The 72,089-nt window shown below is 41.8% G+C and overlaps 1 protein-coding gene across 5 annotated transcripts; it reads left to right on the top strand.

Annotated features, from left to right (window-relative positions):
• Window positions 1-19,325: 19,325 nt before the first annotated feature.
• LOC124024496 (NLR family CARD domain-containing protein 3-like) lies at window positions 19,326-48,672 on the top strand. Of its 5 annotated transcripts, XM_046338410.1 has the most exons (11): window positions 19,326-19,342; window positions 22,642-22,758; window positions 24,718-24,834; window positions 25,142-25,226; window positions 25,355-25,583; window positions 31,661-33,452; window positions 33,739-33,795; window positions 40,526-40,642; window positions 47,033-47,206; window positions 47,579-47,625; window positions 48,028-48,672. In XM_046338410.1, the coding sequence occupies exons 2-11, from the start codon at window positions 22,691-22,693 to the stop codon at window positions 48,549-48,551; spliced, it is 3,210 nt and encodes a 1,069-aa protein (XP_046194366.1). In that variant the 5' UTR covers window positions 19,326-19,342; window positions 22,642-22,690; the 3' UTR covers window positions 48,552-48,672. The 5 variants fall into 5 exon arrangements, with proteins under 5 accessions (XP_046194366.1, XP_046194367.1, XP_046194369.1 ...); XM_046338411.1 differs by lacking the exon at window positions 24,718-24,834; XM_046338412.1 differs by lacking the exons at window positions 19,326-19,342; window positions 22,642-22,758 and adding an exon at window positions 22,157-22,605 and having other exon boundaries at window positions 24,682-24,834.
• The last annotated feature ends 23,417 nt before the right edge of the window (window positions 48,673-72,089 follow it).

Genomic DNA, 72,089 nt, shown 5'->3' on the forward strand with positions numbered 1-72,089 from the left:
AGGGACAGCTGTGTATCGTTGTCTCTGATTGGTTTGGACAGGGTGTGATGTGGGGTGGGCATTCTATGTTTTGTTTTCTACATTTCTTTATTTCTATGTTTTGGCTGGGTATGGTTCAGGGACAGCTGTGTATCGTTGTCTCTGATTGGTTTGGACAGGGTGTGATGTGGGGTGGGCATTCTATGTTTTGTTTTCTACGTTTCTTTATTTCTAAGTTTTGGCTGGGTATGGTTCAGGGACAGCTGTCTATCGTTGTCTCTGATTGGGATCCATACTTAGGTAGCCCCTTTCCCTTCTTTCAGTGTGGGAAGTTAACTTTGTTAGTGGCTCTTTGCCATGTAAGCATCACAGTTGTTTTTTTATAGAGCTCTGGTCAAAGTAGTGCACTATGTAGGCAATAGGGTGTTATAGAGCTCTGGTCAAAGTAGTGCACTATGTAGGCAATAGGGTGTTATAGAGCTCTGGTCTAAAGTAGTGTACCACAGTATGTAGGGAATAGGGTGTTATAGAGCTCTGGTCTAAAGTAGTGTACTATGTAGGAATAGGGTGTTATAGAGCTCTGGTCAAAGTAGTGTACTACAGTATGTAGGGAATAGGGTGTTATAGAGCTCTGGTCAAAGTAGTGCACTACACTATGTAGGGAATAGGGTGTTATAGAGCTCTGGTCAAAGTAGTGTACTACACTATGTAGGGAATAGGGTGTTATAGAGCTCTGGTCTAAAGTAGTGTACCACAGTATGTAGGGAATAGGGTGTTATAGAGCTCTGGTCAAAGTAGTGTACTACAGTATGTAGGGAATAGGGTGTTATAGAGCTCTGGTCAAAGTAGTGCACTACACTATGTAGGGAATAGGGTGTTATAGAGCTCTGGTCAAAGTAGTGTACTACACTATGTAGGGAATAGGGTGTTATAGAGCTCTGGTCTAAAGTAGTGTACCACAGTATGTAGGGAATAGGGTGTTATAGAGCTCTGGTCTAAAGTAGTGTACCACAGTATGTAGGGAATAGGGTGTTATAGAGCTCTGGTCTAAAGTAGTGTACTACACTATGTAGGCAATAGGGTGTTATAGAGCTCTGGTCTAAAGTAGTGTACCACAGTATGTAGGGAATAGGGTGTTATAGAGCTCTGGTCAAAGTAGTGTACCACAGTATGTAGGGAATAGGGTGTTATAGAGCTCTGGTCTAAAGTAGTGTACCACAGTATGTAGGGAATAGGGTGTTATAGAGCTCTGGTCTAAAGTAGTGTACCACAGTATGTAGGGAATAGGGTGTTATAGAGCTCTGGTCTAAAGTAGTGTACTACACTATGTAGGCAATAGGGTGTTATAGAGCTTTGGTCTAAAGTAGTGTACTACTATTCCCCATAATGCACCACACAGCCCTATGGGCCCTGGTCAAAGTAGTGCACTATATAGGAACAGGGTGCCACTTTGGGACAGATACTCAGACTTGAATCACTGGTCCTGGAGACTGCTAGTTGTTCATACGGTTGTTATTAATGATTAACCTGGAAATGCAGTGGTCTGAATCAGGGTCACAGTGTTTGTTGGAAGTCTTAACCAAATCTACTCTGAAACAAAGGTATCACCTCAAACACATGGTTCTGGGCTTAAAGAAAGAAGACACCTGTACCATGTCAGATATGGAGTTGAAATGGATTCCATTTGGGGGTTTTTCACCCCAATATTACACTTTATATACATCACAGATGACTGAAATACAGCAAACCCCTTTGGCAGAGAAACACCGGATTTTAGGCATAAAAAAATGAATTCTTTATTAATTATGAAATTATAAAAAATATGAATAACATTCCACCATGAGGTCACTAGGTAATAATGATACAATATGAATAACATTCCACCATGAGGTCACTAGGTAATAATGATACAATATGAATAACATTCCACCATGAGGTCACTAGGTAATAATGATACAATATGAATAACATTCCACCATGAGGTCACTAGGTAATAATGATACAATATGAATAACATTCCACCATGAGGTCACTAGGTAATAATGATACAATATGAATAACATTCCACCATGAGGTCACTAGGTAATAATGATACAATATGAATAACATTCCACCATGAGGTCACTAGGTAATAATGATACAATATGAATAACATTCCACCATGAGGTCACTAGGTAATAATGATACAATATGAATAACATTCCACCATGAGGTCACTAGGTAATAATGATACAATATGAATAACATTCCACCATGAGGTCACTAGGTAATAATGATACAATATGAATAACATTCCACCATGAGGTCACTAGGTAATAATGATACAATATGAATAACATTCCACCATGAGGTCACTAGGTAATAATGATACAATATGAATAACATTCCACCATGAGGTCACTAGGTAATAATGATACAATATGAATAACATTCCACCATGAGGTCACTAGGTAATAATGATACAATATGAATAACATTCCACCATGAGGTCACTAGGTAATAATGATACAATATGAATAACATTCCACCATGAGGTCACTAGGTAATAATGATACAATATGAATAACATTCCACCATGAGGTCACTAGGTAATTTTGATACAATATGAAAACATTCCACCAGAGTCACTAGGTAATAATGATACAATATGAATAACATTCCACCATGGTAAACAGGTTAAAATGATTCTGATGATGCTGACATGGGGTCAACACTTTCAGAACTGATGAAATCACTAAATTAATGATAACAAAAATTACACAAAGTTTCCTGACATTGGGGAGGTGAATAAACTGTTCCCTTGGTTTCTTTCTCAACACAAAGGAAACTGACTTGAATGTTCTGGTTTACAATTATGAATAAGGATTCCACCATGGGATTATTCATGTAGGATGTTGTATAATAGAAATTGAATAACATTCCACTTGTCATCAGAAAGGGTCACTCAGGTAATAATTTCAATTAATGACATGTTCTGGTTGTGGTCAGGCTACAAGGTAAGACTCTTAGGGATTATACAAGTGTGAATAAAATTAAATGTATGGTGTAATTTTAGTTTAGTGAATGACAGTAAAACAATAGAATAACAGTCCATTTCACCTGGGTCAGCTACGTGACAGTTCAATCATACAAAATATGGGAATAACATTATAACATGTTGTTCACTAGGTAATAATGATACAATTATAACATAACATTCCACCATGAGTCAAGTCACATTATAACATATTGTTCATATAGCTAACTGGGTGGAATAAGTCACATTCAAAAACATGTTGTTCATATAGCTAACTGGGTTCAAGTCACATTATAACATATTGTTCATATAGCTAACTAATGAGTCAAGTCACATTATAACATGTTTCCATATAGCTAACTGGGTAATAATGATCACATTATAACATATTGTTCATATAGCTAACTGGGTAGTCAAGTCACATTCAAAAACATGTTGTTCATATAGCTAACTGGGTCAGTCAAGTCACATTATAACATGTTGTTCATATAGCTAACTGGGTGGACCAAGTCACATTATAACATATTGTTCATATAGCTAACTGGGTGGATCAAGTCACATTATAACATATTGTTCATATAGCTAACTGGGTGGAGTCAAGTCACATTATAACATGTTGTTCATATAGCTAACTGGGTGGAGTCAAGTCACATTATAACATGTTGTTCATATAGCTAACTGGGTGGAGTCAAGTCACATTATAACATGTTGTTCATATAGCTAACTGGGTGGAGTCAAGTGACATTATAACATGTTGTTCATATAGCTAACTGGGTGGAGTCAAGTCACATTATAACATATTGTTCATATAGCTAACTGGGTGTAGTCAGGTCACATTCAATAACATGTTGTTCATATAGCTAACTGGGTAGTCAAGTCACATTATAACATATTGTTCATATAGCTAACTGGGTGGAGTCAAGTCACATTATAACATATTGTTCATATAGCTAACTGGGTGTAGTCAGGTCACATTCAATAACATGTTGTTCATATAGCTAACTGGGTGGAGTCAAGTCACATTATAACATATTGTTCATATAGCTAACTGGGTGGAGTCAAGTCACATTCAATAACATGTTGTTCATATAGCTAACTGGGTAGGATGTCACATTATAACATGTTGTTCATATAGCTAACTGGGTGTAGTCAAGTCACATTCAATAACATGTTGTTCATATAGCTAACTGGGTGGAGTCAAGTCACATTCAATAACATGTTGTTCATATAGCTAACTGGGTGTAGTCAAGTCACATTATAACATGTTGTTCATATAGCTAACTGGGTGGAGTCAAGTCACATTATAACATATTGTTCATATAGCTAACTGGGTGTAGTCAGGTCACATTCAATAACATGTTGTTCATATAGCTAACTGGGTGGAGTCAAGTCACATTATAACATATTGTTCATATAGCTAACTGGTGGAGTCAAGTCACATTATAACATATTGTTCATATAGTTAACTGGGTGGAGTCAAGTCACATTCAATAACATGTTGTTCATATAGCTAACTGGGTGAGTCAAGTCACATTAAATAACATATTGTTCATATAGCTAACTGGGCATAGGCAATGAAATGAAAAAACATATTGTTGATATATTCGTATATTATATTATATTTTATATATTGTTATTTATTCATATATTATATTATATATTGATCTCTGTTTCGTATATTATATTATATTATATATTGTTCATATATTCGTATATTATATTATATATTGTTCATATATTCGTATATTATATTATATATTGTTCTGGTATATTATATTATATATTGTTGATATATTCGTATATTATATTATATTATATATTGTTCATATATTGGGGATATTATATTATATATTGTTATATGCCTCGTATATTATATTATATATTGTTCATATATTCGTATGCCTATAAATGAGTTCTGGGGAGAGATATTATATTATATATTGTTCTAAAATGATATTCTATTATATAGTTGATATAGGCGTATATGCCTATTATATTAATGAGTCTATATTGGGGATTATATTATATTATATATTGCATATATTCGTAGTCTTCTATTATATATTGTTCATATATGCCGTATATTATATTATATAGTCTCTCTGGGGGATATTATATTATATATCTAAAATGAGTTCGTATATTATATTACATATTGTTCATATATTCGTATATTATATTATATATTGTTGATATATTCGTATATTATATTATATTATATATTGAGATATCTGGGGATATTATATTATATATTGTTCATATATGCCTCTAATATTAGTATATTGGGGAGATATAGGAGGGGCGTATATTATATTATATTATATATTGTCTCTATATTCTGGGGATATTATAGGATATTGGCCATATATTCGTATAATAATGAGTTCATATCTGGGTATATTATATTATATATTGTTCATATATTCGTATATTATATTATATATTGGGGTTGATATATTCGTATATTATATTATATTATATATTGGGGATATAGAGTATATTATATTATAATATAGTTCATATCTCTATATTATATTATATTATATATTGCCCATATATTCTAAAATTATATATTGGGGTTGATATAGGGCGTATATTATATTAAATGAGTCTATTGGGGATTATATTATATATTGTTCATATATTCGTATATTATATTATATATTGTTCATATATTCGTATATTGTGGATATTTTACAATGTGTATATTTATTAATGTATTATAGTTCAATGACATGTTGCATCTCTGTTTAGGGGTCAGTGCTCGAAAATGAGTCTCTCTGCGGAACATGACACCAACGTTAAGAGGTGAGATTACAATTTTGTTTTTAGAATTTATGAAGCATTTATATCCATCATTTATTCACATTTGTGTTTTTCCATCAGAAATGAAGTCTTCTGGGTACCTTCATGTGTAAAATATTACTGTTCTAAGATTCATAGATTTTAGTGTCTGATATTTTCTCCTAAACGTCAACTGAGTGGTGCAGAGACACCATTCAAATGTGTGCAGAATCATTACATCTTCAGCTGGAAACACTAAGTGATGTTGTCCGTCTGTGACCAAGAGAAAGTGGTCTTAGTTCAATTCTATTTTGTATTTATTTTCATTTTGGGGGCTGAACATCACATAATATTGTTACATCACAGTGAATATTGTTACATCACAGCGAATATTGTTACATCACAGAGAATATTGTTACATCACAGCGAATATTGTTACATCACAGTGAATATTGTTACATTCATAGAATATTGTTACATCACAGCGAATATTGTTACATCACAGTGAATATTGTTACATCACAGAGAATATTGTTACATCACAGACATATTGTTACATCACAGAGAATATTGTTACATCACAGCGAATATTGTTACATCACAGAGAATATTGTTACATCACAGCGAAATTGTTACATCACAGAAATTATTTTACATGCGAATATTGTTACATCACAGAGAATATTGTTACATCACAGCGAATATTGTTACATCACAACAAGATTAAACTAATATTGTTACATCACAGCAAATATTGTTACATCACAGCAAGATTAAACTAATATTGTTACATTCTCTAGATTCTCCCGTTTCATTTGATCTATAGAGCCCCACAGTGGAGGTGTCATAATACCCATAACACCTAGCGGTCAAACAGGGAAATGGTTCCAATAGTTTTATAGAGCCCCACAGTGGAGGTGTCATAATACCCATAACACCTAGCGGTCAAACAGGGAAATGGTTCCAATAGTTTTATAGAGCCCCACAGTGGAGGTGTCATAATACCCATAACACCTAGCGGTCAAACAGGGAAATGTAGTTCCAATAGGGCTTTTTAGAGCATTCTTGTGGGCATTTTGTCATCAAACTTTGTCATCAAAGTCTGGCCTTTCTGGATTTATGTTGGACAACTTGGAACTCTGAAAATGTTCAAAATATTTATCTTCCAGCTCTGAGAAAGGACAGAGTTCCCGACTTATGGTTGGATGATGATTTAAGACCTATTTTCTCAATTGGAGCTAGTTTTGTTTCGAGTTCCCAGTTGTCTTGAGCTCACTGAAATCTGAGATTTCCCAGTTTCCCAGTTGTTTTGAACTCAGCAGAGGTCCATGGTGTTGCAGGTGAATGTTTATCATTTTAAGTGAAAAAGACTTGGACCACCTCTCACTGAATAGCAGGCTAGTGATTCTAATGTAACTCTATGGCAGCATCCAATGGGCTTTATTTTTAGAGATCTCCTGTAGATGTTGAGGTGACATAGTGTCTCCATGAGTGACAGAACACTGAGCCAATCATGACTAACTACAGAACATTGTCAATATGCTCAGTATTTTCCACTGGCTGTCATTGCCTTCATTCATGCAAGGGGAGAAATTGTGCTTTACCTTGGTATTCATATTACAGTTGACCTGGAAGTATTATGTTTTTGGGTAAAATAAGGTCAACAGTGCAATATACAAATGTTTGTTAGTTATCTTTAAAGCTTCCACTGTCTGGTTCTCCTCTCTTCACTAGATGGGGTAATTTAGTGTTTAACCTCTCTCTATCCAAGGGAACTTTTGAATATTATTTTGGGCTCTTCAAGTAGGCTGGACAATACAAGGGTTTAATTGTTTGTAAAACTTTAGTGGAGAGAGTGGAGTCCCCATTTTAGGTCTTCATAAAGTATTCACACATCCTTGTTCCATATTTTGTTGTGTTAAAGCCTGAATTTAAAATGGATTCATTCAGATGTTTTGGGGTCACTGGCCTACACACACACAACACCCCATAATGTCAAAGTGGAATTATGTTTTGAAGTCTTTACAAAATGTATTTAAATGAAAAGCTGAAATGTCTTGAATCAATATTCAGCCCCTTTGTTATGGCCCCAAGTCTAAAAAGGTTCAGGAGGAGAAATGAGCTGAACAAGTAATAATCAGCAGTGGTGCTGCAGTGGTGCCTGGGTAATATCACTGGGGAAGACATGGTACAACACATGTGTTGTGATAATAGTGGGTAATATAGTGGGTAATATAGTGGGTAATATAGTGGGTAATATAGTGGGTAATATAGTGGGTAATATAGTGGGTAATATAGTGGGTAATATAGTGGGTAATATAGTGGGTAATATAGTGGGTAATATCACTGGGGAAGACATTTACATTTACATTTAAGTCATTTAGCAGACGCTCTTATCCAGAGGACTTACAAATTGGACATGGTACACACATTGTTTGCTCTATAACCTGCTAGTTCATATGCTTTGCAACCATGATATATAAGCCTAAGGCCCAGACAATAAGAAGACACAGTGGCAGATTAAATTCAACCACACCTTTGTTTCATCACTAAATCAGAGAGTCTGTCCGGTGGAGTCCACAACACATATTGCATTTAACAGACAGTTACAACTAAAAGATACCAACAACTATTTAGTCTAATCAACGTAAACTACATATGTGGCAGTCCATGGTTCTGATTTATGTGTGTGTGTGTGTGTGTGTGTGTGTGTGTGTGTGTGTGTGTGTGTGTGTGTGTGTGTGTGTGTGTGTGTGTGTGTGTGTGTGTGTGTGTGTGTGTGTGTGTGTGTGTGTGTGTGTGTGTGTGTGTGTGTGTGTGTGTGTGTGTGTGTGTGTGTGTGTGTGTGCGTGCGTGCGTGTGTGCGTGTGCGTGTGCGTGTGTGTGTGTGTGTGTCAGCAGATTTCTCTACTTGTTGTTGAAATTCAACACACGGACACTTGAAGTCAAACTTAAATGAATCATTTAGTAGCTGGAGAGATTTAAACCACCTCAATGCACCACAGTAGAGAAGAGATGGCACCCTGTCACAGTCACCTGCATGAACCAAAACAGAGTGAGAGAAGAGATGGCACCCTGTCACAGTCACCTGCATGAACCAAAACAGAGTGAGAGAAGAGATGGCACCCTGTCACAGTCACCTGCATGAACCAAAACAGAGTGAGAGAAGAGATGGCACCCTGTCACAGTCACCTGCATGAACCAAAACAGAGTGAGAGAAGAGATGGCACCCTGTCACAGTCACCTGCATGAACCAAAACAGAGTGAGAGAAGAGATGGCACCCTGTCACAGTCACCTGCATGAACCAAAACAGAGTGAGAGAAGAGATGGCACCCTGTCACAGTCACCTGCATGAACCAAAACAGAGTGAGAGAAGAGATGGCACCCTGTCACAGTCACCTGCATGAACCAAAACAGAATGAGAGAAAATGGCACCCTGTCACAGTCACCTGCATAGAGTTTAGAGATGGCACCCTGTCACAGCCACCTACATGAACCAAAACAGAGTGAGAGAAGAGATGGCACCCTGTCAAGCCACCTACATGAACCAAAACAGAGTGAGAGAAGAGATGGCACCCTGTCACAGTCACCTGCATGAACCAAAACAGAGTGAGAGAAGAGATGGCACCTGTCACAGTCACCTGCATGGACCAAAACAGAGTGAGAGAAGAGATGGCACCCTGTCACCTGCATGAACCAAAACAGAGTGAGAGAAGAGATGGCACCCTGTAACAGTCACCTGCATGAACCAAAACAGAGTGAGAGAAGAGAGAACACCTTTATTTAACCAGGTAGGGCACCCTGTAACAGTCACCTGCATGGACCAAAACAGAGAGGAGATGGAACCCTGTCACAGCCACCTATTGAACCAAAACAGAGTGAGAGAAGAGATGGCACCCTGAACACCTACATGAACCAAAACAGAGTGAGAGAAGAGATGGCACCCTGTCACAGTCACCTGCATGGACCAAAACACCTGTCACAGTCACCAGGCATGAACCAAAACAGAGTGAGAGAAGAGATGGCACCCTGTCACAGAACACCTACATGAACCAAAACAGAGTGAGAGAAGAGATGGCACCCTGTCACAGTCACCTGCATGGACCAAAACAGAGAGAAGAGATGGCACCCTGTCACAGTCACCTGCATGAACCAAAACATTTACATTTACATTTAAGTCATTTAGCAGACCTCTTATCCAGAGCGACTTACAAATTGGACACCTTGAGATAAGAGATAGCACCCTGTCACAGTCACCTGCATGAACCAAAACAGAGTGAGAGAAGAAATAGCACCCTGTCACAGCCACCTGCATGGACCAAAACACAGTGAGAGAAGAGATTCCCCTCAGCAACAAAATTCCAGAAGAACAAAACGGTCTATCACCCTGTCATATTGTTTAATTTGTTAGTTTTAAATTCACCTTTATTTAACCAGGTGGGCCAGTTGAGAACACCTTTATTTAACCAGGTAGGCTAGTTGAGAACACCTTTATTTAACCAGGTGGGCTAGTTGAGAACACCTTTATTTAACCAGGTGGGCTAGTTGAGAACACCTTTATTTAACCAGGTAGGCCAGTTGAGAACACCTTTATTTAACCAGTTCTCATTTGAGGTAGGATAAAGAGTAATTACAGTAGATCTATATACAGCATGTGTAAATGAGGTAGGATACAGAGGTAATAAATACAGTAGATCTATATACAGCATGTGTAAATGAGGTAGGATGAGAGAGGTAATAAATACAGTAGATCTATATACAGCATGTGTAAATGAGGTAGGATGAGAGAGGTAATAAATACAGTAGATCTATATACAGCATGTGTAAATGAGGTAGGATAAGAGAGGTAATAAATACAGTAGATCTATATACAGCATGTGTAAATGAGGTAGGATGAGAGAGGTAATAAATACAGTAGATCTATATACAGCATGTGTAAATGAGGTAGGATAAGAGAGGTAATAAATACAGTAGATCTATATACAGCATGTGTAAATGAGGTAGGATGAGAGAGGTAATAAATACAGTAGATCTATATACAGCATGTGTAAATGAGGTAGGATAAGAGAGGTAATAAATACAGTAGATCTATATACAGCATGTGTAAATGAGGTAGGATAAGAGAGGTAATAAATACAGTAGATCTATATACAGCATGTGTAAATGAGGTAGGATAAGAGAGGTAATAAATACAGTAGATCTATATACAGCATGTGTAAATGAGGTAGGATGAGAGAGGTAATAAATACAGTAGATCTATATACAGCATGTGTAAATGAGGTAGGATGAGAGGTAATAAATACAGTAGATCTATATACAGCATGTGTAAATGAGGTAGGATAAGAGAGGTAATAAATACAGTAGATCTATATACAGCATGTGTAAATGAGGTAGGATGAGAGAGGTAATAAATACTGTAGATCTATATACAGCATGTGTAAATGAGGTAGGATGAGAGAGGTAATAAATACAGTAGATCTATATACAGCATGTGTAAATGAGGTAGGATAAGAGAGGTAATAAATACAGTAGATCTATATACAGCATGTGTAAATGAGGTAGGATGAGAGAGGTAATAAATACAGTAGATCTATATACAGCATGTGTAAATGAGGTAGGATGAGAGAGGTAATAAATACAGTAGATCTATATACAGCATGTGTAAATGAGGTAGGATAAGAGAGGTAATAAATACTGTACATACCTTTATTTTATGTCCTCGGCTACTTGGCTAAAAAGCTTGGTTCGCAACGTTCGCTAGTTAACTATTAAACATTAGCCGTCTACATCTAGCTACATATTGAACTTCCATCCTCTCAGGTCAGGGGCGCAATGTATGAAGTAATGATTAGTTCAGAATCAGCTTTATAATCATTAGCCAGTATGGAGAGGCCAATGGTGAGGCCAATGGTGACTTTAAAACAGTTACAGAGTTTAATGGCTGTGATAGGACAACACTGAGGATGGATCAACTACATTATAGTTACTCCTCAATACTAACCTCACTGACAGAGTTTAATGGCTGTGATAGGAGAACACTGAGGATGGATCAACAACATTGTAGTTACTCCTCAATACTAACCTAACTGACAGAGTTTAATGGCTGTGATAGGAGAACACTGAGGATGGATCAACTACATTATAGTTACTCCTCAATACTAACCTCACTGACAGAGTTTAATGGCTGTGATAGGAGAACACTGAGGATGGATCAACTACATTATAGTTACTCCTCAATACTAACCTCACTGACAGAGTATAATGGCTGTGATAGGAGAACACTGAGGATGGATCAACAACATTATAGTTACTCCTCAATACTAACCTCACTGACAGAGTTTAATGGCTGTGATAGGAGAACACTGAGGATGGATATGTTGAAGCATAGTAGTGGCTGTTTGGTGCAAATCCAATACAACCCCTTACTGACTGCCATTCTCCATATGTTGAAGCATAGTGGTGGCTGCATCATTTACATTTACATTGTAGTCATTTAGCAGACACTCTGATGCAGAGGTGAATCATTTAGCAGACGCTCTGATGCCGAGGTGAGTCATTTAGCAGATGCTCTGATCCAGTAGTGAGTCATTTAGCAGACACTCTGATCCAGTAGTGAGTCATTTAGCAGACCCATCTGATCCAGTAGTGAGTCATTTAGCAGATGCTCTGATCCAGTAGTGAGTCATTTAGCAGACGCTCTGATCCAGTAGTGAGTCATTTAGCAGACGCTCTGATGCAGAGGTGAGTCATTTAGCAGATGCTCTGATCCAGTAGTGAGTCATATAGCAGACGCTCTGATCCAGTAGTGAGTCATTTAGCAGATGCTCTGATCCAGTAGTGAGTCATTTAGCAGATGCTCTGATCCAGTAGTGAGTCATTTAGCAGACGCTCTGATCCAGTAGTGAGTCATATAGCAGATGCTCTGATCCAGTAGTGAGTCATATAGCAGACGCTCTGATCCAGTAGTGAGTCATTTAGCAGACGCTCTGATCCAGTAGTGAGTCATTTAGCAGATGCTCTGATCCAGTAGTGAGTCAATTAGTAGACGCTCTGATCCAGTAGTGAGTCATTTAGCAGACGCTCTGATCCAGTAGTGAGTCATTTAGCAGACGCTCTGATCCAGTAGTGAGTCATTTAGCAGATGCTCTGATCCAGTAGTGAGTCATTTAGCAGACGCTCTGATCCAGTAGTGAGTCATTTAGCAGATGCTCTGATCCAGTAGTGAGTCATTTAGCAGACGCTCTGATCCAGTAGTGAGTCATTTAGCAGATGCTCTGATCCAGTAGTGAGTCATTTAGCAGACGCTCTGATCCAGTAGTGAGTCATTTAGCAGACGCTCTGATCCAGTAGTGAGTCATTTAGCAGACACCTCAACGGCTCAGACACAGGAGGTATGTGGCAGAGTCTACAGTCAATCACGGACCTCAGAAAGAAAACCAGCCCAGTGGCGGACCATGATGTCCTGCTCCCAGACAAACTAAACAACTACTATGTACATATTCCTATTCATTCCTTTACACTTGTGTGTATAAAGGTAGTTGTTGTGAAATTGTTAGATTACTTGTTAGATATTACTGTACGGTCGGAACTGGAAGCACAATGAGTCATTTCGCTACACTCTCATTAACATCTGCTAGGGGGACCTGATGTGTATGTGACAAATAACATTTGATTTGATGAATAAGATTACATGGAGAGGGGGGACCTGATCCTAGATCGTAATGAATCAGATTACATGGAGAGGAGGGACCTGATCCTAGATCATAATGAATCAGATTACATGGAGAGGGGGGACCTGATCCTAGATCGTAATGAATCAGATTACATGGAGAGGAGGTGGGGACCTGATCTAGATCATTACATAATGAATCAGATTACATGGAGAGGGAGGACCTGATCCTAGATCATAATGAATCAGATTACATGGAGAGGGGGACCTGATCCTAGATCATAATGATTGGATGAAATCCTGGCATATATTATAATGAATCAGATTACATGGAGAGGGGGACCTGATCCTAGATCATAATGAATCAGATTACAGGGAGAGGAGGGCCCTGATCCTAGATCATAATGAATCAGATTAGATGGAGAGGGGGGACCGGATCCTAGATCAGCACTCCAACTCTGGGACACTGCCTGTATGAAACAGAACACATAGTTGTAAAGTCTAGTTACAGCAGGTGTTTACTGCCATCTAGTGGAAGATACCAATATAACACTTTATTATCAGGGTGGGGAGGCGGCTGATCTGAAACAGAAAGTAAAGTTGCTCTTTTGTTCAGGATCCATTTTGAGACGACAGAGCAGAAAACACTATATGGAGATTATTGAAAAATAAAGTAGGTATTTCTGAACAATAATCTATTCTAATGGACAGAGTATGTGCATGAATACCTGGAATGAGATATTACTAGTTAGTAGAACTGCTACTTGAGCTGAGTTAGTGTCAGACAGCAGTTTTCAAAGTGTAAACTAATCAGTAGGCCGACATGTTATCAGTAAAACGTCTGGTAAAGATGGTGGAGGAGCTTTTCAATGATATGGTTTTATGTTTATCTCAGGGTTTCTCCATCCTTTTGTTCTTACCAGCACTTACACACCTGATTCAACTAATCATCACATATTTGAAGACAGTTTAATATTTGAGGCAAACTAATGAACATTCTCAAATTACAACCTTTTGGGTTTGTAGGACTGCTTACAATTATTAAAGTCCTACAGTAACTCACATCTTGGAGAAAAAAAACACAGCTAAACTTGGTTTAGAGTAAATTATATGTTTATCAAAAATAATGTAAGAGAGATGTCTTGAAGAAGTCTGGGTTTTGAACTCTGTGTCTCTGCTACAGTGGGAGGTTTGTTTTGCATGGCCCGGTGCTACAGGTGGGTGGACATATATTTTATGGACCAATGGAATGGTGTAAAATGCTTAAACTCTGCTCCCCCGGGGAGCCGGGCAATGCACAACTAATACACCCAGTGACCGTTACTTTATTTCCTGATATGAAATGGAAAGTAATTTTGTAGCCGACGCAGTTCCAGAATGTCTGTTGAAACTGTGTCTCATATGGAACGTTAGAACAGTGGTGGAAACAGAACTCAGTTCCAGAATGTCTGTTGAAACTGTGTCTCATATGGAACGTTAGAACAGTGGTGGAAACAGAACTCAGTTCCAGAATGTCTGTTGAAACTGTGTCTCATATGGAACGTTAGAACAGTGGTGGAAACAGAACTCAGTTCCAGAATGTCTGTTGAAACTGTGTCTCATATGGAACGTTAGAACAGTGGTGGAAACAGAACTCAGTTCCAGAATGTCTGTTGAAACTGTGTCTCATATGGAACGTTAGAACAGTGGTGGAAACAGAACTCAGTTCCAGAATGTCTGTTGAAACTGTGTCTCATATGGAACGTTAGAACAGTGGTGGAAACAGAACTCAGTTCCAGAATGTCTGTTGAAACTGTGTCTCATATGGAACGTTAGAACAGTGGTGGAAACAGAACTCAGTTCTCAAACTGGAATGTCTGTTGAAAAGTGGAAAAGATTGGAAACAGAACTCAGTTTCAAACTAGAAACGTAAAGACTTCAAGAAAAGTGTAAAAGTGAAAGTCCCAGTAAAATACTACTTCAGGAAAAGTCTAGAAGTATTTGGTTTTAAATATAATTAAATATCAAAAGTAAAAGTAAAGTTGTAATAATTGAAAATTCCTTATATTAAGAAAACCAGACAGCACCATTTTCTTGTTATTTTAATTAAGGATAGCCAGGGTCACACTCCAACACTCAGACATCATTTAAAAACAAAGCATTTGTGTTTAGTGAGTCCTCCAGATCAGAGGCAGTAGGGATGACCAGGGATGTTCTCTGTTTAGTGAGTCTGCCAGATAAGAGGCAGTAGGGATGACCAGGGATGTTCTCTGTTTAGTGAGTCCTCCAGATCAGAGGCAGTAGGGATGACCAGGGATGTTCTCTGTTTAGTGAGTCCTCCAGATCAGAGGCAGTAGGAATGACCAGGGATGTTCTCTGTTTAGTGAGTCCTCCAGATCAGAGGCAGTAGGGATGACCTGGGATGTTCTCTGTTTAGTGAGTCCTCCAGATCAGAGGCAGTAGGGATGACCAGAGATGTTCTCTTGATAATTGTGCAAATTGGACAATTTTCTGTCCTGCTAAGCATTCAAAATGTAATGAGTACCTTTGGCTGTCAGGGAAAATGTACGGAGTAAAAAGTACATCATTCTATTTATGAATGAAGTGAAGTGAAAGTAAAAGTTGTTCAAAAATATAAATAGTAAAGTAAAGGACAGATACCCACAAAAACTACTGAAGTACTTTACACCACTGTATTAGAAGACTGATAAATGTGTTGATTTGAAGGAAATTCTATTCTACTGTATCTTAGTCTATGCATTACTCATCTCATATGTATATACTGTATTCTATTCTACTGTATCTTAGTCTATGCATTACTCATCTCATATGTATATACTGTATTATATTCTACTGTATCTTAGTCTATGCATTACTCATCTCATATGTATATACTGTATTCTATACTATTATACTGTATCTTAGTCTATGTATTACTCATCTCATATGTATATACTGTATTCTATACTGTTCTACTGTATCTTAGTCTATGCATTACTCATCTCATATGTATATACTGTATTCTATACTATTCTACTGTATCTTAGTCTATGCATTACTCATCTCATATGTATATACTGTATTCTATACTATTCTACTGTATCTTAGTCTATGCATTACTCATCTCATATGTATATACTGTATTCTATACTATTCTACTGTATCTTAGTTGTTCAAAAATATAAATAGTAAAGTCTATGCATTACTCATCTCATATGTATATACTGTATTCTATACTATTCTACTGTATCTTAGTCTATGCATTACTCATCTCATATGTATATACTGTATTCTATACTATTCTACTGTATCTTAGTCTATGCATTACTCATCTCATATGTATATACTGTATTCTATTCTACTGTATCTTAGTCTATGTATTACTCATCTCATATGTATATACTGTATTCTATACTATTCTACTGTATTCTATACTATTATACTGTATCTTAGTCTATGCATTACTCATCTCATATGTATATACTGTATTCTATACTATTCTACTGTATTCTATACTATTATACTGTATCTTAGTCTATGCATTACTCATCTTATATGTAGATACTGTATTCTATACTATTCTACTGTATCTTAGTCTATGCATTACTCATCTCATATGTAGATACTGTATTCTATACTATTCTACTGTATCAGTCTATGCATTACTCATCTCATATGTATATACTGTATTTTATACTATTCTACTGTATCAGTCTATGCATTACTCATCTCATATGTATATACTGTATTCTATACTATTCTACTGCATCTTAGCCTATGTATTACTCATCTCATATGTATATACTGTATTCTATATTATTCTACTGTATCTTAGTCTATGCCGCTCTGACATTGTGACCAATAACATTTGATTTGATTTAGATTAGGTGATATACACTACATGACCAAAAGTATGTGGACACTTGCTAGTCGAACATCTCATTCCAAAATTATAGGCATTCATATGGAGTTGGTCCCCTTTTGCTGCTATAACAGCCTCCACTCTTCTGGGAAGACTTTCCACTAGATGTTGGAACATTGCTGCGGGGACTTGCTTCCATTCAGCCACAAGAGCATTAGGGAGGTCGGGCACTGATGTTGGGTGATTGGACCTGTCTCGCAGTCGGCATTCCAATTCATCCCAAAGGTGTTCAATGGGGTTGAGGTCAGGACTCTGTGCAGGCCAGTCAAGTTCTTCCACACCAATCTCGACAAGCCATTACTGTATGGACCTCGCTTTGTGCACGGGGACATTGTCTTGCTGAAACAGGAAACGGCCTTCCCCAAACTGCCCAAGACAATTTTCCTCCGCCACCAAACTTTACAGTTGGCACAATGCATTCGGACAGGAAGCGTTTTCCTGGCATCCACCAAACCCAGATTCCACTGCTCCAGAGTCCAATGGCAGCGAGCTCTACACCACTCAAGCCGATGCTTGGCATTGCGCAAGGTGATCTTGTGTGCGGCTGCTTGGCCATGGAAATCCATTTCATGAAGCTCCCGATGAACAGTTATTTTGCTGACATTGCAGTTTGGAACTCGGTAGTGAGTGTTGCAACCGAGGACAGATCATTTTTATGTGCTTCCACACTTGGCGAGCCAGTCCTCTGAGCTTGAGTGGCCTACCACTTCACTGTTGAGCCGTTGTTGATCCGAGACGTTTCCACTTCACAATAACAGCACTTACAGTTGACCGGGGCAGCTCTAGCAGGGCAGATATTTGACAAACTGACATGTTGGAAAGGTGGCATCCTATGACGGTGCCACGTTGAAAGGCACTGAGATCTTCAGTTAGGTCATTCTACTGCCAATGTTTGTTTATGGAGATTGCATGGCTGGCTGTCCGACTTTATACACCTGTCAGCAACAGGTGTGGCTGAAATAGAATCCACTAATTTGGAGGGGTGTCCACATATGTTTGCATATACAGTGTAGATTCTCTGTCCTGCTACTGGTAGGACTATAACATTATGTGAACTGATCTGAACAGGTTTAGGCTGGTCATCGATGACATGTAGGCTATATCTGAGGTATAGACTTTCATCTGCATATCACTGACCATCTGCTAGTATACATTATAACCTAGCCTACTTTACATAATATAAAATCTCTCACTTGTTGCAAAAAACCTTTCTGAATGGATCAATCAAATCAAATCAAATGTATTTATATAGCCCTTCGTACATCAGCTGATATCTCAAAGTGCTGTACAGAAACCCAGCCTAAAACCTCAAACAGCAAGCAATGCAGGTGAAGGTGGCTAGGAAAAACTCCCTAGAAAGGCCAAAACCTAGGAAGAAACCTAGAGAGGAACCAGGCTATGTGGGGTGGCCAGTCCTCTTCTGGCTGTGCCGGGTGGAGATTATAACAGAACATGGCCAAGATGTTCAAATGTTCATAAATGACCAGTATGGTTGAATAATAATAAGGCAGAACAGTTGAAACTGAAATCAATGATTTCCCCCCTCAGATCAATAATGTCCGTTTTAGCCCTTCTGTCTACATTCTCAGATACGTTTAGAAAATAACAGATTGAAAGACAATAAATAGCCACTTTTGATTAATACAAATAAGTGTGAGACATGGCCTTGTGTTGAGGCACTGTCTAGAACTACCTTAACAAACAGTGACTTATTATTATTGACAGTTACCATGGAGATGAAATGTCACAACTACATGTTCATGTGATGCATTAATCACCTGACTGTTTCTATGTATGTTAGTAAATGTTTTATTTCTCAAAGAGATAATGAATACATGAGAAAAATAATTAATTGTCACTGTGTTAATCACAACCAACATGCTGGATCTCTGTTTAGGGGTCAGTGCTCTAAAATGAGTCTCTGGGAAGAGAGAGGAGGGGGCCCTGCCTCTAAAATTCATCTCTGTGAGGACATGACACCAAAGCTAAGAGGTAAGATGATAATTTTATGAATAATTTATAAAGTTTATTTCCAAAATAAATAGCTATCTTAAGATGAATGCACAAACTGTAAATTGTTCTGGATAAGAGCATCTGCTAAATGGGTTCTCAATCCGGGGTCTGTGGAGGTACTGCAGGCGTTCTCAATCCGGGCTCTGTGGAGGTACTGCAGGGGTTCTCAATCCTGGGTCTGTGGAGGTACTGCAGGGGTTCTCAATCCGGGGTCTGTGGAGGTACTGCAGGGGTTCTCAATCCGGGGTCTGTGGAGGAACTGCAGGGGTTCTCAATCCGGGGTCTGTGGAGATACTGCAGGGGTTCTCAATCCGTGGTCTGGGGAGGTACTGCAGGGGTTCTCAATCCGGGGTCTGTGGAGGTACTGCAGGGGTTCTCAGTACGGGGTCTGTGGAGGTACTGCAGGGGTTCTCAATCCGGGGTCTGTGGAGGTACTGCAGAGGTTCTCAATACGGGGTCTGTGGAGGTACTGCAGGGTTCTCAAATGAGGGTCTGTGGAGGTACTGCAGGGGTTCTCAATCCGGGGTCTGTGGAGGTACTGCAGGGGTTCTCAATCCGGGGTCTGGGGAGGTACTGCAGGGTTCTCAATCCGGGGTCTGTGGAGGTACTGCAGGGGTTCTCAATCCGGGGTCTGTGGAGGAACTGCAGGGGTTCTCAATCCGGGGTCTGTGGAGGTACTGCAGGGGTTCTCAATCCGGGGTCTGGGGAGGTACTGCAGGGGTTCTCAATCCGGGGTCTGTGGAGGTACTGCAGGGGTTCTAAATCCGGGGTCTGTGGAGGTACTGCAGGGGTTCTCAATCCGGGGTCTGTGGAGGTACTGCAGGGGTTCTCAATCCGGGGTCTGTGGAGGTACTGCAGGGGTTCTCAAACCGGGGTCTGTGGAGGTACTGCAGGGGTTCTCAATCCGGGGTCTGTGGAGGTACTGCAGGGGTTCTCAATCCGGGGTCTGTGGAGGTACTGCAGGGGTTCTCAATCCGGGGTCTGTGGAGGTACTGCAGGGGTTCTCAATCCGGGGTCTGTGGAGGTACTGCAGGGGTTCTCAATCCGGGGTCTGTGGAGGTACTGCAGGGGTTCTCAATCCGGGGTCTGTGGAGGTACTGCAGGGGTTCCTCAGCACCCTGACTGTACTCATTGATATGTAAGACATTTGACAGGATTTTTACATGACACGACCACTTTGCCTACTCTTAATTATTGCCTAATTTAATTGAATGCATTTTTAAACCAATTTTGATGGTTGTTACAAGCAGAATATTGACAATATAACCGTTATATCAACACTCTTCACACCCGTTTAACAACTCTAAATATCTTTGGCATAGTAGGCATCAAGTCCCTTCCAATAATGTTGCCTACAACATTGCATACAATGTTCATTTTCATCAAACACATATTACACCCTAGAGATAATTAAATCCATGGAAAGTTTTTTAATATGATGGAACCACAAAAGTGAAATAATATGATGTAGATTTAAATTCAAAAGAAAAACCTGTTTAGAAAACAAGGTTCTGATAACCAAAAGGTTCCTGTTTTGAGGATGGGAACAATAAAAGCAGCCCTCCAGTGGTTCAGAACAAGAACCCATTTATTCCAGCATGTTTTGAGGATGTGAACCAGCCACCAGTTCAGCCATAGGTTTTTTCCAGCGCCCACCGGATACAACCAGCCAACTCCTTAGCCACAGCTGGGTGAAAACCTGAGTTAATCTTCAGAAATAAGCCTGAATTAATCTGCCAAAATGAAGACAAAATGCTATGCAGACAAACATGGTATCACTAGTTATAGATAATTATTATACATAAATCATTGCCAAAAGCACAAGACATACTGTTGCATGTAGGTCTATATTATTTATGGGTTGATCACATAGAAATATAAAAACATTATTTTTAATTACTGCAATGCAATTACATGTGGCTCAGGAACCACTGACTCACTGCATGATTCTATAGTATTATCAAGACACCTGCTGTTAACTCTTAACTACTTAGGACAGCTGCTGTTAACTCTTAACTACTTAGGACACCTGCTGTTAACTCTAACTACTTAGACAGCTCAGAGGTGTCCTAAATATCTGCTGACTAGGTGGGTAGGTAATTTAGGTAATGGGTAGGTAACTAGGTAATTTATACTCATTAGTGTAAAATGTCTTTATTCTCAGCACTTATACGACCAATTTTCTACTCTGAGACACTTTGTGTATATGGTCCCAGATCTCAAAATATTGTTATAAAAAAACTGAATGTTTGATCTCAAAACGTTGTTATAATTTTGTAAAAATGTTTGTTAAACATAATTTAAAAAAAATGAATATTACTAATGTAACCCACTGTAAAGACTGGGTTTAGGTTATTGTGTTGCACAGCTCATGTCCGCGTTCTGGAACTGTCCGCGTCCCCGGACAGAACTGTCCGCGTCCCCGTACAGAACTGTCCGCGTCCCCGTACAGAACTGTCCGCGTCCACGTTCGGTGTGGATATTGTCCGGTTACGCGCAGAGTGGACTGAGGTGATCTTGACGGAGTTTGGGAATATGTTTATTGTTCAGTTTGTTAGTGTTGAGACACCGAAGTTTATTGTTCAATTTGCTTTTTTCTTTACGGTGAGGGACAGTGTTACCATAGCTACCACTACATCATCACCGCTTCTCCCTCTCTCGTTGACGGATGCTGGCTACCTCTGTCCGGTTCTCCTTTCTTCACTAGATGGACGGTAACTTTAGTGTTTAAACCCTCTGTGTTCAAGGACCGAACGTTTGAATATTATTTTCAGAGCGCCTCAATAGCAGGTATTGAACCTCAGGTAAATAATCACTAGTCAGAACCTCAACCTCAATATACATTCATTATAAAAAATATATTTAATATCTGATATTGTGAGTAAACAACCTCGAGAGTGCGTCTTCCAGCCCTCCAATAAATTACATCATTCAACCCTCCCGGTTAGTAAATTTACCTCAACATGCCCCGGAGAAGGCAGAGTAACGACACCAGCCTTTTAGTGGGGCTGACAGACTGACTACAACGCTCGCGACGCCAAATTAATTTCGTCATTTTAAATGACACACTGCTCTCGCGCCATTAACTAACGTCTGGAAGTCAGTTATATTTGTGACGCAGTTCGCGCTGCATCTCCTCATTGGTTTATAGAAGCAGGTACCCACGCGCCATTAACTAACATCTGGAAGTCAGTTCTATTTGTGAAACTCTTCTTATGTTTCCCCATCTGAGCTCAGAGTAGATGAGAGATGTAATGTTTGTCTCTGTTGTGTTGAAGTCCAATCAAGCAGGAGAGACCAGCCTCCCCTGTTCCCAGCTGTGTGTCCATGAAGAGTGACTGGTCTATGGATCCTCCTATAGAGTTTAGAGAGGGAGACTTTTCTACTGAACAAAGGTAAGAAGAACTCATGGGTCCTGGTCAGTGAGTTAAACAACACTGTCTCTAGTCATTTCTCCTCCCATTTTCCCATTTATTGTTGTTGTTTTCATAATCCATAGGCTAATCATTTTGTCTATTTTCATAGTCCTAAAACAATATTAAACAAACACAACATTCCCTCCCTGTGTGTGTGTGTGTGTGTGTGTGTGTGTGTGTGTGTGTGTGTGTGTGTGTGTGTGTGTGTGTGTGTGTGTGTGTGTGTGTGTGTGTGTGTGTGTGTGTGTGTGTGTGTGTGTGTGTGTGTGTGTGTGTGTGTGTGTGTGTGTGTGTGTGTGTGTGTGTGTGTGTGTCTGAACTCCCTGGATGAGATGTAATCTCTATTCTGGGTGCCTAGTCACTTATACCCCTACCTACATGTGGATATTACCTCAACTACCTGGTACCCTGCACATTGACTCAGTACTATTTCTCCTTATAGTCTCATTATTACCTCAACTACCTGTTACCCTGCACATTGACTCAGTACTGGTACTCCTTATAGTCTCATTATTACCTCAACTACCTGGTACCCTGCACATTGACTCAGTACTGGTACTCCTTATAGTCTCATTATTACCTCAACTACCTGGTACCCTGCACATTGACTCAGTACTGGTACTCCTTATAGTCTCATTATTACCTCAACTACCTGGTACCCTGCACATTGACTCAGTACTGGTACTCCTTATAGTCTCATTATTACCTCAACTACCTGGTACCCTGCACATTGCCTCAGTACTATTTCTCCTAATAGCCTCATTATTACCTTAACTACCTGGTACCCTGCACATTGACTCAGTACTGGTACTCCTTATAGTCTCATTATTACCTCAACTACCTGGTACCCTGCACATTGACTCAGTACTGGTACTCCTTATAGTCTCATTATTACCTCAACTACCTGGTACCCTGCACATTGCCTCAGTACTATTTCTCCTAATAGCCTCATTATTACCTTAACTACCTGGTACCCTGCACATTGACTCAGTACTATTTCTCCTAATAGCCTCATTATTACCTTAACTACCTGGTACCCTGCACATTGACTCAGTACTGGTACTTCTTATAGTCTCATTATTACCTCAACTACCTGGCACCCTGCACATTGACTCAGTACTGGTCCTCCTTATATTCTCACCCTGCACATTTACTGGTCCTCCTTATATTCTCATTCAATTACCTCAACTACCTGGTACCCTGCACATTGACTCAGTACTGGTACTCCTTATAGTCTCATTATTACCTCAACTACCTGGTACCCTGCACATTGACTCAGTACTGGTCCTTATAGTCTCATTATTACCTTATAGCACATTCTCACTGGTCCTCCTTATATTCTCATTATTACCTCAACTACCTGGTACCCTGCACATTGACTCAGTACTGGTACTCCTTATAGTCTCAGTATTACCTCAACTACCTGGTACCCTGCACATTGACTCAGTACTGGTACTCCTTATAGTCTCAGTATTACCTCAACTACCTGGTACCCTGCACATTGACTCAGTACTGGTACTGGTACTCCTTATAGTCTCATTATTCGCGTCAACGAGCGTCTATTTGTGACGCAGATCGCGCTGCATCTCATTGGTTTATAGGAGCAGGTGCCATCTCCTCATTGGTTTATAGAAGCAGGTACCCACATGCCATCTCCTCATTGGTTTATAGAAGCAGGTACCCACGTGCCATCTCCTCATTGGTTTATAGAAGCAGGTACCCACGTGCCATCTCCTCATTGGTTTATAGAAGCAGGTACCCACGTGCCATCTCCTCATTTAGCAAAAAAACTTAACAAACATAACTTCTTTAAACAATAAAAGCTAATTTACAAACATTTCTGAAAATGGATATATAGCTTTTTGGAATGAAACTCTTGTTTCCCATCTGAGCTCAGAGTAGATGAGAGATGTAATGTTTGTCTCTGTTGTGTTGAAGCCCAATCAAGCAGGAGAGACCAGCCTCCCCTGTTCCCAGCTGTGTGTCCATGAAGAGTGACAAGTCTATGGGTCTACCTATAGACTTTAGAAAGGGAGACTTTTCTACTGAACAAAGGTAAGAAGAACTCATGGGTCCTGGTCAGTGAGTTAAACAACACTGTCTCTAGTCATTTCTCCTCCCATTTTCCCATTTATTGTTGTTGTTTTCATAATCCATAGGCTCATCATTTTGTCCATTTCCTTAGTCCTAAAACAATATTAAACAAACACAACATTCCCTCCCTGTGTGTGTGTGTGTGTGTGTGTGTGTGTGTGTGTGTGTGTGTGTGTGTGTGTGTGTGTGTGTGTGTGTGTGTGTGTGTGTGTGTGTGTGTGTGTGTACTCCCTGGATGAGGAGATGTAATCTCATGTCTTGTCCACAGAAACCAACAGGAGAGATCAGAGTCAGAGATTCTCAGTGGTCAGTCTTCCCAGAGTCATCAAACAGACCTGGCCTCCATATTCAGTGTATGTGGTCCTGTTATGTACATTTGTTTTTGTTTACCTCAAGAAAAGTTGATCTGTCAATCATTCATTAATGTGTTAATGAGAAAGCATTTGTCTCTTGCTTAACTCATTTACTTAATTTATTCCAGATGCTTGAAGAGAAAATTATGACATTTGTGAAGAACGAGCTGAAGATATTCAAGAGGACCCTTAGTCCAGAACTCCCACAAGGCTTTGAGAGTCAGAAGCAGGATAAGGAAGTGGTGGATGCTGAAGATGAGAAGCAGGAGAGCAGTGCCAGAGAGGGGGCTCTGAAGATCACACTGCACATCCTGAGGAAAATGAACCAGAAGGAGCTTGCTGACACACTGGAGAAATGTAAGATCTGTCTGCCTCATGTTGAATGATGTTTTATAACATTTAAAAACTGTAGCTAAAGTACAGCTAAAGTAGCTGTGTAACTCAATGATATTGTAGCAGCCTTAACACAACACCTCGTGACCTCATCAAGTAGCAGCAGGGATGTGTTGTGGTGATTCATTTAGAGAGAGAGACAACATTAATAATATCATCAATAATACCAATAATAATATAATCAGTCACACCAGTCTATAATGCATTATGAAAACATTTACACATTTATACAGTCAGTTAAGAGAATAAATTATCATAATTAAAATCTGTTACGGGAATTAAATTCCTATATGTTTTAATACCCAATTAAATTAAACACTCTGTCCACTCGTAAGAATTTCTAAGAGTCTTATTTGCATAAAATGGACAGAGACCAAAACCAATCAGCAGCGTTTATTCTCTAGAGAACTGAACATGATACTGTTTACAACAGGTTATAAACTGAAAATGACATCATTAGTTTTCGAACTGTCCCGTCTCTTCTCCACCCTGGTACAATGGCAGTATAGTTATAGTACAGTATATAGTACAGTATAGTACAATGGCAGTATAGTTATAGTATAGTATAGTACAATGGCAGTATAGTTATATAGTATAGTTATAGTACAGTACAATGGCTCTATAGTTATATAGTATAGTTATAGTATAGTACAATGGCAGTATAGTTATATAGTATAGTTATAGTAGTATAGTACAATGGCAGTATAGTTATAGTACAGTACAATGGCTCTATAGTTATATAGTATAGTTATAGTACAGTACAATGGCTCTATAGTTATATAGTATAGTTATAGTTAGTACAAGTATAGTTTATAGTACAATACAATGGCAGTATAGTTATAGTACAGTATAGTACAATGGCTCTATAGTTATAGTATAGTATAGTACAATGGCAGTATAGTTATAGTACAGTATAGTACAATGGCTCTATAGTTATATAGTATAGTTATAGTACAGTACAATGGCAGTATAGTTATAGTATAGTACAATGGCTCTATAGTTATAGTGCAGTATAGTACAATGGCAGTATAGTTATAGTACAGTATAGTACAATGGCTCTATAGTTATATAGTATAGTTATAGTACAGTACAATGGCTCTATAGTTATATAGTATAGTTATAGTACAGTACAATGGCAGTATAGGTATAGTACAGTATAGTACAATGGCTCTATAGTTATAGTATAGTATAGTACAATGGCAGTATAGTTATAGTACAGTATAGTACAATGGCTCTATAGTTATAGTGCAGTATAGTACAATGGCAGTATAGTTATAGTACAGTATAGTACAATGGCTCTATAGTTATAGTATAGTATAGTACAATGGCAGTATAGTTATAGTATAGTATAGTACAATGGCAGTATAGTTATAGTACAGTATAGTACAATGGCAGTATAGTTATAGTGCAGTATAGTACAATGGCAGTATAGTTATAGTATAGTATAGTACAATGGCAGTATAGTTATAGTATAGTATAGTACAATGGCAGTATAGTTATAGTACAGTATAGTACAATGGCAGTATAGTTATAGTATAGTATAGTACAATGGCAGTATAGTTATAGTATAGTATAGTACAATGGCAGTATAGTTATAGTACAGTATAGTACAATGGCAGTATAGTTATAGTATAGTATAGTACAATGGCAGTATAGTTATAGTATAGTATAGTACACTGGCAGTATAGTTATAGTACAGTATAGTACAATGGCAGTATAGTTATAGTACAGTATAGTACAATGGCAGTATAGTACAGTATAGTACAATGGCAGTATAGTTATAGTACAGTATAGTACAATGGCAGTATAGTTATAGTATAGTATAGTATAGTACAATGGCAGTATAGTTATAGTATAGTATAGTACAATGGCAGTATAGTTATAGTACAGTATAGTTATAGTACAGTATAGTACAATGGCAGTATAGTTATAGTACAGTATAGTACAATGGCAGTATAGTTATAGTACAGTATAGTACAATGGCAGTATAGTTACAGTATAGTATAGTACAATGGCAGTATAGTTATAGTGCAGTATAGTACAATGGCAGTATAGTTATAGTACAGTATAGTACAATGGCAGTATAGTTATAGTACAGTACAATGGCTCTATAGTTATATAGTATAGTTATAGTACAGTACAATGGCTCTATAGTTATATAGTATAGTTATAGTACAGTACAATGGCAGTATAGTTATAGTACAGTATAGTACAATGGCTCTATAGTTATAGTATAGTATAGTACAATGGCAGTATAGTTATAGTACAGTATAGTACAATGGCTCTATAGTTATATAGTATAGTTATAGTACAGTACAATGGCTCTATAGTTATATAGTATAGTTATAGTACAGTACAATGGCAGTATAGGTATAGTACAGTATAGTACAATGGCTCTATAGTTATAGTATAGTATAGTACAATGGCAGTATAGTTATAGTACAGTATAGTACAATGGCTCTGTAGTTATAGTGCAGTATAGTACAATGGCAGTATAGTTATAGTACAGTATAGTACAATGGCTCTATAGTTATAGTATAGTATAGTACAATGGCAGTATAGTTATAGTATAGTATAGTACAATGGCAGTATAGTTATAGTACAGTATAGTACAATGGCAGTATAGTTATAGTATAGTACAATAGTATAGTATAGTATAGTATAGTACAATGGCAGTATAGTTATAGTATAGTATAGTACAATGGCAGTATAGGTATAGTACAGTATAGTACAATGGCAGTATAGTTATAGTATAGTATAGTACAATGGCAGTATAGTTATAGTATAGTATAGTACAATGGCAGTATAGTTATAGTACAGTATAGTACAATGGCAGTATAGTTATAGTATAGTATAGTACAATGGCAGTATAGTTATAGTATAGTATAGTATAGTACACTGGCAGTATAGTTATAGTACAGTATAGTACAATGGCAGTATAGTTATAGTACAGTATAGTACAATGGCAGTATAGTACAGTATAGTACAATGGCAGTATAGTTATAGTACAGTATAGTACAATGGCAGTATAGTTATAGTATAGTATAGTACAATGGCAGTATAGTTATAGTATAGTATAGTACAATGGCAGTATAGTTATAGTACAGTATAGTACAATGGCAGTATAGTTATAGTACAGTATAGTACAATGGCAGTATAGTTATAGTACAGTATAGTACAATGGCAGTATAGTTACAGTATAGTATAGTACAATGGCAGTATAGTTATATATAGTATAGTTGCAGTATAGTATAGTACAATGGCAGTATAGTTACAGTATAGTATAGTAAAATGGCAGTATAGTTATAGTGCAGTATAGTACAATGGCAGTATAGTTATAGTACAGTATAGTACAATGGCAGTATAGTTATAGTACAGTATAGTACAATGGCAGTATAGTACAGTATAGTACAATGGCAGTATAGTTATAGTACAGTATAGTACAATGGCAGTATAGTTATAGTATAGTATAGTACAATGGCAGTATAGTTATAGTATATTATAGTACAATGGCAGTATAGTTATAGTACAGTATAGTACAATGGCAGTATAGTTATAGTATAGTACAATGGCAGTATAGTTATAGTACAGTATAGTACAATGGCAGTATAGTATAGTATAGTATAGTACAATGGCAGTATAGTTATAGTATAGTATAGTACAATGGCAGTATAGTTATAGTACAGTATAGTACAATGGCAGTATAGTTATAGTACAGTATAGTACAATGGCAGTATAGTTATAGTACAGTATAGTACAATGGCAGTATAGTTACAGTATAGTATAGTACAATGGCAGTATAGTTATATATAGTATAGTTGCAGTATAGTATAGTACAATGGCAGTATAGTTACAGTATAGTATAGTACAATGGCAGTATAGTTATAGTATAGTATAGTACAATGGCAGTATAGTTATAGTGCAGTATAGTACAATGGCAGTATAGTACAATGGCAGTATAGTTATAGTACAGTATAGTACAATGGCAGTATAGTTATAGTAAGGTATAGTACAATGGCAGTATAGTTATAGTATAGTATAGTACAATGGCAGTATAGTTATATATAGTATAGTACAGTATAGTTATAGTACAGTATAGTTATAGTACAGTATAGTTATAGTACAGTATAGTACAATGGCAGTATAGTTATAGTAAGGTATAGTACACTGGCAGTATAGTTATAGTATAGTACAATGGCAGTATAGTTATATATAGTATAGTACAGTATAGTTATAGTACAGTATAGTTATAGTACAGTATAGTACAATGGCAGTATAGTTACAGTATAGTATAGTACAATGGCAGTATAGTTATATATAGTATAGTTGCAGTATAGTATAGTACAATGGCAGTATAGTTACAGTATAGTATAGTACAATGGCAGTATAGTTATAGTGCAGTATAGTACAATGGCAGTATAGTACAATGGCAGTATAGTTATAGTACAGTATAGTACAATGGCAGTATAGTTATAGTAAGGTATAGTACAATGGCAGTATAGTTATAGTATAGTATAGTACAATGGCAGTATAGTTATATATAGTATAGTACAGTATAGTTATAGTACAGTATAGTACAATGGCAGTATAGTTATAGTAAGGTATAGTACAATGGCAGTATAGTTATAGTACAGTATAGTACAATGGCAGTATAGTTATAGTATAGTACACTGGCAGTATAGTTATAGTATAGTACAATGGCAGTATAGTTATATATAGTATAGTACAGTATAGTTATAGTACAGTATAGTACACAGTATAGTTATAGTACAGTATAGTACAATGGCAGTATAGTTATAGTATAGTATAGTACACTGGCAGTATAGTTATAGTATAGTACAATGGCAGTATAGTTATATATAGTATAGTACAGTATAGTTATAGTACAGTATAGTTATAGTACAGTATAGTACAATGGCAGTATAGTTATAGTATAGTATAGTACACTGGCAGTATAGTTATAGTATAGTACAATGGCAGTATAGTTATATATAGTATAGTACAGTATAGTTATAGTACAGTATAGTTATAGTACAGTATGGTTCTCCCACCACTTTAGATAATTTATGACCGAGCCAAGGTCTTCCTGTGTAGATCATCATTCTAGCCAGTCTGACGATAAGTTCATTCATTTTTACCAAGGAACAGACAGTCATTGTTCTCATTCTTGATTATATTTACACACATTATATTCAGTACTAGGATTAAAAAGAAAATTCATACATCTATACAGTAACATAATAGTATTCTGATTAGTACATATACAGTAACATAATAGTATTCTGATTAGTACATATACAGTAACATAATAGTATTCCTGATTGTAGATCATCATAATAGTATTCTGATTAGTAAGTTCAGTAACATAATTTTGTGATTAGGTAACATACAGTAACATAATAGTATTCTTGATTATATTTACAGTAACATAATATATTCAGTACTAGTACATATACAGTAACATAATAGTATTCTGATTAGTACATATACAGTAACATAATAGTATTCTGATTAGTACATATACAGTAACATAATAGTATTCTGATTAGTACATATACAGTAACATAATAGTATTCTGATTAGTACATATACAGTAACATAATAGTATTGTGATTAGTACATATACAGTAACATAATAGTATTGTGATTAGTACATATACAGTAACATAATAGTATTGTGATTAGTACATATACAGTAACATAATAGTATTGTGATTAGTACATATACAGTAACATAATAGTATTGTGATTAGTACATATACAGTAACATAATAGTATTCTGATTAGTACATATACAGTAACATAATAGTATTCTGATTAGTACATATACAGTAACATAATAGTATTCTGATTAGTACATATACAGTAACATAATAGTATTCTGATTAGTACATATACAGTAACATTGATTAGTCAGTCCTGATTGAAATGTTACATAATTAGTCATTATTGATTATTTATTTTTTTATAACAGTCCTACAATACTGTAGACATTAAAACAGACGTAATATTAATATCCTCTGTGGTATTTCTTCATTCAGATGAGCTTGCTGTGATTTGCCAACGTGAACTCAAATCTAATCTAAAGAAGAAGTTTCAATGTGTATTTGAGGGGATCGCTAAACAAGGAAACCCAACACTTCTCAATAAGATCTACACAGAGCTCTACATCACAGAGGGTGGAACAGGAGAGGTCAATAATGAACATGAGCTGAGACAGATTGAGACAACAACCAGGAAACAAGCAAGACCAGAGACTGCAATCAAATGTAACGACATCTTCAAACCCTTAACTGGACAAGACAAACTTATCAGAACTGTGCTGACAAAGGGAGTCGCTGGCATTGGAAAAACAGTCTCTGTGCAGAAGTTCATTCTGGACTGGGCTGAAGGAAAAGCAAATCAGGATGTCCAATTTGTATTTTCATTCCCTTTTCGGGAGCTGAATTTGATGAAAGAGGACAAACACACTTTCATTGAACTTCTTAATCACTTCTCAATGGAAACCAAACAATCAGGAATCTCCAACTACGACAAGTACAAAGTTCTGTTCATCTTTGATGGTCTGGATGAGTGCCGACTGCCCCTAGACTTCCAGAAGAACAAGATCTGTTGGGACGTCACAGAGTCAACCTCAGTGGATGTTCTGCTGACAAATCTCATCAAGGGAAATCTGCTTCCCTCTGCTCTCCTCTGGATAACTACCCGACCTGCAGCAGCCAATAAGATCCCTTCAGGGTGTGTTGACCAGGTGACAGAGGTACGAGGGTTCAATGACCCACAGAAGGAGGAGTACTTCAGGAAGAGATTCAGTGATGAGGACCTGGCCAGCAGAATCATCTCACACATAAAGACATCAAGGAGCCTCCACATCATGTGCCACATTCCAGTCTTCTGTTGGATTTCTGCAACAGTCCTTGAACACATGCTGAAACATAAGAGAGAAGAGATGCCCAAGACTCTGACTGAGATGTACACACACCTTGTGGTGTTTCATACCAAACAGAAGAATGAAAAGTATCTTGGGAAAGAAGAGACAGGTCCACACTGGAATAAAGAGAGCATTCTGTCACTGGGAAAACTGGCTTTTCAACAGCTTGTGAAGGGCAATCTGATTTTCTATGAAGAAGACCTGAAAGAGGCTGGCATTGATGTTAATGAAGCCTCAATCTACTCAGGATTGTGCACACAGATCTTTAAAGAGGAATGTGGGCTGTACCAGGACAAGGTGTACTGTTTTGTTCATCTGAGCATTCAGGAGTTTCTGGCTGCTGTATATGTGTTCCTCTCATTCATCAACAACAATGAGAATCTAATGGACAAACTGAGAACAACGTCCTGGAACTTTTCTGTGAGGACCAAACAAAGGCGTAAAGTTACTGTCTACAAGAGTGCTGTGGATAAAGCCTTACAAAGTGAGACGGGAAACCTGGACCTTTTCCTCCGCTTCCTTCTGGGCCTCTCACTGGAGTCCAATCAGAAGCACTTACGAGGTCTACTGACACAGACGAGAAGCAGCTCACAGAGCCATGAAGAAACAGTCAAGTACATCAAGGAGAAGATCAGGGAGAATCCCTCTCCAGAGAGGAGCATCAATCTGTTCCACTGTCTGAATGAACTGAAGGACCATTCTCTAGTGGAGGAGATCCAAAGCTACCTGAGATCAGGAAGTCTCTCAGAACCCAACCTGTCACCTGCACAGTGGTCAGCTCTGGTCTTTGTGTTGCTGACTTCAGAAAAGGAGCTGGATGTGTTTGACCTGAAGAAATACTCCAGATCAGAGGAAGGTCTTCTGAGGCTGCTGCCAGTGGTCAAAGCCTCCAGAGCTGCTCTGTGAGTAAATAAAATGACATATAAGAACTAATCATCAGGAAGAAATATTCAGTTTAGAGAAAAATATGTATTATAATATGTATATAATATTATATTGAATAACGTATTGAATCAATGCATTTATTTTCACATTAGTATAACAATATGACCATACAATTCTAGGAGACGGAAGATGAATCTATATGTTGTTTGAGAGAATAAACCAAATGCATCTGCCATTGTCCTTCTACACTACTGGTGTTAAATTAACAGTGTGTTTGTGAAGTCATGATGATCTCTTTGTCAGGCTGTCAGGCTGTGGAGTCACAGAGGAAGGCTGTGCTTCTCTGGTCTCAGCTCTGAGGTCAAACCCCTCACACCTGAGAGAGCTGGACCTGAGTAACAATGACCTGAAGGATTCAGGAGTGAGCTGCTCTCTGCTGGACTGGGGAATCCCCACTGTAAACTGGAGACTCTGAGGTCAGTATTCCTGTAGTTGGTCAACAAGTGATAACTGTTCCAGACACACATAGTCCACACCATATGTGTTTGGACAGTGAAGCTTACAGTTTTAAATGTGGTGCTTTGCTCCAGCATTTAGGATTTGAGATATAATGTTTCATATTAGGTGACAGTACAGAATGTCACCTTTTATTTAAAGGTACTCATACATATACAGTCGTGGCCAAAAGTTTTGAGACACAAATAGTAATTTCCACAAAGTTTGCTGCCTCAGTGTCTTTAGATATTTTTGTCAGATGTTACTATGGAATACTGAAGTATAATTACAAGCATTTCATACGTGTCAAAGGCTTTTATTGACAATTACATGAAGTTGAAGCAAAGAGTCAATATTTGCAGTGTTGACCCTTCTTTTCAAGACCTCTGCACTCTGCCCTGGCATGCTGTCAATTACCTTCTGGGCCACATCCTGACTGATGACAGCCCATTCTTGCATAATCAATGCATGGAGTTTGACAGAATTTGTGGGTTTTTGTTTGTCTACCCGCCTCTTGAGGATTGACCACAATTTCTCAATGGGATTAAGTTCTGGGAGTTTCCTGGCCATGGACCCAAAATATCAATGTTTTGTTCCCCAGGCCACTTAGTTATCACTTTCTCCTTATGGCAAGGTGCTCCATCATGCTGGAAACGGCATTGTTCGTCACCAACATGTTCCTGGATGGTTGGAAGAAGTTGCTCTCAGAGGATGTGTTCGTACCATTCTTTATTCATGGCTGTGTTCTTAGGCAACATTGTGAGTGATCCCACTCCCCTGGTTGAGAAGCAACCCCACACATGAATGGTCTCAGGATGCTTTACTGTTGGTATGACACAGGACTGATGGTAGCGCTCACCTTGTCTTCTCCGGACAAGCCTTTTTCCGGATGCCCCAATCAATCGGAAAGGGGATTCATCAGAGAAAATGACTTTACCCCAGTCCTCAGTAGTCCAATCGCTGTACCTTTTGCAGAATATCAGCCTGTCCCTGATGTTGTTCCTGGAGAGAAGTGGCTTCTTTGCTGCCCTTCTTGACACCAGGCCATCCTCCAAAAGTCTTCGCCTCACTGTGCATGCAGATGCACTCACACCTGCCTGCTGCCATTCCTGAGCAAGCTCTGTACTGGTGGTGCCCCGATCCCGCAGCTGAATCAACTTTAGGAGACGGTCCTGGTGTTTGCTGGACTTTCTTGGGCACCCTGAAGCCTTCTTCACAACAATTGAACCGCTCTCCTTGAAGTTCTTGATGATCCGATAAATGGTTGATTTAGGTGCAATCTTACTGGCAGCAATATCCTTGCCTGTGAAGGCCTTTTTGTGCAAAGCAATGATGACGACACAAGTTTCCTTGCAGGTAACCATGTTTGACAGAGGAAGAACAATGATTCCAAGCACCACCCTCTTTTTGAAGCTTCCAGTCTGTAATTCAAACTCAATCAGCATGACAGAGTGATCTCCAGCCTTGTCCTTGTCAACACTCACACCTGTGTTAGCAAGAGAATCACTGACATGATGTCAGCTGGTCCTTTTGTGGTAGGGCTGAAATGCAGTGGAAATGTTTTTTGGGGGATTCAATTCATTAGCATGGCAGAGGGACTTTGCAATTAATTGCAGTTCATCTGATCACTCTTCATAACATTCTAGAGTATATGCAAATTGCCATCATACAAACTGAGGCATCAGACTTTGTGAATATTAATATTTGTCTCATTCTCAAAACGTTTTGCCACGACTGTATATTTTACAGTTTAGATATGAAAGCACTTTATGTATCTAAAGTCATCAAAAAAGAAACATCCCTTTTTTCAGGACCCTGTCTTTTAAAGATAATTTGTAAAAATCCAAATAACTTCACAGATCTTTATTGTAAAGGGTTTAAGCACTGTTTCCCATGCTGTCGTTTAGACACTAACAGCTTACAGACGGTAGGCAATTAAGGTCACAGTTATAAACACTTAGGACACTAAAGAGGTCTTTCTACTGACTCTGACAAACACCAAAAGAAAGATGCCCAGGGTCCGTGCTCAGTTGCATGAACGTGCCTTAGGCATGCAGCAAGGAGGCATGAGGATTGCAGATGTGGCCATGGAAATAAATTGTGATGTCTGTACTGTGAGACGCCTAAGACAGCGCTAAAGGGAGACAGGATGGACAGCTGATGTTTCCTCGCAGTGGCAGAACACGTGTAACAACACCGGCGCAGGATCGGTACATCCGAACATCACACCTGCGGGACAGGTACAGGATGGCAACAACAACTGCCCAAGTTACACCGGAACACACAATCCCTCCATCAGTGCTCAGATTGTCCGTAATAGGCTGAGAAAGGCTGGACTGAGGGCTCGTACACCTGTTGTAAAGCAGGTCCTCCCCAGACATCACTGGCAACAATGTCGCCTATGGGCACAAACCCACTGTCACTGGACCAGACAGGACTGGCAAAAAGTGCTCTTCACTGACGAGTCAAGGTTTTGTCTCACCAGGGGTGATGGTCATATTCGCGTTTATCGTCGAAGGAATGAGCGTTACACAGAGGCCTGTACTCTGGAGCGGGATCGATTTGGAGGTGGAGGGTCCATCATGGTCTGGGGCGGTGTGTCAGTACCATCGGACTGAGCTTGTTGTCATTGCAGGCGATCTCAACGCTGTGCGTTACAGGGAAGACATCTTCCTCCCTCATGTGGTACCCTTCCTGCAGGCTCATCCTGACATGACCCTCCTTCATGACAATGCCACTAGCAATACTGCTTGTTCTGTGCGTGATTTCCTGCAAGACAGGAATGGCAGTGTTCTGCCATGGCCAGCGAAGAGCCAGGTTATCAATCCCATTGAGCAGATCTGGGACCTGTTGGATCGGAGGGTGAGGGCCATTCCCCCCAAAACAAATCCGGGAACTTGCAGGTGCCTTGGTGGAAGAGTGGGGTAACATCTCACAGCAAGAACTGGCAAATCTGGTGCAGTCCATGAGGAGGAGATGCACGGCAGTACATAATGCAGCTGGTGGCCACACCAGATACTGACTTACTTTTGATTTTGACCCCCCCTTTTTTCAGGGAAACATTATTCAATTTCTGCTAGTCACATGTCTGTGGAACTTGTTCAGTTTATGTGTCAGTTGTTGAATGTTGTTATGTTCATACAAATATTTACACATGAAGTTTTATTAAGTTTGCTGAAAATAAACGCAAATGACAGTGAGAGGACGTTTCATTTTTTGCTGAGTTTAGTGTTGGGTCCCATGTTCCATGCCTGCAGTGATTACATCAAGCTTGTGATTCTACAAACTTGTTGAAAGCATTTGCAGTTTGTCTTGGTTGTGTTTTAGATGTTTTCCTAATAGAAACTGAATGGTGAATAATGTCCTGTCATTTTGGAGTCACTTCACTTGTATTGTCAGTAAGAATAGAAGATGTTTCTGAACACTTCTACATTCATGTGGATGCTACTAAAATTATGAATAAACATGAATGAATTGAGAATAATGATGAATGAGAACGTTACAGAGTGTAATGATATTCGTCTGTTGTTTGAAGTGAGTCAGACCGAAATGCAGCGTGTAGGTTACTCATGACTTTTAATAAAGATAAAGCGGTACATGAAATAAATGAGAATACAAAACAACAAACGAGTGAAACTACTTACAGCCTATCTGGTGACTAACACAAAGACAGGTACAATCACCCACGAAATACAACGCACTCAGGCTACCTAAATACGGTTCCCAATCCGAGACAACTAGAATCAGCTGACTCCAATTAGGAATCGCCTCAGGCAGCCAAGCCTAACTAGACACACCCCTAATAATACACACTCCCAATTAATACAAACCCCAATACGAAATACAACATATAAACCCATGTCACACCCTGGCCTACCCAAACATATTACAAAAACACAAGATACAATGACGAAGGCGTGACACAGAGGCACAAAGATCAGAATAAATGCTGACCTCCCCTGTTATTGGTAATTGTGAGAGGTTAGCATGTTTTGTTGTAGTCTCTGTTATTGGTAATGGTGAGAGGTTAGCATGTTTTGTTGTAGTCTCTGTTATTGGTAATGGTGAGAGGTTAGTATGTTTTGTTGTAGTCTCTGTTATTGGTAATTGTGAGAGGTTAGTATGTTTTGTTGTAGCCTCTGTTATTGGTAATGGTGAGAGGTTAGTATGTTTTGTTGTAGTCCCTGTTATTGGTAATGGTGAGAGGTTAGCATGTTTTGTTGTTGATAGAGGAATTCTAAATTCCTGTATGTTTTATAACCAAAACCAATTCACACTCTTTCTAATTCATTAATGAGTTGTAAGTTAATTAATTATGCATGAAGTAGATCGAGACCAGTCTTAAAAGCCAGGTAACAGCGTTTAATTCCAGAGAGTACTAAATGCTTACACATATTTCCACAGGTTATTAACTGAAAATGACGTCAGCGTTTTCCAAACGTTCTATTTCACAAACAGAGGGCCCCTCTAGCTCTTGAGCCTTCGCGTTATCAGCACGAAGTCAAGGCCAGTCAGTATAAATCAACATTCTAGACAATCTGGAGATGGCCAGTTCCCACCACCTGGAGATTTGTACAACTGAATGAACTAAGGAACAGACCTTCATTGTTACTAAACTCCTGACTACATTATATACAATTGGGAAAGGGAGCAAGAGAGAAAACTCACATGTACAGTACATTATAGCATTTGGACTAGTCAGTTCTGATTGGAATGTATACATAATTAGTCATTTCAACCATAATTTCCTCTATCAGTTGTAGCCTCTGTTATTGGTAATGGTGAGAGGTTAGCATGTTTTGTTGTAGCCTCTGTTATGGTGAGAGGTTAGCATGTTTTGTTGTAGCCTCTGTTATTGGTAATGGTGAGAGGTTAGCATGTTTAGTTGTAGCCTCTGTTATTGGTAATGGTGAGAGGTTAGCATGTTTTGTTGTAGTCTCTGTTATTGGTAATGGTGAGAGGTTAGCATGTTTTGTTGTAGTCTCTGTTATTGTTAATGGTTTGTTGTAGCCTCTGTAACTTTCTCACTCATTATTATTCATGATTCTTTCATGATTTTTCTTAATCATGGCATCATCAGGATTAATTTATTATTGTTTATAAACATGTTATCTACTCACTTAGATGGAAAAGTACTCCACTCATCATCCACCATTTTATTATTGGCAAAAACACAACCCAAACAAACTGCAATTGCAACCTACGAGTTTACGACCAAATACTAAACTTTTGACTACTTTAATACAATCTAAATCTGATACCTCACTGTCAAAATAGATATGGTGTGGACTGTATACTCAATACAATCTAAATCTGATACCTCACTGTCAAAATAGATATGGTGTGGACTGTATACTCAATACAATCTAAATCTGATACCTCACTGTCTAAATAGATATGGTGTGGACTGTATACTCAATACAATCTAAATCTGATACCTCACTGTCAAAATAGATATGGTGTGGACTGTATACTCAATACAATCTAAATCTGATACCTCACTGTCTAAATAGATATGGTGTGGACTGTATACTCAATACAATCTAAATCTGATACCTCACTGTCAAAATAGATATGGTGTGGACTGTATACTCAATACAATCTAAATCTGATACCTCACTGTCTAAATAGATATGGTGTGGACTGTATACTCAATACAATCTAAATCTGATACCTCACTGTCAAAATAGATATGGTGTGGACTGTATACTCAATACAATCTAAATCTGATACCTCACTGTCTAAATAGATATGGTGTGGACTGTATACTCAATACAATCTAAATCTGATACCTCACTGTCTAAATAGATATGGTGTGGACTGTATACTCAATACAATCTAAATCTGATACCTCACTGTCTAAATAGATATGGTGTGGACTGTATACTCAATACAATCTAAATCTGATACCTCACTGTCTAAATAGATATGGTGTGGACTGTATACTCAATACAATCTAAATCTGATACCTCACTGTCTAAATAGATATGGTGTGGACTGTATACTCAATACAATCTAAATCTGATACCTCACTGTCTAAATAGATATGGTGTGGACTGTATACTCAATACAATCTAAATCTGATACCTCACAGTCTAAATAGATATGGTGTGGACTGTATACTCAATACAATCTAAATCTGATTCCTCACTGTCTGTCTTTTGACTGATACTGCTTTTACTCAAATATTTGTTAATATGCATCTTTCTATCTACTTGGAAAATGTGTCACTTATAATAATGATACATTCATAAATGAATAGATATGGCAGGTTTCAGGACACTGATATATCTGAACATTAAAAAAAGATATACTGTTCCATTCTTCACCTCCAAAGAATAGCAGTGTGATTTTAATATGATTTGACTCTGCAGACTGTCAGGCTGTGGACTCACAGAGGAAGGCTGTGCTTCTCTGGTCTCAGCTCTGAGGTCAAACCCAACACGTTATTTGTGGTCTGGTAACAGTGTAAGCAGGGAAAGCTGAGAGTAACATTTGAATACAACCTGTCTGTCATTGTATGTCTTCTGTGTTTCAGACTCACTGGCTGTAAACTCAGAAACAAATCCTGTAAAGAGTTGGCCTCAGTTCTCAGTTCAAACCCCTCACACCTGAGAGAGCTGGACCTGAGTAACAATGACCTGAAGGATTCAGGAGTGGAGCTGCTCTCTGCTGGACTGGGGAATCCCCACTGTAAACTGGAGACTCTGAGGTCAGTATTCCTGTAGTTGGTCAACAAGTGATAACTGTTCACCAGATCCACATGTGTTTACCAGACACACATAGTCCACACCATATGTACATACCTGTGTTACTGTTTAAATATGAAAAGTGAATAATGACAAATGACAAAGATTTAGAGGCACAAAGATCAGAATAAATGCTAAACTCTTCTGCTATTGGTAATGGTGAGAGGTTAGTATGTTTTGTTGTAGCCTCTGTTATTGGTAATGGTGAGAGATTAGCATGTTTTGTTGTAGCCTCTGTTATTGTTAATGGTGAGGATAGCATGTTTTGTTGTAGTCTCTGTTATTGGTAATGGTGAGAGGTTAGTATGTTTTGTTGTAGTCTCTGTTATTGGTAATGGTGAGAGGTTAGCATGTTTTGTTGTAGCCTCTGTTATTGGTAATGGTGAGAGGTTAGCATGTTTTGTTGTAGCCTCTGTTATTGTTAATGGTGAGAGGTTAGTATGTTTTGTTGTAGTCTCTGTTATTGGTAATGGTGAGAGGTTAGCATGTTTTGTTGTAGCCTCTGTTATTGGTTATGGTGAGAGGTTAGCATGTGTTGTTGTAGCCTCTGTTATTGGTAATGGTGAGAGGTTAGCATGTTTTGTTGTAGTCTCTGTTATTGTTAATGGTGAGAAGTTAGCATGTTTTGTTGTAGCCTCGGTTATTGGTAATGGTGAGAGGTTAGTATGTTTTATTGTAGCCTCTGTTATTGTTAATGGTGAGGTTAGCATGTTTTGTTGTAGCCTCTGTTATTGGTAATGGTGAGAGGTTAGCATGTTTTGTTGTAGCCTCTGTTATTGTTAATGGTGAGGTTAGCATGTTTTGTTGTAGCCTCTGTTATTGGTAATGGTGAGAGGTTAGCATGTTTTGTTGTAGCCTCTGTTATTGTTAATGGTGAGAGGTTAGCATGTTTTGTTGTAGTCTCTGTTATTGTTAATGGTGAGGTTAGCATGTTTTGTTGTAGTCTTTGTTATTGGTAATGGTGAGAGGTTAGCATGTTTTGTTGTAGCCTCTGTTATTGGTAATGGTGAGAGGTTAGCATGTTTTGTTGTAGCCTCTGTTATTGTTAATGGTGAGGTTAGCATGTTTTGTTGTAGTCTCTGTTATTGTTAATGGTGAGAAGTTAGCATGTTTTGTTGTAGCCTTTGTTATAGGTAATGGTGAGAGGTTAGCATGTTTTGTTGTAGCCTCTGTTATTGGTAATGATGAGAGGTTATCATGTTTTGTTGTAACCTCTGTAACTTTCACACTCATTATTATTCATGATTCAGTCATGATTTGTATTAATCATGGCATCAGGGTTAGTTTAGTAGTGCTTAAAAAGATGTTATCTACTCAGACAGAAAATTACTCCAGTCATCAATCACAATTGTTTTAATGAACAAAAATAACCCAAAACAACCAAAACAAACTGTAGATGTAACAAACGAGTTTGTCACGACTTCCGCCGAGGTCGGTCCCTCTCCTTGTTCGGGCGGCGTTCGGTGGTCGACGTCACCGGCCTTCTAGCCATCGCCGATCCACTTTCATTTTCCATTTGTTTTGTCTTTGTTTTACACAGCTGGTTTCATTTCCCCAATTACATGTTCATTATTTAACCCTCCTTTTCCCCTTTGTGATTGTTTTCTGTATGTTCGGTCTGTTATTCTGGTCTCGGTATTACGACATGTTAGTAGAATAATAGAGTAAAGTTACTTGTGTTACGCATCTCTGCTGTCCTGCGCCTGACTCCTCTGCACCAGCTTCACCCAGACCATTACAGGGACACATCTCTGCTGTCCTGACTCCTCTGCACCAGCTTCACCCAGACCATTACAGAGTTTGAGTCACAAGCTTGATGAAGTCATTGCGTTCAAGGAATATCAGACCAAATACTCAACTTTTGACTATTTTAATAGACTGAAAGTTAATTGGTCAGAATATTTATGACTTCTTCAAATAGGGGGACTAGATATATAAAGTGATTTAATTTCTAAATGGTGAAACACATTTTCCGGCGCCGACTGAGATGGCCGCCTCGCTTCGCGTTCCTAGGAAACTATGCAGTTTTTTGTTTTTTTACGTGTTATTTCTTACATTAGTACCCCAGGTCATCTTAGGTTTCATTACATACAGTCGAGAAGAACTACTGAATATAAGATCAGCGTCAACTCACCATCAGTACGACCAAGAATATGTTTTCCGCGACGCGGATCCTGTGTTCTGCCTTACAAACAGGACAACGGAATGGATCGCATGCAGCGACCCAAGGAAACGACTCCGAAAAAGAGGGAAACGCGGCGGTGTTCTGGTCAGACTCCGAAAAAGGGCACATCGCGCACCACTTCCCAGTATTCTTCTTGCCAATGTCCAGTCTCTCGACAACAAGGTTGATGAAATCCGAGCAAGGGTGGCATTCCAGAGGGACATCAGAGACTGCAACGTTCTTTGCTTTAGGGAGACATGGCTCACTGGGAAAACGCTATCCAGGGCGGTGCAGCCAACGGGTTTCTCCACGCATCGCGCCGACAGAAACAAACATCTCTCTGGTAAGAAGAGTGGCGGGGGCGTATGCCTCATGACTAACGGGACATGGTGTGATGAAGGAAACATACAGGAACTCAAATCCTTCTGTTCACCTGATTTAGAATTCCTCACAATCAAATGTAGACCGCATTATCTTCCAAGAGAATTCTCTTCGATTATAATCACAGCCGTATATATCCCCCCCAAGCAGACACATCGATGGCTCTGAACGAACTTTATTTAACTCTTTGCAAACTGGAAAACATTTATCCGGAGGCTGCATTCATTGTAGCTGGGGATTTTAACAAAGCCAATCTGAAAACAAGACTCCCTAAATTTTATCAGCATATCGATTGCGCAACCAGGGGTGGTAAAACCTTGGATCATTGTTACTCTAACTTCCGCGACGCATATAAGGCCCTGCCCCGCCCCCTTTCGGAAAAGCTGACCACGACTCCATTTTGCTGATCCCTGCCTACAGGCAGAAATTAAAACAAGAGGCTCCCACGCTGAGGTCTGTCCAACGCTGGTCAGACCAAGCTGACTCTACACTCCAAGACTGCTTCCATCACGTGGACTGGGACATGTTTCAGATTGCGTCAGATGGGAATATTGACGAATACGCTGATTCGGTGTGCGAGTTCATTAGAACGTGCGTCGAAGATGTCGTTCCCATAGCAACGATAAAAACATTCCCTAACCAGAAACCGTGGATTGATGGCAGCATTCGCGTGGAACTGAAAGCGCGAACCACTGCTTTTAATCAGGGCAAGGTGTCTGGCAACATGACTGAATACAAACAGTGCAGCTATTCCCTCCGTAAGGCTATTAAACAAGCTAAGCGTCAGTACAGAGACAAAGTGGAATCTCAATTCAATGGCTCAGACATAAGAGGCATGTGGCAGGGTCTACAGTCAATCACGGACTACAAGATGAAATCCAGCCCAGTCACGGACCAGGATGTCTTGCTCCCAGGCAGACTAAATAACTTTTTTGCCCGCTTTGAGGACAATACAGTGCCACTGACACGGCCTGCAACGGAAACATGCGGTCTCTCCTTCACTGCAGCCGAGGTGAGTAAGACATTTAAACGTGTTAACCCTCGCAAGGCTGCAGGCCCAGACGGCATCCCCAGCCGCGCCCTCAGAGCATGCGCAGACCAGCTGGCCGGTGTGTTTACGGACATATTCAATCAATCCCTATACCAGTCTGCTGTTCCCACATGCTTCAAGAGGGCCACCATTGTTCCTGTTCCCAAGAAAGCTAAGGTAACTGAGCTAAACGACTACCGCCCGTAGCACTCACTTCCGTCATCATGAAGTGCTTTGAGAGACTAGTCAAGGACCATATCACCTCCACCCTACCTGACACCCTAGACCCACTCCAATTTGCTTACCGCCCAAATAGGTCCACAGACGATGCAATCTCAACCACACTGCACACTGCCTTAACCCACCTGGACAAGAGGAATACCTATGTGAGAATGCTGTTCATCGACTACAGCTCGGCATTCAACACCATAGTACCCTCCAAGCTCGTCATCAAGCTCGAGACCCTGGGTCTCGACCCCGCCCTGTGCAACTGGGTACTGGACTTCCTGACGGGCCGCCCCAGGTGGTGAGGGTAGGCAACAACATCTCCTCCCCGCTGATCCTCAACACGGGGGCCCCACAAGGGTGCGTTCTGAGCCCTCTCCTGTACTCCCTGTTCACCCACGACTGCGTGGCCACGCACGCCTCCAACTCAATCATCAAGTTTGCGGACGACACAACAGTGGTAGGCTTGATTACCAACAACGACGAGACGGCCTACAGGGAGGAGGTGAGGGCCCTCGGAGTGTGGTGTCAGGAAAATAACCTCACACTCAACGTCAACAAAACTAAGGAGATGATTGTGGACTTCAGGAAACAGCAGAGGGAACACCCCCTATCCACATCGATGGAACAGTAGTGGAGAGGGTAGCTAGTTTTAAGTTCCTCGGCATACACATCACAGACAAACTGAATTGGTCCACTCACACTGACAGCGTCGTGAAGAAGGCGCAGCAGCGCCTATTCAACCTCAGGAGGCTGAAGAAATTTGGCTTGTCACCAAAAGCACTCACAAACTTCTACAGATGCACAATCGAGAGCATCCTGGCGGGCTGTATCACCGCCTGGTACGGCAACTGCTCCGCCCTCAACCGTAAGGCTCTCCAGAGGGTAGTGAGGACTGCACAACGCATCACCAGGGGCAAACTACCTGCCCTCCAGGACACCTACACCACCCGTTGTTACAGGAAGGCCATAAAGATCATCAAGGACATCAACCACCCGAACCACTGCCTGTTCACCCCGCTATCATCCAGAAGGCGAGGTCAGTACAGGTGCATCAAAGCTGGGACCGAGAGACTGAAAAACAGCTTCTATCTCAAGGCCATCAGACTGTTAAACAGCCACCACTAACACTGAGTGGCTGCTGCCAACACACTGTCATTGACACTGACCCAACTCCAGCCATTTTAATAATGGGAATTGATGGGAAATGATGTAAATATATCACTAGCCACTTTAAACAATGCTACCTTATATAATGTTACTTACCCTACATTATTCACCTCATATGCATATGTATATACTGTACTCTACATCATCGACTGCATCCTTATGTAACACATGTATCACTAGCCACTTTAACTATGCCACTTTGTTTACTTTGTCTACACACTCATCTCATATGTATATACTGTACTCGATACCATCTACTATATGCTGCTCTGTACCATCACTCATTCATATATCCTTATGTACATGTTCCTTATCCCCTTACACTGTGTATAAGACAGTAGTTTTGGAATTGTTAGTTAGATTACTTGTTGGTTATCACTGCATTGTCAGAACTAGAAGCACAAGCATTTCGCTGCACTCGCATTAACATCTGCTAACCATGTGTATGTGACAAATAAATTTGATTTGATTGGATTTGATTTGATTTTGTCTTAAAATACCCTCAAATTAAAGGTGACATTATAAACTGTCACGTCATATGAAGCATTTGATATCAAATCCAAAATGTTGGAGAATAGAGTCACATTTAAAATGTTAGCTTCACTGTGTAAATAGATATGGTGTGGACTGTATACTCAATACAATCTAAATCTGATACCTCACTGTCTAAATAGATATGGTGTGGACTGTATACTCAATACAATCTAAATCTGATACCTCACTGTCTAAATAGATATGGTGTGGACTGTATACTCAATACAATCTAAATCTGATTCCTCACTGTCTAAATAGATATGGTGTGGACTGTATACTCAATACAATCTAAATCTGATACCTCACTGTCTAAATAGATATGGTGAGGACTGTCTACTCAATACAATCTCAATCTGATACCTCACTGTCTAAATAGATATGGTGAGGACTGTCTACTCAATACAATCTAAATCTGAAACCTCACTGTCTAAATAGATATGGTGTGGACTGTATACTCAATACAATCTAAATCTGAAACCTCACTGTCTAAATAGATATGGTGTGGACTGTATACTCAATACAATCTAAATCTGAAACCTCACTGTCTAAATAGATATGGTGTGGACTGTATACTCAATACAATCTAAATCTGATACCTCACTGTCTGTCTTTTGACTGATACTGCTTATTAAACTGGTCTGGTCAGTCTACTCACATATTCGTACTATATATTTCTTTCTCTACAAGCAATACTTTGATCATTTATAATAATGACACGTTAATTTATTAATAGATATGGCAGCTTTCAGGACACTGATATATCTGAATATGTTGAACAAATATATACTGCCACTATTTTCACCACCAAAGAATATCAGTGTGATTTTAATATGATTTGACTCTTTGCAGGCTGTCAGGCTGTCTAGTCACAGAGGAAGGCTGTGCTTCTCTTGTCTCAGCTCTGAGGTCAAACCCCTCACACCTCAGAGAGCTGGATCTGAGCTACAATCACCCAGGAGACTCAGGAGTCAGACTGCTCTCTGCTGGACTGGAGGATCCACACTGCAGACTGGAGAAACTCAAGTATGTAGAGGGTTTATGTCAATGTTCATATCAGACATGTTGGACTTATCAGGCTGGTTAAGACAAACATTATGACCACCACTTGGACAAAGTTAGATACTGACACACTGGACTCACACACAAAGGAAACACAAACTAGACACGCACACTGGACACAAACACACACACAATGAACACACACATACACACAGGACATTCGTACCAATGATTGACCCTGTGTGTGTGTCCAGTGTGCGTGTGTGTGTGTCCAGTGTGTGTGTGTGTGTGTGTGTGTGTGTGTGTGTGTGTGTGTGTGTGTGTGTGTGTGTGTGTGTGTGAGAGAGTTCAGGTGTATCCCTCAATGACTGTCTGTTCTTCTGCTTACCGCTACAGTGTGGAACATGGTGGAGAGAACAGAATGAAACCTGGACTTAGAAAATGTGAGTGTTGACTGCTGTGAAGAATATGACTAAGAATAAGTCTTAATTCAAGTTAAGTCAAAGTCAAAGACCACCATCATTACTAACTTGGTCATATTAAATATCAGCTGTAGTTCTACAGAAGCAGAAATCAGGGACACCAAAGTTTACAAAGAGTTGATTTGATAATGTGTGTGTGTGTGTGTGTGGGTGTGTTCAGGGTGTGTGTGTAATTAATAGGAATAAGTGTGTTTTATATTACCAGACAGTATAACATATGATCATTCAACAAGTCTCAAGTTAAATTAACTTCTCCTTTTGATACCTAGAAACATCTACATTAAATGAATTAGTGAAAAGTGAGTTAACATTCTAATGTGAATGATGATGATTTCTAATATTGTGTCTGGTTTCATCCATCAGATGTCTGTGATCTCACACTGGACCCAAACACAGTAGACAGACTCCTCTCTCTGTCTGAGGAGAACAGAAAGGTGACATGTAGGAGAGAGGAACAGCCGTATCCTGATCACCCAGAGAGATTTGAGTACTGTGGACAGGTGCTGTGTAGAGAGGGTCTGACTGGGTGCTGTTACTGGGAGGTAGAGTGGACTGGGGGAGGGGCTGTTATAGGAGTGGCATATAAAGGAATCAGCAGGAGAGGAGGGGTTAATGACTGTTGTCTTGGATACAATGACAAGTCCTGGAGTCTGCTCTGCTATGACAACAGTTACATTGCCTGTCACAATAGTAATCTCACTACCATAGACCTCCACCCCTCCAGCTCCCACAGAGTAGGAGTGTATCTGGACTGGCCAGCCGGCACTCTGTCCTTCTATAGAGCCTCCTCTGACACACTGACCCACCTGATCACATTCACCTCCACATTCACTGAGCCCCTCTATCCAGGGTTTAGGCTTTGTTATGACTCCTCAGTGTCTCTCTGACAGTGATACACACACACACACACTGGACACGAACACACACACACACATTGGACACACACACAGACACACACACACACACTGGACCGACACACACACTGAATACACACACACACACAGACACACACACACACACACACACACACACTGAGACACATACACACACACACACACACACAGGCACAGACAAACACACACACACTGAGACACACAAACACACGCTGGAAACAAACAAACATTGGACACACACACACACACTGAGACACACACACACACACACACACACACACACACACACACACACACACTGATTACACACTGGATACACATACACTGGACACACACACACACACTGAACACACACACACACACAAACACACACACACACACACACACACACACACACACACTGATTACACACTGGATACACAAACACTGGACACACACACTGAGACACACACACACACAAACACACACACACACACACACACACACTGATTACACACTGGATACACAAACACTGGACACACACACACACACTGAACACACACAAAACTGGACACACACACACACACACACACATGCTGGACACACACACACACACACACACACACACACACACACACACACACACACACACACACACACACACACACACACACACACACACACACACACACACACACACACACACACTGGACACACACACACACTGGACACTCACACACACTGGAAACACACACACACTGGACACACACACACTGCACACACACACACTGGACGGACACACAGACTGGATGGACACACACACAAACACACACACACTGGAAACACACACACACACACACTAGAAACACACAGACACACACACACACACACACACACACTGGACACACACACACACACACACACACACACTGGACACACACACACACACTGGACACACACACTGGAACACACACACTCAAACACTGAACACACACACACACTGGACACACACACACTGGACACACACACACACACACTGAACAACACACACACACACACACACACACACACACACACACACACACACACACACACACACACACACACACACACACACACACACACACACACACACACACACACACACACAAACACTGAACACACACACACACTGGACACACACACACTGGACACACACACACACACTGGACACACACACACTGGACACACACACAAATGCACACTGGACACACACACACACTCTGGACACACACACACACACTCTGGACACACACACACTCTGGACACACACACACACACACTCTGGACACACACACACACTCTGGACACACACACACACTCTGGACACACACACACACACTCTGGACACACACACACACACTCTGGACACACACACACACTCTAGACACACACACACACTGGACACACACACACTCTGGACACACACACACACACACACACATTCTGGACACACACACACACATGCGCGTCTTTCTATAGTTGTGAGAACCTCATACAACAACACTGTTAAAATACCAATGTAATCATGTGTTGTCTTTTATGTTGAAAAACAAATTATATACAATTGTATAATTATATATGGACTTACGCTCCATAGCTGTACAAGTATACAAGGATATATTGTACTTTTCATAATAAAACATACTTGAAACAAGAAAAGGCCTGTTAATTGTGAAAACAGTTTGTTTATTGATTTTACGTTTCCTCTGTCAGGTTGATGTTAACCTGCGACTGGTTGAAACATGAAACAAATATGAAATGAAATACAAAACAATTAAATATGTGGAATAAAATTAAACAAATTGTACAATTAGTACAACAGAGTGTTGTGATGCAGAGTTACTATAGCAACAGAGTTCTCTCTCTTTCTGCTCTGTTCTCTGCTCTCTCTGTTCTCTGCTCTCTCTGTTCTCTGCTCTCTCTGCCCTCTTCTCTCTCACTCTCTGCTCTCTTCTCCTCGCTCTGCTCTATCAGCTCTCTCAGCCTGCTCTCTCTGTTCTCTGCTCTCTCTCCCACATTCTGCTCTCTCTCTCTCCCACATTCTGCTCTCTCTCCCACACACTCTGCTCTCTCTGCTCTCTCTCCCACATTCTGCTCTCTCTCTCCCACATTCTGCTCTCTCTCTGCTCTCTCTCCCACATTCTGCTCTCTCTCTGCTCTCTCTCCCACATTCTGCTCTCTCTCTGCTCTCTCTCCCACATTCTGCTCTCTCTCTGCTCTCTCTCCCACATTCTGCTCTCTCTCTGCTCTCTCTCCCACATTCTGCTCTCTCTCTGCTCTCTCCCACACATTCTGCTCTCTCTCTGCTCTCTCTCCCACATTCTGCTCTCTCTCTGCTCTCTCTCCCACATTCTGCTCTCTCTCTGCTCTCTCTCCCACATTCTGCTCTCTCTCTGCTCTCTCTCCCACATTTTGCTCTCTCTCTGCTCTCTCTCCCACATTCTGCTCTCTCTCTGCTCTCTCTCCCACATGCTCTGCTCTCTCTCTCCCACACACTCTGCTCTCTCTCTGCTCTCTCTCCCACACACTCTGCTCTCTCTGCTCTCTCTCCTACATGCTCTGCTCTCTCTCTCCCACACACTCTGCTCTCTCTGCTCTCTCTCTCCTACACTGTCTGCCCTCTGCTCTCTCTGCTCTCTCTCCCACACTGTCTGCTCTCTGCTCTCTCTGCTCTCTGCTCTCTCTCTCTCTGCTCTCTCTCCCACATTCTGCTCTCTCTCTGCTCTCTCTCCCACATTCTGCTCTCTCTCTGCTCTCTCTCCCACATTCTGCTCTCTCTCTGCTCTCTCTCCCACATTCTGCTCTCTCTCAGCTCTCTCTCCCACATTCTGCTCTCTCTCTGCTCTCTCTCCCACATTCTGCTCTCTCTCTGCTCTCTCTCCCACATTCTGCTCTCTCTCTGCTCTCTCTCCCACACTCTGCTCTCTCTCTCCCACATTCTGCTCTCTCTCTGCTCTCTCTCCCACATTCTGCTCTCTCTGCTCTCTCTCCCACATGCTCTGCTCTCTCTCTCCCACACTCTGCTCTCTCTGCTCTCTCTCCCACACTGTCTGCTCTCTCTGCTCTCTCTCTCTGCTCTCTCTCTCTGCTCTCTCTCCCACACACTCTGCTCTCTCTGCTCTCTCTCCCACACTGTCTGCTCTCTGCTCTCTCTCTGCTCTCTCTCTCCCACATTCTGCTCTCTCTCTGCTCTCTCTCCCAGAGGGAGGGGAGAGAGTCAGAACAGAGGGAAGAGAGAGATGGAGGGTAGAAAGTCAGAACAGAGGGAAAGAGAGAGAGGGAGGGGAGAGAGTCAGAACAGAGGGAAAGAGAGAGAGAGGGAGTCAGAACAGAGGGAAGAGAGTCAGAACAGAGGGAAGAGAGAGAGAGAGAGGGAGGGTAGAAAGTCAGAACAGAGGGAAGAGAGAGAGAGGGAGGGTAGAAAGTCAGAACAGAGGGAAGAGAGAGAGAGGGAGGGTAGAAAGTCAGAACAGAGGGAAGAGAGAGAGAGGGAGGGTAGAAAGTCAGAACAGAGGGAAAGAGAGAGATGGAGGGGAGAGAGTCAGAACAGAGGGAAAGAGAGAGAGAGAGAGATGGAGGGTAGAGAGAGAGAGAGGGAGGGTAGAGAGTCAGAACAGAGGGAAAGAGAGAGAGGATATGTGGAATTTGCTTTATGTTTGGTAATTGGGGGCCTTTGAGCCCTGATGGGCTGGGTGACATCAGTGACTCTCTATGATATTACTGTTGCTGTGGAGGGAGAGCAGAGAGAGAGATTAGTCAGCAGAAATTATTCAGGACGACGGTCGTCTTTAAATGTACTAATTCATTTCTCTCTTTCCCCACTGAGGAAGATAAAGGACACACACACACATAGACAGACAGACAGACAGACAGACAGACAGACAGACAGACAGACAGACAGACAGACAGACAGACAGACAGACAGACAGACAGACAGACACGAGGGCTAGGTAATCAGGAATTCCTCCCAGGGTGTGTATATTGATTTTAGTCCCCTTCTCATTAACTAGCTACTGACAGTGACCAGAGATGGCTAGATTGAGCTAGAGGTGTGTGTGTGTGTGTGTGTGTGTGTGTGTGTGTGTGTGTGTGTGTGTGTGTGTGTGTGTGTGTGTGTGTGTGTGTGTGTGTGTGTGTGTGTGTGTGTGTGTGTGTGTGTGTGTGTGTGTGTGTGTGTGTGCAAGCGTTTTTACATGTGTGTTTTTGTGTGAGTTAACATTGAGCTAGAGGGGTGTGTGTGTGTGTGCGTGCAAGCGTGTGTTTTTGTGAGAGAGTTAACAGGACTTTAGATAAGAATGACACACACAGCTCTGATTCCATTTTCTGGTCTGTGTTTCAATTAGGTCTTAGAGAGTCACTATTCCACTGAGGATACGAGTTGCTGTGTAAACTTTTGTTATTGACCAAATACTTATTTTCCACCATAATGTGCAAATAAATTAATTAAAAATGTGATTTTCTGTTTTTTTTCCCTCGTTTTGTCTGTCATAGTTGAAGTGTACCTATGATGAAAATTACAGGCCTCTCATCTTTTTAAGTGGGAGAACTTGCACAATTGGTGGCTGACTAAATACTTTTTTGCCCCACTGTAGTTGGTCACGGATGTGTTAAACACAATGTGTTGGGCCTCATTATGAATGGTTAAGGTTTGGGATAGAGTTTAAACATTAAGGTTAGGGCCTCATTATGAATGGTTAAGGTTTGGGATAGAGTTTAAACATTAAGGTTAGGGCCTCATTATGAATGGTTAAGGTTTGGGATAGAGTTTAAACATTAAGGTTAGGGCCTCATTATGAATGGTTAAGGTTTGGGATAGAGTTTAAACATTAAGGTTAGGGCCTCATTATGAATGGTTAAGGTTTGGGATAGAGTTTAAACATTAAGGTTAGGGCCTCATTATGAATGGTTAAGGTTTGGGATAGAGTTTAAACATTAAGGTTAGGGCCTCATTATGAATGGTTAAGGTTTGGGATAGAGTTTAAACATTAAGGTTAGGGCCTCATTATGAATGGTTCAGGTTTGGGATAGAGTTTAAACATTAAGGTTAGGGCCTCATTATGAATGGTTCAGGTTTGGGATAGAGTTTAAACATTAAGGTTAGGGCCTCATTATGAATGGTTAAGGTTTGGGATAGAGTTTAAACATTAAGGTTAGGGCCTCATTATGAATGGTTAAGGTTTGGGATAGAGTTTAAACATTAAGATTAGGGCCTCATTATGAATGGTTAAGGTTTGGGATAGAGTTTAAACATTAAGTTTAGGGCCTCATTATGAATGATTAAGGTTTGGGATAGAGTTATAACATTAAGATTAGGGCCTCATTATGAATGGTTAAGGTTTGGGATAGAGTTTAAACATTAAGGTTAGGGCCTCATTATGAATGGTTAAGGTTTGGGATAGAGTTTAAACATTAAGGTTAGGGCCTCATTATGAATGGTTAAGGTTTGGGATAGAGTTTAAACATTAAGTTTAGGGCCTCATTATGAATGGTTAAGGTTTGGGATAGAGTTTAAACATTAAGGTTAGGGCCTCATTATGAATGGTTAAGGTTTGGGATAGAGTTTAAACATTAAGGTTAGGGCCTCATTATGAATGGTTAAGGTTTGGGATAGAGTTTAAACATTAAGGTTAGGGCCTCATTATGAATGGTTAAGGTTTGGGATAGAGTTTAAACATTAAGGTTAGGGCCTCATTATGAATGGTTAAGGTTTGGGATAGAGTTTAAACATTAAGTTTAGGGCCTCATTATGAATGGTTAAGGTTTGGGATAGAGTTTAAACATTAAGGTTAGGGCCTCATTATGAATGGTTAAGGTTTGGGATAGAGTTTAAACATTAAGGTTAGGGCCTCATTATGAATGGTTAAGGTTTGGGATAGAGTTTAAACATTAAGTTTAGGGCCTCATTATGAATGATTAAGGTTTGGGATAGAGTTATAACATTAAGATTAGGGCCTCATTATGAATGGTTAAGGTTTGGGATAGAGTTAAAACATTAAGATTAGGGCCTCATTATGAATGGTTCAGGTTTGGGATAGAGTTTAAACATTAAGGTTAGGGCCTCATTATGAATGGTTAAGGTTTGGGATAGAGTTTAAACATTAAGTTTAGGGCCTCATTATGAATGGTTAAGGTTTGGGATAGAGTTTAAACATTAAGATTAGGGCCTCATTATGAATGGTTAAGGTTTGGGATAGAGTTTAAACATTAAGGTTAGGGCCTCATTATGAATGGTTAAGGTTTGGGATAGAGTTTAAACATTAAGGTTAGGGCCTCATTATGAATGGTTAAGGTTTGGGATAGAGTTTAAACATTAAGGTTAGGGCCTCATTATGAATGGTTAAGGTTTGGGATAGAGTTTAAACATTAAGATTAGGGCCTCATTATGAATGGTTAAGGTTTGGGATAGAGTTTAAACATTAAGTTTAGGGCCTCATTATGAATGGTTAAGGTTTGGGATAGAGTTTAAACATTAAGGTTAGGGCCTCATTATGAATGGTTAAGGTTTGGGATAGAGTTTAAACATTAAGTTTAGGGCCTCATTATGAATGGTTAAGGTTTGGGATAGAGTTTAAACATTAAGTTTAGGGCCTCATTATGAATGGTTAAGGTTTGGGATAGAGTTTAAACATTACTGAGTCACTGGGATCAATGAAGTGGAGGAGGAGGAACAGATACAGGGAGAGAAAAAGAACAAGAGGACATGGGAAGAAGAAGAGGAGGAGGAAGAGGAGGAGAGAGAACATGGTAAGAAGAGGACAAGATGAGGGAGATGTAGAGGAAGAGGAGGAAGGAGAAGTAAACATATGTGGATGTAGAGGAAGAGGAGGAAGGAGAAGGAGAAGTAAACATATGTGGATGTAGAGGAAGAGGAGGAAGGAGAAGTAAACATATGTGGATGTAGAGGAAGAGGAGGAAGGAGAAGGAGAAGTAAACATATGTGGATGTAGAGGAAGAGGAGGAAGGAGAAGTAAACATATGTGGATGTAGAGGAAGAGGAGGAAGGAGAAGTGAACATATGTGGATGAAGAGGAAGAGGAGGAAGGAGAAGGAGAAGTAAACATATGTGGATGTAGAGGAAGAGGAGGAAGGAGAAGGAGAAGTAAACATATGTGGATGTAGAGGAAGAGGAGGAAGGAGAAGTAAACATATGTGGATGTAGAGGAAGAGGAGGAAGGAGAAGTAAACATATGTGGATGTAGAGGAAGAGGAGGAAGGAGAAGTGAACATATGTGGATGAAGAGGAGGAAGGAGAAGAAGAAGTAAACATATGTGGATGTAGAGGAAGAGGAAGAGGAGGAAGGAGAAGAAGAAGTAAACATATGTGGATGTAGAGGAAGAGGAGGAAGGAGAAGTAAACATATGTGACTGTAGAGGAAGAGGAGGAAGGAGAAGGAGAAGTAAACATATGTGGATGTAGAGGAAGAGGAGGAAGGAGAAGTAAACAACATACACACACATGTGGATGTAGAGGAAGAGGAGGAAGGAGAAGTAAACATATGTGGATGTAGAGGAAGAGGAGGAAGGAGAAGTAAACATATGTGGATGTAGAGGAAGAGGAGGAAGGAGAAGGAGAAGTAAACATATGTGGATGTAGAGGAAGAGGAAGAGGAGGAAGGAGAAGGAGAAGTAAACATATGTGGATGTAGAGGAAGAGGAGGAAGGAGAAGTAAACATATGTGGATGTAGAGGAAGAGGAGGAAGGAGAAGTAAACATATGTGGATGTAGAGGAAGAGGAAGAGGAGGAAGGAGAAGGAGAAGTAAACATATGTGGATGTAGAGGAAGAGGAGGAAGGAGAAGTAAACATATGTGGATGTAGAGGAAGAGGAGGAAGGAGAAGGAGAAGTAAACATATGTGGATGTAGAGGAAGAGGAAGAGGACAACAGTTACACTGCCTGGCACAATAATAATCCCACTACCATAGTCGTCCCCTCCTCCAGCTCCCACAGAGTAGGAGTGTATCTGGACTGGCCAGCCGGCACTCTGTCCTTCTATAGAGCCTCCTCTGACACACTGACCCACCTGATCACATTCACCTCCACATTCACTGAGCCCCTCTATCCAGGGTTTTGGGTTTATGATGAAGACTCCTCAGTGTCTCTGAAATAACACACTGGTTTGATGACTCAGTGTCTCTCTGTCAGTGATACACACACACACTGGGCACACACACACACACACACACACACACACACACACACACACACACACACACACACACACACACACACACACACACACACACACACACACACACACACACACACACACACACACACACACACTGGACTCACATATGTGGATGAAGAGGAGGAAGGAGAAGAAGAAGTAAACATATGTGGATGTAGAGGAAGAGGAGGAAGGAGAAGTAAACATATGTGGATGTAGAGGAAGAGGAGGAAGGAGAAGTAAACATATGTGGATGTAGAGGAAGAGGAAGAGGAGGAAGGAGAAGTAAAACATATGTGGATGTAGAGGAAGAGGAGGAAGGAGAAGGAGAAGGAGAAGTAAACATATGTGGATGTAGAGGAAGAGGAGGAAGGAGAAGGAGAAGTAAACATATGTGGATGTAGAGGAAGAGGAGGAAGGAGAAGTAAACATATGTGGATGTAGAGGAAGAGGAGGAAGGAGAAGGAGAAGTAAACATATGTGGATGTAGAGGAAGAGGAGGAAGGAGAAGTAAACATATGTGGATGTAGAGGAAGAGGAGGAAGGAGAAGGAGAAGTAAACATATGGGGATGTAGAGGAAAAGGAGGAAGGAGAAGTAAACATATGTGGATGTAGAGGAAGAGGAGGAAGGAGAAGGAGAAGTAAACATATGTGGATGTAGAGGAAGAGGAGGAAGGAGAAGGAGAAGTAAACATATGTGGATGTAGAGGAAGAGGAGGAAGGAGAAAAAGTTGATGCACAGTAGGTGGCAGTGTTGCTCTTTAAACAGAGGAGGAGGAGAGAAGAAGAGGGAGGAGAGAAGATGGATGGAGGAGGAGAGAAGATTGAGAGAAGAAGATGGATGGAGGAGGAGGAGTAGGAGGAGGAGGAGGAGGAGGAGAGATGAAGAGGGAGGGAGGAGAGAAGGCGGAGGGAGGAGGAGGAGAGAAGAAGAGGGAGGGAGGAGAGAAGGTGGGGGGAGGAGGAGAGAAGAAGAGGGAGGGAGGAGAGAAGGTGGAGGGAGGAGGAGAGATGAAGAGGGGGGAGGGAGGAGGAGAAAAGAGGGAGAGGAAGAGAGAAAGTGAAGGAATATGTGAATATGTCAATGAATATGGAGGGAAAGATGAAAAATTAAACAAGGTCTGAAAATAAAATCTATTAATATATACTGTTACCCACCAATGAGAGAGGGAACATTCTGTTCTAACTCCTCTCCACCAATGAGAGAGGAAACATTCTGTTCTACCTCCTCTCCACCAATGAGAGAGGTAACATTCTGTTCTACCTCCTCTCCACCAATGAAAGGAAACATTCTGTTTCTACCTCATCTCCACCAATGAGAGAGGTAACATTCTGTTCTACCTCCTCTCCACCAATGAGAGAGGAAACATTCTGTTTATACCTCCTCTCCACCAATGAGAGAGGAAACATTCTGTTTCTACCTCCTCTCCACCAATGAGAGAGGTAACATTCTGTTCTACCTCCTCTCCACCAATGAGAGAGGAAACATTCTGTGTCTACCTCCTCTCCACCAATGAGAGAGGTAACATTCTGTTCTACCTCCTCTCCACCAATGAGAGGAAACATTCTGTTTCTACCTCCTCTCCACCAATGAGAGAGGAAACATTCTGTTTCTAACTCCTCTCCACCAATGAGAGAGGGAACATTCTGTTCTAACTCCTCTCCACCAATGAGAGAGGAAACATTCTGTTCTAACTCCTCTCCACCAATGAGAGAGGAAACATTCTGTTCTAACTCCTCTCCACCAATGAGAGAGGAAACATTCTGTTCTAACTCCTCTCCACCAATGAGAGAGGCAACATTATGTTTATAACTCCTCTCCACCAATGAGAGAGGAAAACATCTCCACCAATTTTTATTTTATTTTTATATCACCTTTATTTATTAACCAGGTAGGCAAGCTGAGAACAAGTTCTCATTTACAATTGCGACCTGGCCAAGATTGTCACGCCCTGGCCTTAGTATTCTGTGTTTTCTTTATTATTTTGGTTAGGCCAGGGTGTGACATGTGTGAATTATGTCTTTGTCTTGTCTAGGGGTTTTGTAGATTGACGGGGTTGTGTTTAGTATAGTAGTCTACGTAAGTCTATGGTTGCCTGGAGTGGTTCTCAATCAGAGGCAGGTGGTTATCGTTGTCTCTGATTGGAAACCATATTTAGGCAGCCATCTTCTTTAGGTATTTGGTGGGTGATTGTTCCTGTCTCTGTGTTTGTTGCAACACATAGGGCTGTTTCGGTTTTTCACCGTTCTTGTTTTTGTATATTGTTCGTAGTTTCATCTTTCATTAAAGATGTTTATGAATAACAACGCTGCATTTTGGTCCTCCTCTCTTTCACCAGAAGAAAACCGTAACTGAATCACCCACCACAACAGGACCAAGCGGCGTGGTGACAAGCAGCGGCAGCAGGAGCAGCGAAATCAAGATTTCTGGACTTGGAAGGAAATCTTGGACGGAAAAGGACCCTGGGCACAGCCAGGAGAATATCGCCGCCCCAAAGAAGAGCTGGAGGCGGAGAAGGCGGAGAGGCACTGGTATGAAGAGGTAGCATGGCGGCGTGGATGGAAGCCCAAGAGTCACCCCCAAAAATGTATTGGCGGGGCACACAGGGAGTATGGCGAAGCCAGGTATGAGACCTGCGCCAACTTCCTGTGCTTACCGGGGGGCTAGAGAGACCTGAGCCAACTTCCTGTGCTTACCGGCGGGCTAGAGAGACCGGGCAGGCACCGTGTTATGCTGTGGAGCGCACGGTGTCCCCAGTGCGGGTGCGTAGCCCGGTGCGGTACATACCAGCTCCTCGTATCGGCCAGGCTAGAGTGGGCATCGAGCCAAGTGCCATGAAGCCGGCTCTACGCATCTGGTCTCCAGTGTGTCTCCTTGGGCCGGCTTACATGGCACCAGCCTTGAGCATGGTGTCCCTGGTTCGCCTGCATAGCCCAGGACGGACTATTCCACCTCACCGCACTGGCAGGGCGACCGGGAGCATTCAACCAGGTAAGGTTGGGCAGGGTCGGTGCTCAAGAGCTCCAGTGCGCCTGCACGGTCCGGTCTATCCAGTACCACCTCCACGCACCAGCCCTCCGGTGGCAGCTCCCCGCACCAGGCTTCCTGTGCGTGTCCTCGGCCCAGTACCACCAGTGCCAGCACCAGGCATCAGGCCTACAGTGCGCCTCGCCTGTCCAGCGCTGCCGGAGCCTTCCTCCTCGCCAGCGCCGCCGGAGTCTTCCGCCTGTCATGAGCCGCCGGAGTCTCCCGCCTGTCCTGAGCCGCCAGAGTCTCCCGCCTGTCCAGAGCCGCCAGAGTCTCCCGCCTGTCCAGAGCCGCCAGAGTCTCCCGCCTGTCCAGAGCCGCCAGAGTCTCCCGCCTGTCCAGAGCCGCCAGAGTCTCCCGCCTGTCCAGAGCCGCCAGAGTCTCCCGCCTGTCCAGAGCCGCCAGAGTCTCCCGCCTGTCCAGAGCCGCCAGAGTCTCCCGCCTGTCCAGAGCCGCCAGAGTCTCCCGCCTGTCCAGAGCCGCCAGAGTCTCCCGCCTGTCCAGAGCCGCCAGAGTCTCCCGCCTGTCCAGGGCCGCCAGAGTCTCCCGTCTGTCATCAGCCGCCAGAGTCTCCCGTCTCTGTCTCTCCCTCACACAGAGAGCAGCAGATGGGGTATAGATAGATAGATAGAGACAGTGGAACTCCCTGTAGTCTGTCTCTCTCTGTCTCTCCCTGTCTCTCTCTGTCTCTCTCTGTCTCTCCCTCACACAGAGAGCAGCAGACGGGGTATAGATAGATAGATGAGACAGTGGGAGTCCCTGTAGTCTGTCTCTCTCTGTCTCTGTCTCTCCCTCACACAGAGAGCAGCAGACAGGATATAGATAGATAGATGAGACAGTGGAACTCCCTGTAGTCTGTCTCTCTCTGTCTCTCCCTCACACAGAGAGCAGCAGACAGGGTATAGATAGATAGATGAGACAGTGGGACTCCCTGTAGTCTGTCTCTCTCTGTCTCTCTCTGTCTCTCCCTCACACAGAGAGCAGCAGACAGGGTATAGATAGATAGATGAGACAGTGGAACTCCCTGATCTGACATTTTAATAGTCATTACGTTTTGGAACAAAGCAAATGTTTTTCTCGTGTTGACTTTCATATGAGACAAAAATAATGGTGTTCCCGGAAAAAAGGTCCAGTCGCCACAAATACAAATTCCATCTAGACACCGTTGCCATGGAGCACACAAGAAACTATACATACCTCGGCCTAAACATCAGCGCCTCAGTTAACTTCCACAGAGATGTGAACGATCTGAGAGACAAGGCAAGTGAAGGACAGACACCATTGTAAATACAACCCATATTTATGTTGATTTATTTTCCCATTTGTTCTTTAACTTGTAAATACAACCCATATTTATGTTTATTTATTTTCCATGTGTACTTTAACTATATGCACATCATTACAACACTGTATATATATAATATTACATTTGAAATGTCTGTGAGTGTAATGTTTACTGTTCATTGGTTATGTTTACTTGTTATTGTTTATTTCACTTGTGTTTATTATCTACTTCACTTGCTTTGGCAATGTTAACATATGTTTCCCATGGCAATAAGGCCCTTGGGGGAGGAGAGCGAGAGATGGGATGTCACAGAAGATCAGGTCACCACGGGGGTGACAACGTCAAGCTGGGGAACTCAGATCTGCTGATCTACGGACAAACGCAACAACAGCCCCATTGCCATGGATCCTGACGGGCTCAGTCTCATAGGCCGGTGACGCGGTAGTCCAGGCAACGCTGTCTCTTCATGAAACACCCAGAGTTCCACAGGTTCTACATCTACAACAGCCCCATTGCCATGGATCCTGACGGGCTCAGTCTCATAGGCCGGTGACGCGGTAGTCCAGGCAACGCTGTCTCTTCATGGAACACCCAGAGTTCCACAGGTCCTACATCTAAAGGTCAGTAAAGTTCCAAGGGTTCTCCGTTTAGATGTCATGTTTTCATACGGTTCTAAATGCTCTGTTCTAAGGGTTCTAAGTGTAGATGTCATGTTCTCACACGGTTCTAAATGCTCTGTTCTAAGGGTTCTAAGTGTAGATGTCATGCTCTCATATGGTTCTAAATGCTCTGTTCTAAGGGTTCTAAGTGTAGATGTTATGAAAACCTGATGATCTTAGACAGTATTGGGTAGCTGCTGTTCTAGTGTCTGTCTGTCTGTCTGTCTGTCTGTCTGTCTGTCTGTCTGTCTGTCTGTCTGTCTGTCTGTCTGTCTGTCTGTCTGTCTGTCTGTCTGTCTGTCTGTCTGTCTGTCTGTCTGTCTGTCTGAGGCCACGGCAGAACTGCTTCAGAGTACAGTTAAACCATCTGACCTCTGACCCTGGTCGACCAATCGGCAGCCTCAGAACCTCAGAACCACCCTGGACTGCCTGCAGAGACAAACTCTATTAATAGAAAGGTCGTTTAAACCAGAGGAGAGGAGAGGAGGAGGAGAGGAGAGAGAGGGGGAGAGGATGGGAGAGAGGAGAAGGGAGAGGAGGACAGAACAGGAGAGAGGGGGAGGATGGGAGGAGAAGAGGAGGAGGAGGAGGAGGACAGAACAGGAGAGAGGGGGAGAGGATGGGAGGAGAAGAGGAGGAGGACAGGAGGAGGACAGAACAGGAGAGAGGGAGGAGAGGATGGGAGGAGAGGAGGAGGACAGAACAGGAGAGAGGGGGGAGAGGATGGGAGGAGAGGAGAAGAGGAGAGGAGGAGGAGGACAGAACAGGAGAGAGGGGGAGAGGATGGGAGGAGAAGAGAAGAGGAGAGGAGGAGGAGGACAGAACAGGAGAGAGGGGGAGAGGATGGGAGGAGAGGAGAGGAGGAGGAGGACAGAACAGGAGAGAGGGGGAGAGGATGGGAGGAGAGGAGAAGAGGAGAGGAGAGGAGGAGGAGGACAGAACAGGAGAGAGGGAGAGAGGATGGGAGGAGAGGAGAGGAGGAGGAGGACAGAACAGGAGAGAGGGGGAGAGGATGGGAGGAGAGGAGAAGAGGAGAGGAGGAGGAGGACAGAACAGGAGAGAGGGGGGAGAGGATGGGAGGAGAGGAGAAGAGGAGCGAGCGGTCACATCCGCTCTCCGGTCCGCAGGTAGTATCACATTTTTCATTTCATTTCATTACAGTACAACGGTTTGATTTGTTTGATCGTAGCTAGCTACATAGCTAGCTACATAGCCGTCTTTGTATCAAAAATAATTGTGTAGTCTAGAGCGATTTTCTAGGTTAGCTAGCCAGCTATTGTCGTTCTTTTAACGCAACGTAACGTAATCAACACTGCTAGCTAGCCAGCTAGCCCCCAAATAGCAGCACTGTAGAAACCATTACACTCAACGGAACGACTTGATTAGTGTAGTGTCAACAACGCAGCCACTGCCAGCTGGCCTACAAAGTCAACAACGCAGCCACTGCCAGCTAGCCTACTTCAGCAGTACTGTATCATTTTAATAATTTTAGTCAATAAGATTCTTGCTACGTAAGCTTAACTTTCTGAACATTCGAGACGTGTAGTCCACTTGTCATTCCAATCTCCTTTGCATTAGCGTAGCCTCTTCTGTAGCCTGTCAACTATGTGTCTGTCTATCCCTGTTCTCTCCTCTCTGCACAGACCATACAAACGCGCGTGGCCGCGGCCACCCTAATCTGGTGATCCCAGCGCGCACGACCCACGTGGAGTTCCAGGTCTCCGGTAGCCTCTGGAACTGCCGATCTGCGGCCAACAAGGCAGAGTTCATCTCAGCCTATGCCTCCCTCCAGTCCCTCGACTTCTTGGCACTGACGGAAACATGGATCACCACAGATAACACTGCTACTCCTACTGCTCTCTCTTCGTCCGCCCACGTGTTCTCGCACACCACGAGAGCTTCTGGTCAGCGGGGTGGTGGCACCGGGATCCTCATCTCTCCCAAGTGGTCATTCTCTCTTTCTCCCCTTACCCATCTGTCTATCGCCTCCTTTTTTGAATTCCATGCTGTCACAGTTACCAGCCCTTTCAAGCTTAACATCCTTATCATTTATCGCCCTCCAGGTTCCCTCGGAGAGTTCATCAATGAGCTTGATGCCTTGATAAGCTCCTTTCCTGAGGACGGCTCACCTCTCACAGTTCTGGGCGACTTTAACCTCCCCACGTCTACCTTTGACTCATTCCTCTCTGCCTCCTTCTTTCCACTCCTCTCCTCTTTTGACCTCACCCTCTCACCTTCCCCCCCTACTCACAAGGCAGGCAATACTCTCGACCTCATCTTTACTAGATGCTGTTCTTCCACTAACCTCATTGCAACACCCCTCCAAGTCTCCGACCACTACCTTGTATCCTTTTCCCTCTCGCTCTCATCCAACACTTCCCACACTGCCCCTACTCGGATGGTATTGCGCCGTCCCAACCTTCGCTCTCTCTCCCCCGCTACTCTCTCCTCTTCCATCCTATCATCTCTTCCCTCTGCTCAAACCTTCTCCAACCTATCTCCTGATTCTGCCTCCTCAACCCTCCTCTCCTCCCTTTCTGCATCCTTTGACTCTCTATGTCCCCTATTCTCCAGGCCGGCTCGGTCCTCCCCTCCCGCTCCGTGGCTCGACGACTCATTGCGAGCTCACAGAACAGGGCTCCGGGCAGCCGAGCGGAAATGGAGGAAAACTCGCCTCCCTGCGGACCTGGCATCCTTTCACTCCCTCCTCTCTACATTTTCCTCTTCTGTCTCTGCTGCTAAAGCCACTTTCTACCACTCTAAATTCCAAGCATCTGCCTCTAACCCTAGGAAGCTCTTTGCCAGCTTCTCCTCCCTCCTGAATCCTCCTCCCCTTCCCCCCCTCCTCCCTCTCTGCAGATGACTTCGTCAACCATTTTGAAATTAAGGTCGACGACATCCGATCCTTGTTTGCCAAGTCAAACGACACCGCTGGTTCTGCTCACACTGCCCTACCCTGTGCTCTGACCTCTTTCTCCCCTCTCTCTCCAGATGAAATCTCGCGTCTTGTGACGGCCGGCCACCCAACAACCTGCCCGCTTGACCCTATCCCCTCCTCTCTTCTCCAGACCATTTCCGGAGACCTTCTCCCTTACCTCACCTCGCTCATCAACTCATCCCTGACCGCTGGCTACGTCCCTTCCGTCTTCAAGAGAAAGAGAGTTGCACCCCTTCTGAAAAAACCTACACTCGATCCCTCCGATGTCAACAACTACAGACCAGTATCCCTTCTTTCTTTTCTCTCCAAAACTCTTGAAAGTGCCGTCCTTGGCCAGCTCTCCTGCTATCTCTCTCAGATTGACCTTCTTGATCCAAATCCGTCAGGTTTCAAGACTTGTCATTCAACTGAGACTGCTCTTCTCTGTATCACGGAGGCGCTCCGCACTGCTAAAGCTAACTCTCTCTCCTCTGCTCTCATCCTTCTAGACCTATCGGCTGCCTTCGATACTGTGAACCATCAGATCCTCCTCTCCACCCTCTCCGAGTTGGGCATCTCCGGCGCGGCCCACGCTTGGATTGCGTCCTACCTGACAGGTCGCTCCTACCAGGTGGCGTGGCGAGAATCTGTCTCCTCACCACGTGCTCTCACCACTGGTGTCCCCCAGGGCTCTGTTCTAGGCCCTCTCCTATTCTCGCTATACACCAAGTCACTTGGCTCTGTCATAACCTCACATGGTCTCTCCTATCATTGCTATGCAGATGACACACAATTAATATTCTCCTTTCCCCCTTCTGATGACCAGGTGGCGAATCGCATCTCTGCATGTCAGGCAGACATATCAGTGTGGATGACGGATCACCACCTCAAGCTGAACCTCGGCAAGACGGAGCTGCTCTTCCTCCCGGGGAAGGACTGCCCGTTCCATGATCTCGCCATCACGGTTGACAACTCCATTGTGTCCTCCTCCCAGAGCGCTAAGAACCTTGGCGTGATCCTGGACAACACCCTGTCGTTCTCAACTAACATCAAGGCGGTGGCCCGTTCCTGTAGGTTCATGCTCTACAACATCCGCAGAGTACGACCCTGCCTCACACAGGAAGCGGCACAGGTCCTAACCCAGGCACTTGTCATCTCCCGTCTGGACTACTGCAACTCGCTGTTGGCTGGGCTCCCTGCCTGTGCCATTAAACCCCTACAACTCATCCAGAACGCCGCAGCCCGTCTGGTGTTCAACCTTCCCAAGTTCTCTCACGTCACCCCGCTCCTCCGCTCTCTCCACTGGCTTCCAGTTGAAGCTCGCATCCGCTACAAGACCATGGTGCTTGCCTACGGAGCTGTGAGGGGAACAGCACCTCAGTACCTCCAGGCTCTGATCAGGCCCTACACCCAAACAAGGGCACTGCGTTCATCCACCTCTGGCCTGCTCGCCTCCCTACCACTGAGGAAGTACAGTTCCCGCTCAGCCCAGTCAAAACTGTTCGCTGCTCTGGCCCCCCAATGGTAGAACAAACTCCCTCACGACGCCAGGACAGCGGAGTCAATCACCACCTTCCGGAGACACCTGAAACCCCACCTCTTTAAGGAATACCTAGGATAGGATAAAGTAATCCTTCTCACCCCCCCCCTTAAAATATTTAGATGCACTACTGTAAAGTGGCTGTTCCACTGGATGTCATAAGGTGACTGCACCAATTTGTAAGTCGCTCTGGATAAGAGCGTCTGCTAAATGACTTAAATGTAATGAGAGGAGGAGGAGGACAGAACAGGAGAGAGGGGGAGAGGATGGGAGGAGAGGAGAAGAGGAGAGGAGGACAGAACAGGAGAGAGGGAGGAGAGGATGGGAGGAGAAGAGAAGAGGACGAGGAGGAGGAGAGAGGGGGGAAAAGATGGGAGGAGAAGAGGAGGAGGACAGAACAGGAGAGAGGAGGGAGAGGATGGGAGGAGAAAGAGGAAGACAACCGGAGAGAGGGGGGAGAGGATTGGAGGAGAAGTGGAGAGGAGAGGAGGACAGAACAGGAGAGAGGAGGGAGAGGATGGGAGGAGAAAGAGGAAGACAACAGGAGAGAGGGGGAGAGGATTGGAGGAGAAGTGGAGAGGAGAGGAGGACAGAACAGGGAGATGGATGGGAGGAGAGAGAGAGGAGGAGGAGGAGAGAGAGGGGGAGAGGATGGGAGGAGAAGAGGAGGAGGACAGAACAGGAGAGAGGGGGGAGAGGATGGGAGGAGAAGTGGAGAGAAGAGGAGGAGAAAGAGGAGGACAACAGGAGAGAGGGGGGAGACGATTGGAGAAGTGGGGAGGAGAGGAGGACAGAACAGGAGAGAGGGGGAGAGGATGGGAGGAGAAGTGGAGAGGAGGAGGGGAAGGCAAAGATTAATGACTTCACTTTCATGTACTTTTAGTTCCACTGGTCTTCTCTCTCTATTTCTCTCTTCCTCTCTCTCTCTCTCCCTCTCTCGCTCCCTCTCCCTCTCTCGCCCCTCTTATTCAATCTCTTTAAATGCAGCAATCAGCAGACCAGGATTCCCTGGAAGGAGCTGCTAAGAGAACGAGGGAGGGATGGTGTGTGTGTGTGTGTGTGTGTGTGTGTGTGTGTGTGTGTGTGTGTGTGTGTGTGTGTGTGTGTGTGTGTGTGTGTGTGTGTGTGTGTGTGTGTGTGTGTGTGTGTGTGTGTGTGTGTGTGTGTGTGTGTGTGTGTGTGTGTAGGCCGTGTGTGTGTGTGTGTGTAGGAAAACCGTCTCTGTAATGTAGGCCGACCTAAAAACAGAAGATGTTCCCAAAAAACAGAAGATCCATTCATTCTGTCTCTATAGTCCCTGGACCATTCTGTCTCTATAGTCCCTGGACCATTCTGTCTCTATGGTCCCTGGACCATTCTGTCTCTATGGTCCCTGGACCATTCTGTCTCTATGGTCCCTGGACCATTCTGTCTCTATAGTCCCTGGACCATTCTGTCTCTATAGTCCCTGGACCATTCTGTCTCTATAGTCCCTGGACCATTCTGTCTCTATAGTCCCTGGACCATTCTGTCTCTATAGTCCCTGGACCATTCTGTCTCTATAGTCCCTGGACCATTCTGTCTCTATAGTCCCTGGACCATTCTGTCTCTGTAGTCCCTGGACCATTCTGTCTCTATAGTCCCTGGACCATTCTGCCTCTATAGTCCCTGGACCATTCTGTCTCTATAGTCCCTGGACCATTCTGTCTCTATAGTCCCTGGACCATTCTGTCTCTTCTAACAGGACTGTCTCTATAGTTCTTGTAACATTCTGTCTCTTCTAACAGAACTGTCTCTATGGTCCCTGGACCATTCTGCCTCTTCTAACCCATCTTCCATTCCAATCACTGACCTGTAAAGTACCTGTGTGTGTGTTTATCTGCGTGCTTGTGTTTTTGTGTGCATGAGGGTCCAACTGCAGCCTCTACACCTGGATGACTGAGGAGGAGCCTGAGAACTGGGTCAATGTTCTAGAGGTCCCACTGCAGCCTCTTCACCTGGATGACTGAGGAGGAGCCTGAGGACTGAGTCAATGTTCTAGAGGTCCCACTCCAGCCTCTTCAGCTGGATGACTGAGGAGGAGCATGAGGACTGGGTCAATATTCTATAGGTTGACCCAGACTCTAAGGGGTTCATTCAAATATTAACCTTAAAACTATGCCTCTGATGCGTTTCTTCATCACCAACAGGAAAGACAAGTTTAAATATAGTGACAGATTGTTTCCCAACAGGAAAGAGAAGTTTAAATATAGTGACAGTTTGTTTCCCAACGGGAAAGACAAGTTTAAATATAGTGACCGTTTGTTTACCAACTGGAAAGACAAGTTTAAATATAGTGACTGTTTCCCAACAGGAAAGACAAGTTTAAATATAGTGACAGTTTGTTTCCCAACAGGAAAAACAACTTTAAATATAGTGACAGTTTGTTCCCCTCTTGGTGCATTTCTCCATTTGCTCCTAAAATGGCCATGTCATTCATCCCAACAACAGTTACAGATTTAGGATGTGTTGAGTGATTACTGCATATTAACTTAAATAAACAGTCTTTATATGGATCGTCCCAAAGCAGATCTACAGAGGGGAAACTAAAGGGTTCATCAGTTGATACATAGTTGAATGTGAGGTCGATAGTCTGTAGACTGTCAACGATCGTCCCAAAGCATATCTACAGAGGGGACACTAAAGGGTTCATCAGTTGATACATAGTTGAATGTGAGGTAGATAGTCTGTAGACTGTCAACGATCGTCCCAAAGCATATCTACAGAGGGGAAACTAAAGGGTTCATCAGTTGATACATAGTTGAATGTGAGGTCGATAGTCTGTAGACTGTCAACGATCGTCCCAAAGCATATCTACAGAGGGGAAACTAAAGGGTTCATCAGTTGATACATAGTTGAATGTGAGGTCGATAGTCTGTAGACTGTCAACGATCGTCCCAAAGCATATCTACAGAGGGGAAACTAAAGGGTTCATCAGTTGATACATAGTTGAATGTGAGGTCGATAGTCTGTAGACTGTCAATGATCGTCCCAAAGCAGATCTACAGAGGGGAAACTAAAGGGTTCATCAGTTGATACATAGTTGAATGTGAGGTAGATAGTCTGTAGACTGTCAACGATCGTCCCAAAGCATATCTACAGAGGGGAAACTAAAGGGTTCATCAGTTGATACATAGTTGAATGTGAGGTCGATAGTCTGTAGACTGTCAACGATCGTCCCAAAGCATATCTACAGAGGGGAAACTAAAGGGTTCATCAGTTGATACATAGTTGAATGTGAGGTAGATAGTCTGTAGACTGTCAACGATCGTCCCAAAGCATATCTACAGAGGGGACACTAAAGGGTTCATCAGTTGATACATAGTTGAATGTGAGGTAGATAGTCTGTAGACTGTCAACGATCGTCCCAAAGCATATCTACAGAGGGGAAACTAAAGGGTTCATCAGTTGATACATAGTTGAATGTGAGGTCGATAGTCTGTAGACTGTCAACGATCGTCCCAAAGCATATCTACAGAGGGGAAACTAAAGGGTTCATCAGTTGATACATAGTTGAATGTGAGGTAGATAGTCTGTAGACTGTCAACGATCGTCCCAAAGCATATCTACAGAGGGGACACTAAAGGGTTCATCAGTTGATACATAGTTGAATGTGAGGTAGATAGTCTGTAGACTGTCAACGATCGTCCCAAAGCATATCTACAGAGGGGAAACTAAAGGGTTCATCAGTTGATACATAGTTGAATGTGAGGTCGATAGTCTGTAGACTGTCAACGATCATCCCAAAGCATATCTACAGAGGGGAAACTAAAGGGTTCATCAGTTGATACATAGTTGAATGTGAGGTCGATAGTCTGTAGACTGTCAACGATCGTCCCAAAGCATATCTACAGAGGGGAAACTAAAGGGTTCATCAGTTGATACATAGTTGAATGTGAGGTCGATAGTCTGTAGACTGTCAACGATCGTCCCAAAGCAGATCTACAGAGGGGAAACTAAAGGGTTCATCAGTTGATACATAGTTGAATGTGAGGTCGATAGTCTGTAGACTGTCAACGATCGTCCCAAAGCATATCTACAGAGGGGAAACTAAAGGGTTCATCAGTTGATACATAGTTGAATGTGAGGTCGATAGTCTGTAGACTGTCAATGATCGTCCCAAAGCAGATCTACAGAGGGGAAACTAAAGGGTTCATCAGTTGATACATAGTTGAATGTGAGGTAGATAGTCTGTAGACTGTCAACGATCGTCCCAAAGCATATCTACAGAGGGGAAACTAAAGGGTTCATCAGTTGATACATAGTTGAATGTGAGGTAGATAGTCTGTAGACTGTCAACGATCGTCCCAAAGCAGATCTACAGAGGGGACACTAAAGGGTTCATCAGTTGATACATAGTTGAATGTGAGGTCGATAGTCTGTAGACTGTCAACGATCGTCCCAAAGCAGATCTACAGAGGGGAAACTAAAGGGTTCATCAGTTGATACATAGTTGAATGTGAGGTAGATAGTCTGTAGACTGTCAACGATCGTCCCAAAGCAGATCTACAGAGGGGACACTAAAGGGTTCATCAGTTGATACATAGTTGAATGTGAGGTCGATAGTCTGTAGACTGTCAACGATCGTCCCAAAGCATATCTACAGAGGGGAAACTAAAGGGTTCATCAGTTGATACATAGTTGAATGTGAGGTCGATAGTCTGTAGACTGTCAACGATCGTCCCAAAGCAGATCTACAGAGGGGAAACTAAAGGGTTCATCAGTTGATACATAGTTGAATGTGAGGTAGATAGTCTGTAGACTGTCAACGATCGTCCCAAAGCATATCTACAGAGGGGAAACTAAAGGGTTCATCAGTTGATACATAGTTGAATGTGAGGTCGATAGTCTGTAGACTGTCAACGATCGTCCCAAAGCATATCTACAGAGGGGAAACTAAAGGGTTCATCAGTTGATACATAGTTGAATGTGAGGTAGATAGTCTGTAGACTGTCAACGAAGCTCAACTTGTGTTTCACTTGATTTGGATAGTTCCAAAGCACATGTGCCAATAGAGTATAATATACTGTATATAGATGTATATATTAATTTAACCTTTTTATTTACCTAGGCAAGTCAGTTAAAGAACACATTCTTATTTACAATGACGGCCTCCCTAAAGGCAAAAGGACTCCTGCAGGGACGGGGGCTGGGAATGAAAGATATAGACAAAACACACATCACAACAAGAGAGACGACACAACACTACATAAAGAGAGACCTACAGACAACACAACACTACATAGAGACCTAAAGAAAACAACACAGCATGGTAGCAGCACAACACTACATAAAGAGAGACCTAAAGACAACAACACAGCATGGCAGCAACACAACACTACATAAAGACAGACCTAAAGACAACAACACAGCATGGCAGCAACACAACACTACATAAAGACAGACCTAAAGACAACAACACAGCATGGTAGCAGCACAACACTACATAAAGAGAGACCTAAAGACAACAACACAGCATGGCAGCAACACAACACTACATAAAGACAGACCTAAAGACAACAACACTACATAAAGACAGACCTAAAGACAACAACACAGCATGGTAGCAGCACAACACTACATAAAGAGAGACCTAAAGACAACAACACAGCATGGCAGCAACACAACACTACATAAAGACAGACCTAAAGACAACAACACAGCATGGCAGCAACACAACACTACATAAAGACAGACCTAAAGACAACAACACAGCATGGTAGCAGCACAACACTACATAAAGAGAGACCTAAAGACAACAACACAGCATGGCAGCAACACAACACTACATAAAGACAGACCTAAAGACAACAACACAGCATGGCAGCAACACAACACTACATAGAGACCTAAAGAAAACAACACAGCATGGTAGCAGCACAACACTACATAAA

This window comes from Oncorhynchus gorbuscha, unplaced genomic scaffold (genome assembly GCF_021184085.1).
Source record: "Oncorhynchus gorbuscha isolate QuinsamMale2020 ecotype Even-year unplaced genomic scaffold, OgorEven_v1.0 Un_scaffold_1883, whole genome shotgun sequence".
Lineage (NCBI taxonomy): Eukaryota > Metazoa > Chordata > Actinopteri > Salmoniformes > Salmonidae > Oncorhynchus > Oncorhynchus gorbuscha.

Excerpts from the sequence above, each read along its gene's own strand:
- LOC124024496 (XM_046338410.1), top strand. The coding sequence starts at position 22,691 with ATGAAGAGTGACTGGTCTATGGATCCTCCTATAGAGTTTAGAGAGGGA. Across the intron at positions 22,759-24,717 it reads GACTTTTCTACTGAACAAAG|CCCAATCAAGCAGGAGAGAC; the intron begins GTAAGAAGAACT and ends GTTGTGTTGAAG. Across the intron at positions 24,835-25,141 it reads GACTTTTCTACTGAACAAAG|AAACCAACAGGAGAGATCAG; the intron begins GTAAGAAGAACT and ends TCTTGTCCACAG.